This window comes from Amia ocellicauda, chromosome 5 (assembly GCF_036373705.1).
Source record: "Amia ocellicauda isolate fAmiCal2 chromosome 5, fAmiCal2.hap1, whole genome shotgun sequence".
Taxonomy (NCBI): Eukaryota; Metazoa; Chordata; class Actinopteri; order Amiiformes; family Amiidae; genus Amia; species Amia ocellicauda.
Window position 1 is genome coordinate 1,018,040 of NC_089854.1, and position 72,089 is coordinate 1,090,128.

Sequence of the window (72,089 nt, forward strand, 5' to 3'; positions counted from 1 at the left end):
GTTTAAATGCAGACGTCTTCTTAGATCCGGCGTTCCTGATTCAAGCTCATCATCACTTTTGGTGTCTTAAACGGAGACATGTACACTGACCTAAAGGATTATTAGGAACACCTGTTCAATTTCTCATTAATGCAATTATCTAACCAACCAATCACATGGCAGTTGCTTCAATGCATTTAGGGGTGTGGTCCTGGTCAAGACAATCTCCTGAACTCCAAACTGAATGTCTGAATGGGAAAGAAAGGTGATTTAAGCAATTTTGAGCGTGGCATGGTTGTTGGTGCCAGGCGGGCCGGTCTGAGTATTTCACAATCTGCTCAGTTACTGGGATTTTCACACACAACCATTTCTAGGGTTTACAAAGAATGGTGTGAAAAGGGAAAAACATCTAGTATGCGGCAGTCCTGTGGGCGAAAATGCCTTGTTGATGCTAGAGGTCAGAGGAGAATGGGCCGACTGATTCAAGCTGATAGAAGAGCAACTTTGACTGAAATAACCACTCGTTACAACCGAGGTATGCAGCAAAGCATTTGTGAAGCCACAACACGTACAACCTTGAGGCGGATGGGCTACAACAGCAGAAGACCCCACCGGGTACCACTCATCTCCACTACAAATAGGAAAAAGAGGCTACAATTTGCACAAGCTCACCAAAATTGGACAGTTGAAGACTGGAAAAATGTTGCCTGGTCTGATGAGTCTCGATTTCTGTTGAGACATTCAGATGGTAGAGTCAGAATTTGGCGTAAACAGAATGAGAACATGGATCCATCATGCCTTGTTACCACTGTGCAGGCTGGTGGTGGTGGTGTAATGGTGTGGGGGATGTTTTCTTGGCACACTTTAGGCCCCTTAGTGCCAATTGGGCATCGTTTAAATGCCACGGCCTACCTGAGCATTGTTTCTGACCATGTCCATCCCTTTATGACCACCATGTACCCATCCTCTGATGGCTACTTCCAGCAGGATAATGCACCATGTCACAAAGGTCGAATCATTTCAAATTGGTTTCTTGAACATGACAATGAGTTCACTGTACTAAACTGGCCCCCACAGTCACCAGATCTCAACCCAATAGAGCATCTTTGGGATGTGGTGGAACGGGAGCTTCATGCCCTGGATGTGCATCCCACAAATCTCCATCAACTGCAAGATGCTATCCTATCAATATGGGCCAACATTTCTAAAGAATGCTTTCAGCACCTTGTTGAATCATTGCCACGTAGAATTAAGGCAGTTCTGAAGGCGAAAGGGGGTCAAACACAGTATTAGTATGGTGTTCCTAATAATCCTTTAGGTGAGTGTATAAACATAAGTTAATACCCTAGGTTAGTCTGGGCGCTGCAGCCAGGTTACTTTCACTTTCAAACCTAGACAGCCCTTTAAACACTACAGATCCCAGCATGCCTCGGGGCCGGCCTGCGTGCGCACCATTCTGCTCAGATGGCTCGGCGCAGGCGCTCAGCACAGCACGCCCGGACAGCGCCAGACAATAGAGCCATTGTGCGCACTGTGTACAATATAACCACGGCTCCATCTGTCGGAGTGACGGAATAAAGGTCTCACTCACCCTCGGAACGCGTTCTTTTCTGTAAATACTTGACACTGGCCGGTCTGGATAGATCCTCTGATAAAAACACTAAATAATATAAAAATCCGCCTGTATAGATCCATAATTTAACATCACACATCCTGGCGAGATATTTATTACATTACATAAAATGAAAAGTATGTACATACATTCATAACACGTATAATTAATACGGTCGATACATTATTAAATGAGTCTTACCCGTATTCATTGATTCGCTCGTGTAGAAATCGAGCACATTGTACGGGGCGCTCGGTAACCCTGCAGATACACGGGTGCTTGTTAGAAACATTGCGCTGTGCCTAATATTTATAAATATTAAAAAATATATCAATAAATAATAATACCTAGTGTAAAAGGCTCTTGAGACGTTTGAAAATAAACGGTTCCTATAAACAGAATTTAAACTTTTAAATACAATACAAATATATTTAAAACATTTCAAATATTAGATTTCTTAAATACGTATGTAAATGTAGCATATTTTAATCTTTCTGAATGAGTGTACGGATATCTAAACACTTTGCAATTATATTTCTTGATTAATTGAATTATACTTACCATCAAAGTTTGAGAAGTTTAGTGTCCGCTCCGCGTGGTCGTGGCCGGGCAGGCAGCGTGTTGACCAAATGGACTGAATCTCCACCGCGCTGTGCGGTGTTCATGAAAATATCGGTCTTAATATCTTTAAATGTTCTGTAAATTACACGTATCTATCGTATGTTGTAGATCATGTACAACGCTTGTTGTTGACATATGTTTAATAAAGTTTTCTGTAGGTCTTTCCATTTATTTTGATATATAATATATATCCTTACGTGTTTAAAACTATGTAAAGAATATAGTTATATAAGCAGTTGACCCTAAACATTATGACATCAACATTAAATACACACGTTTAAAATGAAATAATAAAATTGTCTTTTCTAGGTTTGTATACATCTCTTATTATATTTTTTTACATTTTAGAACCAAAATTCCTCTTTAGACAAGGGGACTTATTAAGTGGTCTCTCTCTCTCTCTCTCTCTCTCTCTCTCTCTCTCTCTCTCTACGCGTGATTGATGTTACAAACACCCCCCACCGCTACCACACGTGTTATCTTTTAACACATTGCGGCTGTATGTACCTCCAGATTCCTAAGTGTTTTGTCGTAACCATCATTCATTAATTAAATCGTTATCATGTTTTCATATCTTCATACAGCCTAATGGTTAAGAATAACGCTTATATTTTGATAGCCTTATAGTTACAGGTTTCCAACATCGTTTCGGTTAGGATTCTTTATCACATTATTGTGATAAGTTCAACTTTTTTTTTTAAATTAAATACAAGCGACTAGAGAACTGCTCGTTCTCATCAGAATCTGAGTCCTTGAGATAAGCATCCAGCCTGCACTCGGTATATATGTAAACACACACACACACACACACACACACACACACACACACGCACACACACACAGACACCCCTCTGTAAGAATGACACTACTTAAATGTACTGAAGGCTGTTCAAACTTGATATTGTCAACCTATTCTAATGTGTAAATTATATAAATATACATACATACATGTATTTACTTAATCTTAATGCATGAATGGATTATATTACATATTTATTTAAAATAATTTGATGTTTGGTTACTAATATTATTACAAATGCTGATTTTATTGAGTTTATTTAAATTTCCCAGTTTCTACATATATAGTCTATGCTTCTTATATAACATATATATTCTATAACTCTTCTATATTTAAGGATTTCTTAACTTAGTAACGTTACATTTCATTTACATTGCACGCTGTTGTGAACACACACACACACACACACACACACACACACCTTTAAAACTTCATAATTGTATTTATTCAATCTTTACATTGTATCTGTTCTTAAAATAATACGTTTGATATATTCTGAAATGCAAGAAAATATTGGTCTTGGGTTGGTGTAGTATTTACTGAGATTATGCTGATTACTGAAAGTTTTAATTTACATTTTCTGTATTACATTTCGTTTCATGTTGCTCCTATTCAGGATTTTCTAAAGTTCAGTCCATCTTGTGTCTCTCAAGCTGTCCACAGCCCCCATCGCTTCTACAGATCGCTATCTCTCAACACATTCCATTATCCGGGGCCCGGGGGGCCCATCGCCTCAAATGTAAACAGAACCGCTTCTTAAATTGAAAACAGACCCCACCTGTCATCAGTGCCCTGTTAGCTCCGCCCCCAAATATTTAAATTTTTCTAACCAAACTCTAACGTGATATATACTAATAAATATACTAATTCTTCACCGATCCGAGGTTACTAAAGACGTAGACATCTCCTCGCCACCCCCACTAGCTCAAAAAGCTCCAGACCGACATAACCCTTGTCCATTTGAAAGAGGTAACAGCTTTAATAGAACTCTTTTGGAGCTTCACTCGCGTAGGGAAAAATAGCTATTCTACTAAATAAATCGGGAGGACTTAAATACAACTCTTTTGGAGCTTCACTAGTGTAGGAAAAAATATCTATGTTTTCTGAAGATTTTGAAGGGTATACATAGCGCTCTTTTGGAGCTTCACACGTATAGAGAAAAATAGCTATTTTACTAAAGAATCAGTCTGGCTTAAAGACAAATCTTTTGGATGGTTTGAAAAACAATGGAAGACCCCCACCACCCTGCACATTCCTTCGGAATCCATCAATATGGTAATTATTCTGTGACGCGGTACAAGCACCCCCCCACCCCCAAGGAAGGGCCCCACCCCCAAAGAAGGCCCCCCCCCCCCCGGAGTTCAACTCAAGTTCAGGTCAAAGGTCAAATCCCCCGCAGCCCCCATCCGAAAAAATGCCCTATATTACTACTAACGTGTAAAGATGATGTTTGTTATTATTTTGCTAATGAAAAAAAAATCTTAAACTAAAACTATATGATCACTCTGTTAACATGTATGAGAATGCTTTTATGTGATACTATGCATTGCTTGTATATTGTGCTAATGTGCGAGCAGAAGCATTGTTGTTGTTGCTGGAGGAGAAAACATGCCCAAGCTGGAAGTTCCCTAATTATTATTTTTTGGGTATATTTTTACCAGATGCTTCAAAACACGCAAAGAAAAGAAATAATAATAGAAACCAGATAAGGAAAAGCAGCTCTTCTGGTTTGCAGTGTCGTCCTTTGGTACTGACTGGGCCTACAGAACCATAAAGGCTACACAATCTTTGTAACTGATGTGTGTGCCCATCCACCCTGATATTGTTGTTTTCTTCGTCTCAATAACTGACTGCAGTGGAATGACAACACTTTTAATACACCAGTACAACACGTGACAGTGTAATTTCATTGATAGCTCAGGTGTATTCTCAAATGTCTTACAAGTTGATACAACTGCATAGGTTTATGATTGGATTGTTTACAAAAGTCAAACATTCTTCACAGATCTAGCCTCTTTTCATCTCAGAGTGCACCAGATTGATGCATGTAACTGTTTAAATGTACACAATTTTCTCACGGGGGGACATGCCTCTGGGAAACATTGGGACCTCATTCTTTTTTTATGTCTGTTGGTAACCTATACTATGTATACTATCTTTATTTTTGACAACCATATTTCCCATGGGTATTAATTAAGTATCTAACTATCGAGGAATCATTACGGGGGTTGTAGGCACAATGCAATTTTACCAAAAACAGCCCAACAAATGTTTCTTGATAACAACGAAGAACAAACATTAACACATTTGTTTCTACATCTCACAGACTACACCAGAAGGAAATTCAATCCATCCCCAAGCCTAATCAAACAAGTCATCTCCAAAAAGTGTGCTGATGAATGCAAAATTGTGAAGAGGACAACAAAAGATTAGAACGTTTGTAAATATGTTTTACTTCTTAAATGTATGTATGTGTGTGTATTGATTTGAACCAAAATTAATGTTTGTTTCTAATCAATTTTACGGTATTTAATGCCATTCTGGTCTGTTTTTTGCTGCAGCGTGATTTTCTCAAGTATTTAGAGCCTGGGCAAAGTATTACAATTCTGGAACAGTTAGCATTCTGCAACTTGTCCCATAGGATTGGTTCCACAATATAAGAATTCCAAAACGAATTTCCCCATAAAGAGGACGTTTTCATATACATATAAATGTCTTTATGATTTACTAAAACATACAATTTCAGTTAAAACTGTGGAAAGAAGGTGATGAAGGTGATGTTCTCACAGGAACAGAGAACGAACTAATTGACCCTTGTTCACAGCAATTGGACTGAGCTTTGTGACCAATAGCAGGATGCTTGTCCCAAGAGCACAGTGTTGGACACTGGACTGTTTCAGGGGAGACTGTTCTAATGGGCCTCCTGTACAGAACTGCACTAACAATGAAAGCTGCTGAAGAGAATGAAGACATTGTACTCAGAGCCACTGTGAGGAGTAGGAGTTTAGATATCAAATCACATACAAGGGTGAAATCACTGCTGTGTTTATTTTGCTTCAGAAATACATAAACAGCATTCAAGCCATATTAGAGATGGCCAGTGGTTTCTGATCTCCCTGTCCTCAGGGCATTACACTGTTAGCAACTCAGCAGACAGAGGTGTCCAGGTCAGGGGCTCCAGGCCTTGCTGCAGTCTCCCTCTGCCTCTCATTAGGACTCAGGAGAGCAACAGGGTCAAAGTCCAAGATAGAACAGTCTCCTTTCTGCTTCCGGGCGAGAGGCAGATCCTGGGAAGGGTGACACAGGAGGCACAGACGCTGTGGAGACACCAACAGCAGACAGGCCAGTCACTGACCTCTGCTGAGAGAGAGAGAGAGAGAGAGAGAGAGAGAGAGATAGGAAGCGGGTACCTGGCGCAGAGTTCCTGGAGTCTGGCTGAATGTATACACCATCCACACAGGGACACAGACAGCAGAAGACAGTGTGAGGCACCAGCCCAGGACATATGCCCAGTCTGGGTACACATAGGTGTTGTTATACTTCAGAGGGGAGTATCTGACCAGGGAGTAGATGAAGGTGCTCTGGGGGGAGGAGAGGAAAAGAGTCAGCTCCACCATAGAGGTCCCAGACGCACGCACACACACACTTATACAGATTCACCAGCAAGACAGAGTTTAATGGAGGACCATGGTGCAACACTCACGGTGCACACAGCCGGGGTGATGTAGAGCCAGCAGTACCCAACCAGAGGCCAAGGACGATAGCCGATCATGTCCTCGATGTTGCGATAGAAGAGATCAGCTCCTGTAAAACCCCATCAGTCAAGAGAGGCACTTCAGTGACGATGTTTTCTCTGAAATTCTTCAGGTACCACGTGCCAGTCCAGGGAGACAGGCAGAGAATAGAAAGTTTAACACGTGGTTGAAATCTTGGTGTAGGGAAGAGGGGTTTAGATTTATGGAGCATTGGTCTTTCTTATGGGATAGATCTGAAGAGAAGGGGGCTAATGCATTGGGATAGCGTATGTGCAGAGCAATTGAGAATAATTTAAACTAGGGACCAGGGGGGCAGGGAGCTCTGACAATGGGAGATGTTCCACTAAGGAAAGAAAACAAAGGGGAAACTGCTAGTAGGAAAGTCCTGAAATGTTTGTACCTCAATGCCAGGAGTATAAGGAACAAGATGTTAGACCTGGAAGCCACAGTGCTGGCGGGTGACTATGATGTTGTAGGAGTGACGGAAACATGGCTTACAGAAAATGATGGGGATAAATACAAGTTGGAAGGATACACACAGTTTAGGAGGGACAGGCAAAATCAAAGAGGGGGTGGGGTAGCATTATATGTGAGAAATGACATTGAGGCAGAAGAAACAGAATCTTTCTGGGTGAAACTTTTGAATAAAAGATCTGAAGGATTAGTGGTAGGAGTGTTACAGGCCACCCAACTCAGATATTCAGAAAGATGCTGCATTGTACAGTGTAATCAGGACTGCATGTAGCAAGGATGTGGCTGTAATAATGAGGGATTTCAATTTCCCAAACATAGACTGGGAAAGCCCGGTTGGGACTACAGAAGCAGAAATAGAAATGGTTGAGATGGTAAATGACTGCTTTCTAACTCAATTTGTCAGGGAACCAACCAGGGAGAGTGCATGCATTTACCTGATCTTTTCAAATGACAAAGACAGAGTCGGAGGGACACTAGTTAGAGAACCAATGGCAAATTGTGATCACAATATGGTTAGCTTTGAGGCATTCTTCCAAAAAACAAAGTCCAAGTCTAAAACAATGGTCTACAATTTTAGAAAAGCAAACCTTGAAGGTATGAGGCAGCACTTAGAAGAGTTAGACTGGAGCACACTGGATACAAATTCAGTTGAAAATGATTGGTTATATTTTAAGCATATACTACTTGAGGTTCAGTACATTGTTAAAAGTGTAGAATTTAAAATGAGGGAAGTCATGTTAACACAGTTCTGGGCTCCTCACTTCAAGAAAGATATCGCTGCTCTAGAGGCAGTTCAGAGGAGAGCAACCAGACTTATTCCAGGTCTGAAGGGAATGTCCTACTGAGAGACTGAGGAACTGAACCTTTTCACCCTGGAACAGAGGAGACTACGTGGGGACTTGATTCAAGTCTTCAAAATCATGAAAGGCATCGACCACATCAAACCAGAGGAGCTTTTCCAGATCTGCAGGGACACACGCACCCAGGGACACAAATTGGGTATTCAAGGCATTCAAGACAGAAAACAGGAGACACTTCTTCACACAGAGAAGCGTCACAATCTGAACAAACTGAAGAGACAATTTGGGAACATTCAAAAACACACTGGATAGGATCCTTGAATCACTTAGTTATTAATGGACACCAAACCAGCACAATGGGTTGAATGGCCTCCTCTCATGTGTAAACTTTCTGATGTTCTTAAGCCTCCTTTGAAAAATAATGAAACGCAAAATGGAACAGGTCATTAGAAATGGCGGAGGTTGAAAATAATGTAGTCACAGCAATTCTGACTGTTATTCAATCAATCAATCAATCAATTTTTATTTGTATGGCGCTTTTCGCAAGGTAGCCACAGAGCGCTTTACAGACTGGTTATTGATGAACCAACACCAATTAGTTCATTTCAGAATACCATGAAACCACATATCACATATGCCCCTGAATGCACAACTTCTTCACTCTGTTCCTGTGAGAACATCACCTTCATTTAAAAAAAAAGTTGGTGACATATGTAATGCTAACTATTGTCACACATATGTCAAAAGTTATATACCAATAAATCATGGAAAATATAATCTCTATACAGGCAAACATGTTAGACTGCATTACAGTGACACTGAAGGTAGTTTGTTTCGAGTTATTTAATTTGATTTTAATGCATTTAATGCATTTTAACTTTAAAACATGAAAAATAAAATAAGCTGTTTTGAGCAATCATTCAATCGCAGATCTGCACACCCAGACTTTTGGTAGATATATATACACACAATGTAATGACATGCTTTTTTTCTCATTTATTTGAGTTGATTTATCTTTGCTGCAGTATATGTCAAGACCCACACAATGCCTCTCGTTACGCGCCCATGAACCGAGAGCCAAGTCTCATACTCAATCACACAAGCATACAACCTGATGACCTGGTCATAGCGCGAATACACACCTAGATTGACGTATTTGCTTTTCCCTCTTGACTATTTGTCCTTGGTAGCGAGTCCAAAACAAACCGGCACCTGTTTAGAACAATAGCTCAGTAAACACGATGGAAGGAATCTGGCAAAATGGGGAAATGATCAAACTTTTACAAACAAGACCAGAATATGGGTCCGTGTCTCCTCTCCCAAAACCACATGCTTGTGTAGCATCTCATTCCCATGGCTACAGCGCTCTTGACGGCAGTCTGTTTTCTGTGTTTCTGTGTGCAACAGGAAAAAACATTACCTGCATTTTGCCAGCATTTCAGTGTGAATGGGGCTGTTGTGACTAAAGTCCCTTTCACATTAGCAACCTTAACCCGAGTTGACCCTGCCCAGAGACACGGTCTCCAGCTGGTTGGGTATTTGATCTCACATTGCGGTTTCAGTAAGATCTGCAGGACGTCCACAGTGCACAGTGCATCTCTCCCTGCCCTACCCCAGGTCAGTGCTGGGGTACCCTGCATGGCTTTCACTGTCATGACAATCAAAGAACCAAATGTTAATTAAAAAAGTCAGTTACCTGAAAATAAAAAGGGTTTGAAGAGCAGTGATCCTGCGTACACCTACCGTACACCCATCCCACGCAAATGGTCTGAAACACAGCGATGGACAGAAGGCAGGTCCCATTGCAGGCATAGTAGTCAAACAGCTGGAACACATATATTCCACCCTGCAGAGAGACGGGTGAGTCTGTGAGAGACGTCACTGTTGGGACATTGAAGATGCTGTTCGGTAGCTGTTGGCGGATTGGCTGTGTCACTGTGACTTCCTCAAGTAAATCCACACCTCCTACAACCGGCCATTACTGTTCCTTCAGCTCTTACCTCAGTGAGCATGAGGAGCCCAATCAGGAAGCAGAGCACGGAGAACAGCAGCAGCAGGAGCTCCCGCCGGTACGTCCTCCGCAGGGCCGAGGGGAACGAATCCAAGATGGCCGTCATCACCGTCTCAACACCCACAAACTGCAGAGCGACAAACAGCACTGACCTGTGATTCCTCTGAACAGGTTCCTGCCCCTTCCCAGAGCACAGGGACCCGCAGACAAAGACTCACATGTGTATCCAGCCCCAGCAGGATGATCATGATGAAGAAGCAGACGGCCCAGAGCTGGGGCAGGGGCATCATGGCCACCGCCCGGGGATAAGCGATGAACGCCAGCCCAGGACCTGCACACAGGGAGAGGGGGACAATACAACTAGAGTGATCTGAAATGGGGAAATGCCATATTAAATATGTATATGTACAGCAGAGTATAGTTCCTGGGTAGTTATATGTTACAGTTATCAAAGAAATCTAGCAGCAGATGCCATTGGTAATCTCAATGTAAACTGCATTAGTGTTTACATGAACAGGAAGCTGATACTATGCCTGCTTTCAACAGACCATGACAGGGCAGTGCTTTCAGTGGCCAGCAGATCTGCTGCTTACCAGATTCGGCCACCAGTGAGATGGGCACTCCCTGCTCCTGCGCCATGAAGCCCAGCACAGAGAAGATGGCGAATCCGGCCACGAAGCTGGTGCCGCTGTTCAGCAGACACAGGTAGAGGGAGTCCCTGCAATGGGAGAGGCCATGAGCACCCCCTGACCAGCACAGCACAGCCTAGAGCTGAGCCTGAGGAGACAACAGCTGACAGCTGCATGTGCATTCATAGACACTGAGAGTATCTGTGTGCAGTGTTGTCTGGGGGGATTCGCACAGGAATACAGGAGTGCAACAAGAAGTTATCATCCAGCATAGTCACCGCACTCACTTGTAGAAGTTGTTGTGATATTTGTTGTAACTGCCAAGTGCCAGTAACCCTCCCTCACAAACACTGTACGAGAAGAAAATCTGTGTTCCTGCGTCTATCCACACCTGGGGGACACAGACAAAGAGCATGCGTGACTTTTTATTATTTAACCATAATAATGTGGACATCTGGAAATGTTGGGACATGAGAAATTAGACCATAATGATCAGGTAGAGAACACACTTTGTGTTGTGCTTGTAAAAACAGTTTAATGGTGTAAACGTTAACATCAGAACAACAATATAAACTTCAAACATTATTGTTAGAAAATATCCTGATGAAATCTTGCTGTTAATGATTCCCTGTCCTCAATATTACATCAGGTTTGAAAGGGAGGGTTTGTGTTAGTCTCGTACTGTACGTGGACACAGGAGCCGTGAGATAAATGTCTTCTGAGCTCAAGACTGTGGGGGCAGCATGTGTCCTGATGTACCTGTGGGTCAGTGAGCCGGGCGGGGTCGGGGTAGAGGTAGAAGACCAGCCCATCAGCAGCGCCAGGTAGGGTGAGCCCTCTGACCAGCAGCGCCAGCAGCATCACATAGGGGAACATGGCTGTGAAGTACACCACCTGAGGGCAGACACACGCAGTGGATTTCTATACAGCTTTAGTCACCTATAGTGCTCACAACAGTGACACAAGTTCAACCCAGCTTTCAGCATCCTGACACAGGCTCTCTCGGGGCTAATATTTAATCAGGGCTCCTGTCTCATATGGAAAACATCACAGAACCTCAGTGGCCCGAGGCAATCACCTTCCCTGTGGACTTCACCCCCTTCCAGACACAGAAGTAGCAGATAATCCAGGCGAGCAGGAGGCACAGGGCCAGCTCCCATCTCAGCGCACCCACCTGGTCAATCCCCACCGAGATGCCCAGAACTCGTCTCCTGAAGGGAGCAGGAAGAAAACTTTCAAGATCGTACGGAATACAGATCTATGTTTAGTGGAGGATATGGAAGTGTGCATTTGATTGTGTCGCTTTTTACTAGTGAGTTTCTGAAATAAACTTACTGCCAAAACTCCTCTACAGCAGAGGTGGCCTTTTCTGGGTCAGTCCAGTTGGATGTGCGGTTCTGGTTGTCAAACTCCACACAGGAATCTGTTAGAGTTACCAACACAGTGAGGAGTGTTGAGTTTGAGTGAAGCGCTGAGGTCCCAAGACAGTCCAGAGAGTCAACAAAAATAGCCTTAGTCTTATTTACATTTGATAATTCATGCTTCTGTGATGTTTATAACTATTTAAGAGCTGAAATTCTCTAACATGACATTGAAGGTCAATGGTAACGGCTATAGTGGACATTCCTGCACTCATCAGCCAATTGCAGGATCCCTCAAACCTTGTGGCACTGTGTTGTGTGACAAAACTGCACATTTTTGAGAGGCTTTGTATTGTCCCCAGCACAAGGTGCACCTGTGTATTAATCTTGCTGTTTAATCAGCTTCTTGATATGTCACACCTATCTGGAGGATGGATTATCTTGACAAAGGAGGAATTTTGTAAATTATCCAGATTTCCCTTTTCTCATTTATCGAGTTTGCTTATGGAAAACTTGAGTTCTAGATTATAGGTTCTAGTGTTCCTGATCTCCACCTGCCGTACGGTATTGCAGATGCCTCTGTGTGTGAGCTTCAGTACCTGTGTTCCAGGTGTTTGTGCAGCTGGCCCAGGTCAGCTCAGAGCTGAAGGAGTGGAACAGGTAGAAGAAAGCCCAGGCCTGGATCAGGATATATGTGGTGCTGCTGTAGACCATGATTACCACACAGCCAATGCCAATTCCTGGACACAAAGAAGGCACACTGTGACTGCAGTTTAGAAACTTCCTAGCAGATTATTTACACTATAGGTTTATCCCACCCAAGATGGTGCGCAGGATTAAACATATCGATTTTAGTGGTGAAGCAGCTAAATAATGAAGACAAAACAAAAATAACCCAGTAAGCTTTATATATCCATAATACCAGAGGAATCACTTATTCTATATCATCTGCAGAGTGTCAGAATATTCTACTTTAAAACGTGGACAATAAATCATCCAAACAAACAACAAATTACATTTCAACCTGAGGACTGTGCACTGTGTGTCGTGTCAGAGCTACATGGGCAAACAGCTTCCTGCAAACAATAAGACTTTACAGAACAATCACATCCTGACTCCCTGAGAGTGGTGCACCCAGGTGTAATGATTCAGTGCAGCCCCACTGTGCCAGAGCTGGGATTCAAGACCAGCATCCTGCAAGTGCAAGTCCACATGTACCATTACAACACCAACAGAATTGTCTCCCTGCAGTCCTCTAGCTACGTGGGTGAACTCACTACACAGGTCCTAAGAGAAGAGCACAGGAGAACAAATGCAGCCGGAGTTCCCACCTTCAAACAGGGGGCAGATCTTCCTCCAGCAGGTCTGGCCCGCCTGGCTGGTGTACTGCCCCAGACCCGTCTCCAGGATAAAGAGAGGTATGCCACAGGTCAGCATGAACAGGACATAGGGGATGAGGAAGGCACCTTCAACAAAGGAGAAGATACGACAACTATGGAAGATATTAGCCTTTTACACTTTTCTTTTTAGTTTACTTTTTCTGATAATTAACAATTTGAAGATGGTGGAGATGGGAATGTTTCAGTGCTAGTTTAGTTTTGAACTTTTTCAGAATTCACTTTTAAAGTACTGTTGGTAGTTCAGAACAACTATCTGTAGTTTTATGTGTAGGCTTTAACACTAAGTGTATAAAAAACACATCTGAAGTTGAGACCTCTGAGAAGTCCGGCTCACCCGGCTTACACTGAAGAAACGAGACGAGCTACTTCGTACAGAATTCCATTAAATAAATGAACTTGTTAATTAGCCCTACACCTTTGCTAAAATGAATCCAGTTGCTGAATGAAGAGCTCTATTTATACCCTTCAGATTCTTTAGAAAACATAGATATTTTTTCCTACGCGAGTGAAGCTCCAAAAGAGCTCTATTAAAGCCCTCCCGATTATTTAGTAACATATATATTTTTACTTAAGCGAGATCCGCGAGGCTGTCTCTTCAACAGGGGCCAAAGGGGTTACCTCTTTCAAATGGAATGCGGCGAGAGATAGCATTCTGTAGAAGCGGTGGGGGTTGTGGGTAGTTTGAGAGGCACAAGTCATTTTCCCCAAACAGCTTGTATTAGGAACATCTTGTTAAAATAATAAGCAATAACAACATATATAAAGAATGAAAAATAAATCAGGATAATTAGGGATATAAATAAATAAAAGAAAGAAAGAAAGAAAGAAAGAGAAATAATGAATGAAATAAAAGAGAAACTGTATTAAATAAGTAATTTCTTCACAACGCGTTACTTAGTAATAATGAGAAATGTCTAGAGATCTCGATTGTGTTAGAAGCAGTCTCCTCACCAAGAGATGGTGTAAAACATACGTGCCCAGATACCCTGAACATAGATGAAATTAAAAGACATGTAAAGCTTGAATAAATACAATGATCAAGTGTGTGTGTATGTGTGTGTGTGTGTCTGTGTGTTTACATATACAGTGAGGGAAAAAAGTATTTGATCCCCTGCTGATTTTGTATGTTTGCCCACTGACAAAGAAATGATCAGTCTGTAATTTTAATGGTAGGTGTATTTTAAGAGTGAGAGACAGAATAACAACAAAAAAATCCAGAAAAACGCATTTCAAAAAAGTTATAAATTGATTTGCATGTTAATGAGGGAAATAAGTATTTGATCCCCTATCAATCAGCAAGATTTCTGGCTCCCAGGTGTCTTTTATACAGGTAACGAGCTTAGGAGATTAGGAGTACTCTCTTATATATATATATATATATATATATATATATATATATATATATATATATATATATATATATATATGAATTTACACCTTAAACCACCCGTGTTTAAAACTATGTAAAGAATATAGTTATATAATCAGTTGACCCTAACCATTATGACATCAACATTAAATACACACGTTTAAAATGAAATAAATAAAATAATCTTTTCTATAGGTTTCTATACATCTCGTATTATATTTTATTACATTTTAGAACCAAAATACCCCTTTAGACAATGGGGGTTTATTAAGCGGGTTCTCTATCTCTATATGTCTCTCTCTCTCCACGCGTGATTGATGTTACACCCCCACCCCCACCACCACTACCACACGTTTTATCTTTTAACACATAGCGGCTGTATGTATCTCCTGATTCCTAAATGTTTTGCAGTAACCATCATTCATTAAATCAATATCATGTTTTTATATCTTCATACAGCCTTATGGTTAAGAATAATGATTATATGTTGATAGCCTTATAGTTACAGGTTTCCAACATCGTTTCAGATATAATTATTTATTACATTATTGTGTTAAGTTAAACTTTTTTTTTTTTAAATAAATACAAGCAACTAGAGAACAGCTCGTTCTCATCAGACTGTCTGAGCCCTTGAGATAAGCGTTCCAGCCTGCCCTCAGTATATATGTAAACACACAGACACATATGTTCCTAATACAAGCTGTTTGGGGAAAATGACTTGTGCATCTCAAACTACCCACTACCCACTGGGGGGCCCAGTCACATCGCCTGAAATGTAAACAGAGCCACATCTGTCTTCAGAGCCTGTTCTCAAATTGAAAACAGACACCCCTGTCTTCAGTGCCCTGTCAACTCTGCCCCCAAATATACGAATTCTTCAACGATCCGAGGTTACAAAAGACATAGACATCTCCTTGCCACCCCCACTAGCTCAAAAAGCTCCAGACCGACAAAACCCTTGTCCATTTGAAAGAGGTAACCCCTTTGGCCCCTGTTGAAGAGACAGCCTCGCGGATCTCGCTTAAGTAAAAATATATATGTTACTAAATAATCGGCAGGGCTTTAATAGAACTCTTTTGGACCTTCACTCGCGTAGGGAAAAATATCTATGTTTTCTAAAGAATCTGAAGGGTATAAATAGAGCTCTTTTGGAGCTTCACACGTATAGAGAAAAAGAGCTATATTACTACAGAATCAGTCTGGCTTAAAGACAAATCTTTTGGAGGGTTTGAAAAACAGTTGAAGACCCCCACCACCCTGTACATTCCTTCGGTGCCCTGTCAACTCCACCCATCAATATGGTCATTATTCTGTGACGCACCCCCCCCCAGGAAGCCCCCCCCGCCCCCCGAGTTCAACTCAAATTCAGGTCAAAGGTCAAATCCCCCGCAGCCCCCCTTCCCTATATTACTACTTATTATTATGATTGGTATGTCACCAATTACCCCATTGGCATTGGTGCAGTCAGATAGAGGGTTAAATAAATTTAAATTTGATACCAAAACCATGCCTGTACCTTAAGTTATCACCAGGTAACACTCGTATAATTCTACTACAAATTCTAATCATAGAACTTAGAACACAAAACTCTGATCGAAAACATTAAAAGAGCTCATATCAAAGATAATTGAATGAAACTCTCAGCAAAACCAGACTAAAGCATCTTAAAAAGAATAAGCCAGTAACATTTTTGGTAGACAGTGGAATTCAAGTAATTGATTAATGAATTGACTAATTAATTGAAATGTCATGTAAAAATGTTCTAAATTCAAAAGTAATGAAGGATATCTCAAAGAAATGACAAACGGATGATATTACTTATTGTTCTTAATATAGGTTGGTAATAGACTTCAGTAAGGTTAATTTGATTAAAATAATAATAATGCATTTAATTAAGTACTAAGAAGGCATTACTAATAGTACATATGGAATATCAATAAGGGTAAAATAAACCCAAGACATAAATGTCAAAGAGAACTTTGACGTTGACTTCCAGGAACAGTGAACACAAGACATTTATTTTATAAACAAAGTTTCTTAGTCAGTCAGATTGTGACATTTATTGACAAGGCAAAAGCAGAAGAAGTAAACAAATAACTGACCAAAATCAATAATCATTCATTACATAAAATTAATATTGCATTGAAATCACTATTTTAAATGTCTATAAACATTTAAAATATTATCTGAGGTGAAATAATTGAACTTCAATGTACTGGGATAGTTTAACATGGACAGAATGAATGGCCATTTTCACTGGTTTCTCGACTTGATGGTTTGACCGGGAGATTCGAGGTGTTAAATTACTACTTTTAAATCTATTAATCATCACGAAACTTCATCAGTATTTAGATAAAACATAATACTAAATATCTATTTACCTCTTTTTGGTGTCCAAAACCTCAATTTGTCACAGAGGAAGGTGGACATTGACCGGTGTTTTTAAACATTGTATGCCAGTTGTTTAAATCAGTGGCATTCCTGGTGTGACGGACGCACTCTCGATCTTCCGGGTAGAGGAATCAAAGGTTTTTTAAAAGCAATCTAACAACAAATTCACTTTTTTCCATATTAAAAGCAATGGATGTGAATTAAACTGTCCGGATATATTTGAAAGTATTTGTACAACTATTAATCTAAAAAAAGATGAAACCCCACCATGATAACTCACCTCCTCCGTTCTTGTAGCACAGGTATGGAAACCTCCACAGGTTCCCCAGCCCGACAATCTGCCCAGCCACAGCCAGGAGGAACTCCCACTTGTTTGCCCACTGCCCCCTGTCCTTTATCTTCTGCCCCTTCTGCCCCGGGCTGCTCTCCGGCAGTGTCAGCTCACACTGGGCTTCTGCCTGGAGATCCTCAGCCATGCTGAACATTGTGATGGGAGCAAAACAACTCTAATTGATGACAGTGAATGAAAGAAACATTATGAAATATCACGTGTGCATTGCATTTGCTGCATTACAAGTGTTTATTTTTGAACTACAAGATGTTCCTTGTTTGAGATATGCTCTCATCACAAGATCAGTACTCCAACCCAACACTGTCTAGCAGTGCTGATGGGGAGAGATGGGGAGAGAACATACAGTTTTTATGTGATTGTCTCATGACAATATGTGTAATATGTAAATATTGTGTAAAGATGATGCCTGTATTCTGAGTGTTGCTGCTGTAGTATAAATTGTCTAACTCAAAGCCTTGATGGTTTAAGTCACTGCTGTATAACTGAGGTTGTACGGTGGGTGGCTTCTCATGTGCAAACTGAAAACTGAGCTGACCTTAGTTTAGTTCTCGACTCCTGGGTCTGATTTAAAACACCCCATCATCTAATTTTAATAGAAAATAAAATAAAATAATGTCATTGGCTACTGTCTTGTGTTTCAGATATGTTTATTTGCTTGTTTTTGTGAGTTTTTGTGTCACTTTCTTGATTTTATCCAGGAAAGCTTGTTACTGAAAAGACACCTGGTTGTCCCTTTTCCAGGGACAGGTTGGTAATATGGGCTAACGTGTGGAATGTGAAGTGGCAGTGTGCCATCCCCCACGGGGCCGTCCACAGTGTTGATATTCAAATCATGTTTGACTTTAAAATGTGAATACAATTTGGTTGATTAAATAGCTTTGCTGTTGAAAACCGTATGAAGTAAAAAATATTTAAACGTCTGCATTTGTAAGAATTTGTCATTTAAATCCTTTAAAAAAAAACTGCTCCCCCCTCAAAGATATTATGATATTAAATCTATAGTGAAATGAAGGTGACATACTCTCACAGGCACAGAGCGAGGAAGTTCTGCATTCAGGGACGTATGGAAGTGATATATGGTTTTGTGGTATATCAGGCAAAGTTATATTTCCGGGAACATTTAGGGTAACAGTTCCATTGATAGGAGAATCCAGATTCAGACTTCAAGCTGCTACACTGTGAGTAAGAAAGCTCCATATGGCTTGTCTGTGGTGTGAGTGTTCAGCTGGAGTAAGGCCTATAAAACCCACCTCTGTATAATCACGAATGAGTGCCAGAATCCCAGACAAATCCATCTTGGTTAACCCAGTGGAAACGGGACCCCAACACAAGAGCAGTAGAAGTTGGGAGGGAAAACCTTACCATACAAAACTTAGGAACATGTTTAAGTCTAAGTAAATAACACACAATGAACAGCCATGATGAGATCATCAGGTGTGACACCTGAACGTAAATGCACTTTCCATCCTTGATCTGTTAACAGCTACTTAGTAACAGAGGAGATTAAAAAGAACATTTTAAATCTGAGTTACAATGGTATTTAAGTTCTCATTTCGACTAACGACCAAAACAATTACACTACTGCAGTGAAGTTACAAACTACAATACAATAAATTACAGCAGAGCACAGAACACATACAAGTGTAAAAGACAGCTGTAGAGAGAGATAACCCCTTCCCCTTAACCGTTCCCACACACACACAATTAACCAGTACAACTGCAAATCACTGTCAGCAAAGACAGTAAAGACACCAACCGAGAGAGAGCACTGAAGTCTACCTACTGGACTTGAGTTTTTATAACAAGATCGATTTCATCCCACAAATAAGTTGTCGGACTTCTGCACAGCTGACCAGTGTGAGCCCAGTGTGCGCAGGGTGCTCGTCAGCACAAGAGCACGGTGTTGGACACTGGACTGTTCAGGAGAGCCCGTTCTAATGGGCCTCCCGTACAGAACTATGTCACTCTTGTGACTTACGCTTTTGCACTTATTTATTCTTCTTTTTCATTACTTCGTTATAAGCACTTTATTTTCGGATTCTTTATCTATTTCTTTATTGAAATCACTTTCGTTTATTTCACTTCAATATTACACTTCAAGTAATTGTTCACTTACTGCTTAATTTTATTTTGCAAACACGTGATTACTTATTTAATTACAAAAGAGTAACACCTGCATATGATTCAGATTCTCACCAGGAGAAGTACTTACTGCATTGAAACAAGACGCCTGAGATTAATGAAGAACAGGGTAAAAGTAGCCACTTGGAGACACAACAGGAGAGTCGAGCCAGTTCTGGAGTCAGGAGTGTGTTTTGGAGTTTACAGAGGGAGAGGAATGGATGAGTTGGGCAGGAGGGAGATGTATGAAGAATAGGCAGCTGCAGACCTGGGAAAATTACTGATGAGCCATATATAGGGAAATGCGAGAGGACGTGCTGCTGTTGGAAGCTGTTTGACAAGCTGAGCAGTAACTTTTTATTAGCCAGAGGCTACAGACCATTCACACTTTCACTCTCTTTATACATTTTATATTTTTATTTTTTTAATCCTGAGCACTCTGTGTTTTTATTATTCTTGTATTTTTTCTCACTGCAGTTCAGTCAGGGATGTAGATGGAAACGGACAATAATAAAGACGTTATCTTGGGTAATCATCTGCGCTCTCTGCGGTGTGAGCTGTTTTATTTTTTTTACTTTTTATGGACTTTTATGGATTCTAATTCATGGAGCTGACCTGTTTTAAGTGCCAAGCCACAGAAGTGGAAACTGGTGCTCCATCTGTCGTGCTTCTCTTTTAATAACCTTCAGGAACTTATTCATTAGTATCCTGCCTTTTGTTAGTTCTTGCTTTTTTGCTTTTCTCTCCCCTTCCCTTTAGTTCTCTTACCTGGAAGCTGCAGGCACGTGAGAGGGCAGGAAGACCAGATTTGGAAAACACCTATATCGAGCAGGACCTGTGTGGAAGGGGGACAGGGAGCCACCACAGAGTTCCAGTATTTTTAACTTCTTTGACTTTTTATTCCTTTTTTATGAGAGCTGGGAGAATTGAGCTAAACATGTTAGAGAATATGTATTTCTGAGAAGATTTACCTGTTGCCTGGTCATGCTGTTGCTGGTGTGTGGACACCTAGATATAAAGAACCTGTAAATGGAATTAGCAAGTAACTTGAATAGTTACTTACCTTACTTTATGGCTGCTAGGGGGAGTTACAACCCCAGGTGTCCTGATACTTCACGGCCAAGAATCAGGTGGCGTAGTCGAGCAATAGTAGCAATAAATATTAATTTTCACACCTGCACTAACAATGAAAGCTGCTGAAGAGAAAGACATAGTACTCAGAGTGTGAAATCACTGATGTGTTTATTTCACTTCAGAAATACATAAACAGCATTCAAGCCATATTAGAGATGGCCAGTGGTTTCTGATCTCCCTGTCCTCAGGGCATTACACTATAAAAAAAATAAGTAAGTGTCCAATCGAGAGGAGGCCATTCGACCCATCTTGCTCGTTTGGTGTCCATTAATAACTAATGATCCAAGGATCCTATCCAGTCTATTTATGAATGTTCCCAAATTGTCTCTTCAGCCACATCGCTGGGGAGTTTGTTCAGATTGTGACGCCTCTCTGTGTGAAGAAGTGTCTCCTGTTTTCTGTCTCGAATGCCTTGAAGCCCAATTTCCATTTGTGTCCCCGGGTGCGTGTGTCCCTGCTGATCTGGAAAAGCTCTTCTGGTTTGATGTGGTCGATGCCTTTCATGATTTTGAAGACTTGAATCAAGTCCCCAAAAAGTCTCATCTGTTCCAGGATGGAAAGGTTCAGTTCCCTCAGTCTCTCTGTAGGACATTCCCTTCAGACCTGGAATAAGTCTGGTTGCTCTTCTCTGAACTGCCTCTAGAGCAGCGATATCTTTCTTGAAGTGTGGAGCCCAGAACTGTCCACAGTATCCAGATGAGCTCTAACTAGTGCATTGTACAGTCTGAACATTACTGCCCTTGTTCTCAATTCTACACTTTTGACAATATACCCTAGCATTGTGTTTGCCTTTTTATTGCTTCCCCACATTGTCTGGATGGAGAAAGTGAGGAGTCCACATTGACTCCTAGGTCTTTCTCATGTGATACTTCATCTAGTTCTATTCCTCCCATACTGTAATTATAGTGGACATTTTTGTTACCTGCATGTAATACCTTGCACTTGTCCACATTGAATTTCATCTGCCAGGTGTCGCCCACACCTGAATATTACCTGAAGTCCCTTTGAATAGCCTGTGCTGCTGAGATTGTATCTGCTGAGCCACATATTTTAGTATCATCTGCAAATTTGACAAGTTTTCTAACTATTCCAGAGTCCAGATCATTAATATAGATTAGAAAAAGCAAAGGCTCTAGTACTGATCCCTGTGGAACTCCACTAACAACCTCACTCCAGTTAGAAGGGACTCCTCTAATCGACACCCTCTGTTTCCTATACATCAACCAGTTCATATCCCATTTACTTATACTACCCTGAATGCCTACAGCTTTCAATTTGAGGATCAGTCTTTGGTGTGGAACCTTATCAAAAGCTTTTTGGAAATCTAAGTATATCATATCATATGCTTTCACATGATCTACAGCTGCAGTTGCGAGTTCGAAAAATTCTAATAAATTAGTAAGACATGATCTGCCTCGTCTAAACCCATGTTTAGAATATGGTTTTCATTAAGATGGTTTTCATTATTTTCTGTCTAATCATTTTCTCCAACATTTTACAGGTGATGCAGGTGAGACTGATTGGTCTGTAATTTCCTGGTTCAGTTTTGTCCCCTTTCATGTGGATTGGTGTGACATTTGCCATCTTCCAGTCAGTTTGCACATCCCCTGTTCCAAGTATGTTTTGACATATTTGAGTTAATGGCCTATAAATAATTTCCCTATTTTCTTCATGCACTCACCTCCTCCATTCTTGTAGCACAGGTATGGAAACCTCCACACGTTCCCCAGCCCGACAATGGCTCCAGCAACAGCCAGGAGGAACTCCCACTTGTTTGCCCACTGCCCCCTGTCCTTTATTTTCTGCCCCTTCTGCACCGGGCTGCTCTCCTGCATTGTCAGCTCACACTGGGCTTCGACCTGGAGAAGTTGAGAAAATACTGAGCAAAAACATTGTCTGATTCTCCTCAACAGAGTGATAAGCAAAGTGTTTTGCAAACTCATGGCACGGCCAGGGCCACCATCAGGATTTATGGACAGGGAGACAACATTTTTCCCCCTCAACCATGGGGTGGGGTGGGGGGGTTGGGGGGTGCGACAGACTTTGACTATGTGGAAAACTAATATTCTAATAAAGAACATTGTCTTACTCTTAATGATTTGTATTGTATTTATTTTTGGCAAAAAAACAACTGCAACCCCTACTTCCTGCGGCACTGCCCTCATCCACACCCACTCCAGCACCGTCCACCACCACCACCACCACCCACCCATCTTTGTGTTACTCACTTACTGTTTAGGTCCAAAATGCAAGTCAACCTGACTTTTCTTGCAGCAAAGTCTTTGATAATGTCCTTGTCCAATCTTTAAAGTCCAACCTTCGGACCAGTTTTATCTCAATGGAGAGGATGGCAAGTCCATTGAGAGGGTGATATCATAAGAAGAGTCTGATAATTTTCTTGCTGACTTTAGGCCTAACAATTTGCTAATTGCCTGCTTTAGTAATACCAGCAGGTTGCAATATAATTGCTTTATAAGTAGGGATGGGTATTGTTAGGATTTTATCCTTATTGATACTCCTTATCGGTTTGTTTTTTTATCAATTACTAAATAATTGTTTTAAAAAATATATAAAGTCACTATATAAACTCAATAATATCTCACTGGAAACAAATCTAAAATGTCAATAAAATAATTGTATCCAATGGCTGTGAATGCTGTCATCACGGGGCTGTGTTTGATGTCAAGTGCAGGTGGACCTGTCACCGTCTTTGCTGCCCACGTAGCGCTGGGGAAAATTGTTAGATAGATCAAATTTTAGACTACTTATCAGCATTGGTTACGTGTCCCACATTGTCCAACACAAACATACTCTTTGTCCCACATTTGTTTTGTTGGGATCTGGTCACCCTAGTGTGTGTGTATGTGGAGCTCAGCCCCGACACAGAGCAGAGGAGAGGCTGCAGCTGCATGATTATAAATGACACCAAAACGTTAAAAAGAACCATAATGTCGGAGCTTATCACTGCGGTCTTTAATAATTTAGCACCGGGGCCCGTTTAATACTGGGTTTTGGTACCCATCCCTACTTATAAGGGCAGTGAAGCAGTTTGTTTTCTTATCTAGTTAAGCGAATGTGCTAACATTACATAAAGGTTAACAAAACATTTATTTATCATGTAAATACATATACATTCTATTTTCAGTGATATAAGTCAGTAAGTAAATTGTTGTACTTGATCCCATTTAAGGGTCAACCATAGACCTTTGCATTGGCCCCCATGGTCATCTGTACCCTTTGACCCCCCTGACAGCAGGCCTAGGCACGGCTACCGGTGAGGGCTGGGTTGCCTCTCATCAGTGTCCACAGCTGCATCTTATTTCACCACGGCTGTGCCTCACCCACTTTAACCTCTGTATTTTCTGTGATTGTGTAGAGCTGTATGGAATTGAAATGTAGGTCTACAAGGGAATTATCTATTGGCTTGTGTTGTCAGCATTCCAATGGTTGCCTTCTATTTCTATTTGTGTTAATAAGGCTTATTAGCTTTCTGAGGCATACTTTTCAGTAATTTAAACATCAATCATTTCCTTGTACACCTACATTTCAGTTCAATACAGCAATACACAGTCTTTTCAGCTTCACGATAGCCTTTTCCTCATCTAGATTGTGGCCAGGGGGGTCTTCTGCATACTTTCATACTTGAAACTACCTTGTAGAGGTAGAGGCAAAGGACCCCTGCAATTTAAGACACAAATGCGTGGCATAGGGGACAAGAATTTGGTTGAGAAATACCAGTTCAAATAAATAGTTCCCCAGGATAACACTATTTTACATTAGAAGGGGACACCTTTCTTCTATCAATTGGACCTGAAATGGTTCTGGGGGACATTACGTTCCTTACAATATTAGAAAGCAACCCTTGTAAAGTTAACAACACAATCTAAGACACAGACAGTCCCACAAATAGCAACCCAGCATGAAACTAGTGTAGGTTTAAAGGGGATCCTTTCTACTATCCAAAGGAATTAAATTGATTCTGGGGACGTTATTTTAATTAATAAAAAGCCAGCCACGGAACACTCACATTGCAATATACGACTAAACTGTGGCATGGGGTAAACCACTTTGGGTGTCTATTCTCAGTTCCACAAACAGTGCCTCAGCATAACACTACTGTAGGTGTAAAGGGGACCCTTTATACTATCAATTGGACCTAAACACATTTTGGGGCCATTCTTTTGAATGGGAGAAAGCCAGCCTCGGAATGCTCACAATGTACTGTGGCAGTGTGAGAGGCAAGGCTGGGGTCAGGGCAGGTCTTTCAGTGGAGGAGACTACAAAACCTCTCCTCCAAGACTACAAACCCCAGAAGCCAGCAGGGCTCCTGTTGGCCATAGCCCCGCCCACCACTTCCCCTATAAAAGGAAGCAGGACCAGTGTGTGCATGCTTGGCTGGGGTAGCAAGGTGCACAGGAGGGTGAGAAGATGAGTGAGAGAGTGAGAGAGTGAGAGAGTGAGAGAGTGAGAGAGTGAGAGAGTGAGAGAGTGAGAGAGTGAGAGAGTGAGAGAGTGAGAGAAGTTCACAGTTGGCTGGCTGGCTTACGACCCTTTTTCTGGACCTGGACCATTCTCCCTCTTATACCCCGGACTGTCTGACAACCTCCCACCGGTAACGAACTTTGATTATGGACTGTGACTACAAACCTGCCTTATCTCTGTCGTACTTCTGTCTGCCCGGTGTTCGGCTCTGCCGACCCGGGCATCTACTGTTATTATTGTTGGTAGTTTTTGGTTTGTAGTTAGGGACCATTTATGTTTAGTTAGTGCTCAAACAGAGCTAGGTTTTGTTTTGTTAGTTTTGCCATTGAGGGGAGCAAATAAAACAGCGAGCGTGTTTTGTGCCCTCTGCCTGCCTCCCTACTGTGTGTTTCAAGACCAAACCCCGCCTACATACAAGCCCTTTCTTGTGACAGGCCCCCAACCCATTACAATTGGTGGAGAATGCAGGCATAGGCTGGGTGGTCTGGATCAAGAAAAGAGACATACACGCAAGGTTGTTCTGGGGAGAAAAAAAAAAAAAATGGGCCGAAAATCCAAAGCCAAACAAAGGCAGGCACACAAAATGGCGGAAAATAAAGTGGAGATCGGTGCTGACTGGATGTTTAATCCCAGCTCTCCACTGTGGCTGAAGACGGAAGGCCTCAAATACCTGCACCTAACCACTTGCACCTTACTGTTGGGGTTTCTGAACCTGTCTATTCCTGACAAGCTGGAGGTTATCCAAGGAGGTCAGTCTGACATTAAGACGGCTGTGCAGGATTTGCTGGATTTCATGGAGAAACGGAGCCAGCAGCAGGAGGAGGACAAGGCCATGCAGCCAGAGAAGGCAAAGCTCTTGCCGTTGCCCCGCTTCCAGCCTGAAGGAGAAGAGGAAGTGCCTCTTCAACTGCAGTCTTCCCCAACCAGTGATTGCAAGGTCTGTCCAGTGTGCCTTGCAGGGGAAGGGTGGTGTTTCCAGGTTGGACAACCTGGGCATGTTTCCCCTGATGGAGAAGAATACTGGGAAGGGGGAAGAGCCTTACCAGTAGAACACTGCCTGGAGCCTGAGGAGGAAGAGGAGAATCCTCTGTCTGTCCCCGAGCTGGAGACAGAGCAGGAGAGGTCACTGACGTCCTACATGGAGGAGGAGGTCGAGCTTCTCTCCCTCTCCACCCCAGATAGAGGGGTGGAGTTAAATGCCTTCCCTGAGCCTGAGGTGGAGTTTCCCTCCCTCACAGAGCTGCAGTGGGAGGAAGAGTGCTGTCTGGAGCCTGAGGAGGAAGAGGAGAAACCTCTGTCTGTCCCTGAGCTGGAGACAGAGCAGGAGATGTCGCTGACGTCCTGCATGGAGGAAGAGGACCTGCAATGGGAGGAACTGGTGCCTTGGCAAAAGACACCAGGAGAAGATGAGGAACTGCTTCTTCCACCATGTTCAGGACAAGAGGAAGACCTGCCAGGAAGAGAGGAAGATGAGGAACTGCTTCTTCCACAGTGGCCAGTACACAAGGAAGACCTGCCAGGGAGAGAGGAAGAAGAGGACCTGCTGTGACTAGAGCAAGAGAGCCTCTGGCCGTGTCTGCCGCCGGAGCCACAGAGGGCCGAGGTATTCCTGCCGCCGGAGCCACAGAGGGCGAAACCCGAGTATCCAGTGTCCAAGAGGGAGGAGCCCGAGTGTTCAGAACCCCGGAGGGAGGAGCCTGAGTGTCCAGAGCCCCGGAGGGAGGAGACCAAGTATCCTGAAGATGAGGAAGAGCTTCCACGTCCTCCCTCTTTCGCTCTCAGTCCTGTCTTTGTCTCTATCTCTCTCTTTCTGTCCTGAATCTGTCTCTCTTGACCACCTGGATTTCGACCTTAGCCTGTGACCTCGACCACGCCTTTGGATTCTCCTTGGTTTCTGTCTGCTCATAGGACCCAAGTGCAGAGCTAGTACATTCTCCTAAGCTTTACGGTCCTCCCCTGAGGCAACCGTGACAGAACACTTTGCCTTCACCATGGACCCAGCAGTTCGCCTCTTCCTTAGTGGAATATATAAGGGAATTCTGCATTGTAGCCAACCAGTTGGATTTCAATGAAATCGCCCTTCAGGACATTTTTTGTTTTGGACTTAACAAGTCCATATCCTCCCGGATCCCTCATGGTAGATGTGACTGGTCTCTGGTTTCATTTATTACATCCGTTCTTCTGATGAATGACTCGACCCCGGCCGTGCCCGCCGCCGAACCACAGGTTCCGACCCCGATCCCGGCCACCGGACCATCCTGGGGCAGCCTCCTGTACCTCCTGACCCCGCTCCCATCCTGGGGCCGCCTCCTAGACCTCCGGACCCTGTCCTAATCCTGTGGCCGCCTCCCCGGCCACCGGACCTCGCTCCCGTCTTGTGGTCACCTCCTGATCCATTCCCGGTCCTGTTGCGACCTCCTGACTCATTCCCGATCCTGTGGCCCTCTTCCAGACCTCCGGACCCTGTCCCCATCCTGTGGCCGCCTCCCAGACCTCCAGATGCATTCCCGGTCCTGTGGCGACCTCCCGACCCAGTCCTTGTCCTATGGCCGTCCCCGCCGTGTCTGACCTATTTCGGCTACACCGAGCGTGCAGGGGGGGGTACTGTCATGGTTCCCCAGTACACACCCTCTCTCTTCACTACAGGCCGCTATCTCCCTGTCTTTCCTTTCCCCTCATTGTTCTTTTCTCAACCTGCATCACCAAGCCTGGTTCCTTGTTCTCCTGGTTCCTTGTTCTCCCTAGTTCCTGCTGTCTCTCTCTCTCTTTGTCCTGTATCTCTGTCTCTCTCTCGCACCCAGTCCTCCCTCTTTCGCTCTCAGTCCTGTCTTTGTCTCTATCTCTCTCTTTCTGTCCTGAATCTCTGTCTCTCTTGACCACCTGGATTTCGACCTTAGCCGAAACCTTAGTTTCTGTCTGCTCATTGTACTAGCTCTGCACTTGGGTCCTTTCTCCTAAGCTTTACGGTCCTCCCCCGAGGCAACCGTGACAATATGTCAAGACCTTGAAAGCAAACAAAGAAAAGTCTATATATGGGAATAATTAGGAAGAATTCATTATTCATAATATTATTCACGTTATTCATTATTTATTTCACCTCACCTGTGGTGTCGAGTGATGCTTGTGTGTGACCTCAGTCCATGCAACAAGCTAGCTATTATTGAACACATTCAATCGGAATTAGTAGTTCGCTTTGAAATCGACATATTCCATTTAAGCAGATAACTAGCCAACCAAATGCTAAGCAGCAATGACAGAATGAATGACATGATGACTAGTTCTAAATGCTGCAGTGTGATAACTGACAACTGATGCATTTAATGTTTGCAAAAGGTAAAAGAAAATACATGACGCTCCACCACAAAACCATCAGAAGTTGCAAATACCATATTCCCAATACAGGGAAAAGTTAATATAAAGACGTAAAGTACAATCACTTTAGCCTAATAGTTGTGTGTCATGCCGGTGCTGAAAGCAGTGATGTTTAGTATGAAAACAAAGCTCAGGCTTTCCTCTTGCATACATCATGTCCAATCCAGACCAACCAGAAGGCGTTTAATTGAGGTATGGAGGACAGTCTCAATCCCATATATTCCAGTAAATGGAGTAAAAATTATGAAAACATGCCCATTACCACATGTAAGCCCATAGTTTATGTGCAAATGCTACGGTCTGTGGTAATTGTATATATCCTGAAATGGCCACATTTTAAAAGTGCAAGATAACTGGTCCATTTATTGTGGGTTTCAAGGTAAAGTGAGTTGCTGATGGATGTTTCGTGGTGAATGGCAATGCGGATTGGATGCTTTTGTTTCCTATTATCATTATGCTCTCTATATTGTTGTGGGCCTGATATGCACTGTTCAGTACTGTATATCGTGTTGTAATCCTCTCTTTTTTAAAACATTTCTATTCACGGCTTTGTAGCTCCATCAGTGACGTGGAAAACCACTCGGGTAAGATCAGTGAAACATAGTATTAAACAACAAGGCGCAAGGCACAAGACAATAATTTGCCCTTTGCATGGCTGTGGGTAAACAGCAGCTCGTCTCTAGTGCAATAAAGACCATGTAAACCTGAGAGGGGAGGGTCATTTAGTCTGTGATTCGAGCATAGTGTCTCTAGTGAGGTCAAAACACACATTTAGTCAGGGATATGTATAATATATTTCATGTACAAATAATGGATACAAGTGTATATTGCTAAGGAATTTATGAAGAGAATGTCAGTGGAACAATTTTCTCTGTTTTGTAAATTCCCTTTAGGGAATTAGGAGGAATAATTTTAATCCAGCAATAATCCAGCTCAATCAGATGAAGTAATAATCTCATTTTTGAAAAGTTTGGTGACTGGTTTTGTGGTGGAGGGTCACATCACTGTGATAGTTCGCCTACTGCCAGTTGCCATCCAAATGATGATAATGATTAGCTAGCAGTTAACTACTACAGTAGTTTGCCAGTTGTCAGCTAATGATTTTTGTTAATATTGTATATTTTATTTTATTTTTTAATGTGCACTGTGCAGTATAATGCAAGTGCAATATAGAATTGTCAGTAATGAGTATTTTTGGTTTGGGTGTTTTTTACCTAAACTGTTTATTAGTTAAACAAATAGGTTTGTTATCAATATATCAACTGATATATATTATGTCAACATGTTGACCTCATCCCCTGCAAGTGTCATGGCAGGGAAATCAAATGTTATGAGAACTGAGTGTCTCTGTCTGCTACAGACGTCTCAAGACACAGACAGAAAGGCAGAGACACACAGGTCCTGTATGAGCCAAAAGGAATTAATTTGGATAAGTCCAATATAGTTGTTGATCAATACGAGAAATTCTTACAACTGGGTACATCATCTGTAATCACCTGCTATTGGGACAACTGACAACTGTTTGTTTTGATGGCCTCCTTAGCAGTTCAGAGACCCTAAAGATGACACATGTTTGATGTGGTCACAGCATATAACATTGTGGATATTTACAATTGTATAATTTATCTCACGGGATCAATTTCTGCCCAAACAGTAGCCCCAACAAAATAAACAATTTACACACAATGTGTGGAAGTCCATTCTCATGGAATACAAAGCAAGTGGAAGGTATTTTTAAATGTTAATTATAAATGTAGTCATATACCAGTCTCCTAAGTATTTAATTATAAATATGATGTTTTAATTGGTAATTAATAAATATAATTGAAATTGGCATGGCAGTTAGTCAAATGAAATTTGATACTCCCTCATTATGCCACAGATCCTGCACTAACAACAGCAGAGTGTGTGGAAAGATCACCAGTGTAAGGAGCTGCACCCACTCAGGTAACAAGCTATCAATTTACTGTCATTCAATCCAAAAGTGTAAGAAAGTTTACAAACGAGAGGAGGCCATTCGACCCATCGTGCTCATTTGGTGTTCATTAATATCTGAGTGATCCAAGGATCCTATCCAGTCTATTTTTAAATGTTCCCAAACTTTCAGCTTCTACCACATCGCTGGGTAGTTTATTCCAGATTGTGACTACTCTCTGTGTGAAGAAGTGTCTCCTGTTTTCCGTTTGAATGCCTTGAAGCCCAATTTCCATTTGTGTCCCCGGGTGCGTGTGTCCCTGCTGATCTGGAAAAGCTCCTCTGGTTTGATGTGGTCAATGCCTTTCATGATTTTGAAGACTTGGATCAAGTCCCCACGTAGTCTCCTCTGTTCCAGGGTGAAAAGGTTCAGTTCCTCAGTCTCTCAGTAGGACATTCCCTTCAGACCTGGAATAAGTCTGGTTGCTCTTCTCTGAACTGCCTCTAAAGCAGCAATATCCTTCTTGAAGTGTGGTGCACAGAACTGTGCACAGTATCCAGATGAGGTCTAACTAGCGCATTGTACAGTCTTAACATCACTGCCCTTGATCTCAATTCTACACTTTTGACAATATACCCTAGCATTGTGTTTGCCTTTTTTATTGCTTCCCCAGATTGTTTGGATGGAGAGGAGTGAGGAGTCCGCATAGACTCCTAGGTCTTTCTCATGTGTTACTTCGTCTAGTTCTGTTCCTCCCATAGTGTAATTATAGTGGACATTTTTGTTACCTGCATGTATTACCTTGCACTCGTCCACATTGAATTTCATCTGCCAGGTGTCGGCCCACAACTGAATATTATCTAAGATATTTGCTAACTATCCCAGAGTCCAGATCATTAATATAGATTAGAAAAAGCAAAGACCCTAGTACTGATCCCTGTGGAACTCCACTAACAACCTCACTCCAGTTAGAAGGGAGTCCTCTAATTGACACCCTCTGTTTCCTATACATCAACCAGTTCATAATCCATCTACTTACATTACCCTGAATGCCTACAGCTTCCAATTTGAGGATCAGTCTTTGGTGTGGAACCTATCAAAAGATTTTTGGAAATCTAAGTATATCATATCATATGTAATGTGTGTCACATTCTAACCAGTGCTCCAACATGAAGGAGTAATGGAGAAACCATTTCCCATATTGGAATCCAGATATTTTTGATGGAATAATCATGAGGAAATAATTAATAGAAATGCAGTAAGGAGTTCTCACTCGCAGCCAGTCAGCCTCTTCCATCCCCTGGCGCTCGAGATGAGGGCGCGTCTTCTGCAGCAAATGTGACACTCCGTCCAGCACACATTTTGAGGAGACAACTTTTCTTTCAAATACTTATCTAACACAGCTGCAATGAAAATGCCTTAACATTAGTATCCTTTTGGCAACATACAATTGCATTTAGATTTGTCTAGCTATTTATACAATCATGTTAACAATTCACTTTTCCACGTTTCCAAACCACACTCAACATACAGACTGCCGGTCTACGTTCAGAAACACACCTGTGTGTTTGAGTTCCAGTGAATAAAAACTAAATAACAAAAGATGGCTGTGTGTGTAGCTTAATAGTATTAGTTTGTTTGTTGCTCTTCTTTCCTTTTCTGTCATTGCTAGCATCACAGAAGTGTTTGTTTTTTATGTGGCTTAACATACCAGCTGTAGATTTGTAGTCGTTTAATTGCACTGCATATATTATACACTTAACAATGTTAACAATTTATTTTGTCAAAGTATTTCCATGCATAACATCTGCATTGTTTGCGTTCTTAAAGCACAGATGTCCACAGATATGCGCAGATCTGCGGAAATCTGTGCTACACAAAGGTACATTCTAGTTTAGCCAATCACAGACAAGACACAAAAAATCCCACCCTCACATCAATCTTCATTACAGGTAGTTAAGTGTCCAAATGCGGGATGCAAACTTTGTCACTGATGTGTGTGCCCATCCACCCTGATATTGTTGTTTTCTTCATCTCTATAACTGACTGCAGTGGAATGACAACACTTTTAATACACCAGTACAACACATGTGACAGTGTAATTTCATTGATAGCTCATTATATTGATAGGTAAGTGTATTCTCAAATGTCTTACAAGTTGATACAACTGCATAGGTTTATGATTGGATTGTTTACAAAAGTCAAACATTCTTCACAGATCTAGCCTCTTTTCATCTCAGAGTGCACCAGATTAATGCATGTAACTGTTTAAATGTACACAATTTTCTCACGGGGGGACATGCCCCCGGACCCCCTAGAAAGGCCTCTGGGAAACATTGGGACTTCATTATTTTTTTATGTCTGTTGGTAACCTATACTATGTATACTATATTTATTTTTGACAACCATATTTACCATGGGTATTAATTAAGTATCTAACTGTCGAAGAATCATTACGGGGGTTGTAGGCACAAAGCAATTTTACCAAAAACAGCCCAACAAATGTTTCTTGATAACAACGAAGAACAAACATTAACACATTTGTTTCTACATCTCACAGACTACACCAGAAGGAAATTCAGTCCATCCCCAAGCCTAATCAAACAAGCCAATATGTTTTACTTCTTAAATGTATGTATGTGTGTGTATTGATTTGAACCAAAATTAATGTTTGTTTGTAATCAATTTTACAGTATTTAATCCCATTCTGGTCTGTTTTCTGCTGCAGCATGATTTTCTCAAGTATTTAGAGCCTGGGCAAAGTATTACAATTCTGGAACAGTTAGCCTATATTATATAGTTATTATTCTGTAGTTTTTAAGGTGTGTTAATGCTTGGTGAATTGCATTCTGCAACTTGTCCCATATGGAAGTGATAAGTGGTTTCATGGTCTTCTGAAACGAACGAATTGACCCTTGTTCACATCAATTGGACTGAGCTTTGTGACCAATAGCAGGATGCTTGTCCCAAGAGCACAGTGTTGGACACTGGACTGTTTCAGGGGAGTCTGTTCTAATGGGCCTCCTGTACAGAACTGCACTAACAATGAAAGCTGCTGAAGAGAATGAAGACATTGTACTCAGAGCCACTGTGAGGAGTACTCATTAGTACTCAGGAGAGCAACAGGGTCAGAGTCCAAGATAGAACAGTCTCCTTTCTGCTTCCGGGTGAGAGGCAGATCCTGGGAAGGATGACACAGGAGGCACAGACGCTGTGGAGACACCAACAGCAGACAGGCCAGTCACTGACCTCCACTCAGACAGAGAGAGAGAGAGAGAGAGAGAGAGAGAGAGAGAGAGAGAGAGAGAGAGAGATAGGAAGCGGGTACCTGGCGCAGAGTTCCTGGAGTCTGGCTGAATTTATACACCATCCACACAGGGACACAGACAGCAGAGGACAGTGTGAGGCACCAGCCCAGGACATATGCCCAGTCTGGGTACACATAGGTGTTGTTATACTTCAGAGGGGAGTATCTGACCAGGGAGTAGATGAAGGTGCTCTGGGGGGAGGAGAGGAAAAGAGTCAGCTCCACCATAGAGGTCCCAGACGCACGCACACACACACTTATACAGATTCACCAGCAAGACAGAGTTTAATGGAGGACCATGGTGCAACACTCACGGTGCACACAGCCGGGGTGATGTAGAGCCAGCAGTACCCAACCAGAGGCCAAGGACGATAGCCGATCATGTCCTCGATGTTGCGATAGAAGAGATCAGCTCCTGTAAAACCCCATCAGCCAAGAGAGGCATTTCAGTGACAATGTGATTACTGATTCAACAGACTCACTCTGTGATGTGAGTTTAATTCTGTGAGACGTCTGAAAGCCTCCCTGAGGGCAAGGTACAACTGATTTAATGCTATGGCATATACCGCACCTCTGGGGGTTTGTAGCATTTACCCCATTCAAACTGAAACAATTGGTGGCATTTCATTAGCGTACAGGTACAGGAGAGTACAAGTGGTACAGTAAACAGAAGTATTTACAAGTTGCCACAGACAGAGACAGGAGAGTACAGGTGAGAGGCAGCCGTCTTGTTGTTTTCCTAGTTTCAGACCAGTCTTTGTATTCCTCATTTTGCATTGTCTGTAGTTTGCCTTAATTGAAGTCAATTCAGTTCAGCTGCTGAGTTGGTGAAAGTAAATAGGTTGTAGAAAGGTGAGTTAGTCTAGGACTAGCAGGAATGCTGTTGCAGGAGGAGTCAGGTGGGGCCAGTTAGGTGTGAATTGGTGGCAGGTAGACAAAAGCTACTTAAAGCAGCTGTTGAGAAAGAGCTGTGCTGTTTCTCGGAGAGAGAAAGTTAAGTCGTTGATTAAGGAACAGGAACCAAGGAAGTGTAATATTTAGAAGCATGTGGCCACTACAGTGTCAGGTTTGCAGAATGATTGTCTTCCTGGATGAACTCATCCAAGAAGATTTCATTTGTGAATGCTGTCGGCAGGTTGAAATCCGAGAGATCAAGGTCCGTGATCTTGAGGTTCAGCTTGTTGATCTGCGCTGTATTCGAGATATAGAAGAATTAGTGAATCAGCCCATGAGAGAGAACCTAGGAGAGTTCAAACCTTAGAGCAGGACAGTGTAGAGAACTGCTGGGTTACAGTAGGTCATAACCGCAGAAAAGGGTGCGCATATCCCTTAGAGACATCCCAAGAGCTAGAATTGCCCAACAGGTTCCAACTGCTGGACACCGAGTTGGACAGTGACAGCTCAGACGGTGATGGGAGGGCAGTTGAGCACCAGAGCACCAAAGTGTCCACTCCCCCTAAGAAGAAGGAGGTAGTTATAGTAGGAGACTCAATTCTTAGAGGCGTAGATCACACAGTGTGTTCTAGTGATAAGGAGACCCGCATGGTATCTTGCCTGCCTGGTGCTCAGGTTGCAGATCTCCCTAAACTAGTAAACGGGCTACTGGCCTAAGTGGGGGGAATCCACTGGTCATGGTCCACATTGGAACCAATGACATAGGAAAAGGTAGGACAGAGGTTCTGCAAGACAAATGTAAAGAGTTAGGAACAAAACTTAAGAGCAGAACCTCCACGGTAGTTTTCTCTGAAATACTTCCGGTACCACGTGCCAGGCCAGGGAGACAGGCAGAGAATAGAAAGTTTAACACGTGGTTGAAATCTTGGTGTAGGGAAGAGGGGTTTAGATTTATGGAGCATTGGTCTTTCTTCTGGGATAGATGGGACCTGTACAAACCAGACGGTCTACATCTGAAGAGAAGAGGGCTAATGCATTAGGAGATCGTATGTGCAGAGCAATTGAGAATAATTTAAACTAGGGATGAGGGGGGCAGGGAGCTCTGACAATGGGAGATGTTCCACTAAGGAAAGAAATCTGCTAGTAGGAAAGTCCTGAAATGTTTGTACCTCAATGCCAGGAGTATAAGGAACAAGATGTTGGACTTGGAAGCCACAGTGCTGGCTTGTGACTATGATGTTGTAGGAGTGATGAAAACATGGCTTACAGAAAATGATGGGGATAAATACAAGTTGGAAGGATACACACAGTTTAGGAGGGACAGGCAAGATCAAAGAGGGGGTGGGGTAGCATTATATGTGAGAAATGACATTGAGGCAGAAGAAACAGAATCTTTCTGGGTGAAACTTTTGAATAAAAGATCTGAAGGATTAGTGGTAGGAGTGTTACAGGCCACCCAACTCAGATATTCAGAAAGATGCTGCATTGTACAGTGTAATCAGGACTGCATGTAGCAAGGATGTGGCTGTAATAATGAGGGATTTCAATTTCCCAGACATAGACTGGGAAAGCCCGGTTGGGACTACAGAAGCAGAAATAGAAATGGTTGAGATGGTAAATTACTGCTTTCTAACTCAAGTTGTCAGGGAACCAACCAGGGAGAGTGCATGCATTGACCTGATCTTTTCAAATGACCAAGACAGAGTCAGAGGGACACTTGTTAGAGAACCAATGGCAAATTGTGATCACAATATGGTTAGCTTTGAGGCATTCTTCCAAAAAACAAGGTCCAAGTCTAAAACAATGGTCTACAATTTTAGAAAAGCAAACCTTGAAGGTATGAGGCAGCACTTAGAAGAGTTAGACTGGAGCACACTGGATACAGATTCAGTTGAAAATGGTTGGTTATATTTTAAGCATATACTACTTGAGGTTCAGTACATTGTTAAAAGTGTAGAATTTAAAATGAGGGAAGTCATGTTAACACAATTCTGGGCTCCTCACTTCAAGAAAGATATCGCTGCTCTAGAGGCAGTTCAGAGGAGAGCAACCAGACTAATTCCAGGTCTGAAGGGAAAGTCCTACTGAGAGACTGAGGAACTGAACCATTTCACCCTGGAACAGAGGAGACTACATGGGGACTTGATTCAAGTCTTCAAAATCATGAAAGGCATCGACCACATCAAACCAGAGGAGCTTTTCCAGATCTGCAGGGACACACGCACCCAGGGACACAAATTGGGCTTCAAGGCATTCAAGACAGAAAACAGGAGACACTTCTTCACACAGAGAGGCTTCACAATCTGAACAAACTGAAGAGACAATTTGGGAACATTCAAAAACAGACTGGATAGGATCCTTGAATCACTTAATTATTAATGGACACCAAACCAGCACAATGGGTTGAATGGCCTCCTCTCATGTGTAAACTTTCTGATGTTCTTAAGCCTCCTTTGAACAATAATGAAACGAAAAATAGAACAGGTCGTGCGAATACGCACCTAGATTGACGTATTTGCTTTTCCCTCTTGACTATTTGTCCTTGGTAGCGAGTCCAAACCAAACCGGCGCCTGGTTAGAACAATATCTCAGTAAACACGATGGAAGGAATCTGGCAAAATGGGGACCTGATCAAACTTTTACAAACAAGACCAGAATATTGGTCCGTGTCTCCTCTCCCAAATCCACATGCTTCTGTAGCATCTCGTTCCCATGGCTACAGCTCTCTTGACGGCAGTCTGTTTTCTGTGTGAACGGGTACATACTGCCATTTTCCTGGCATTCAAAGCCAGTGTGAATGGTGTGCAACAGGAAAAAACGTTACCCGCATTTTGCCAGCATTTCAGTGTGAATGGGGCTGTTGTGACTAAAGTCCCATTCACGTTAGTATCCTTAACCCTGCCCAGCGACACGGTCTCCAGCTGGTTGGGTATTTGATCTCACATTGCGGTTTCAGTTAGATCTGTAGGACGTCCACAGTGCACAGTGCATCTCTCCCCGCCCTACCCCGGGTCAGTGCTGGCTGGGTGACCTTACCTCCTTGGAGGCTCTTGACCTGGGTGGACCTGCTTTCTGCCCTGCATGGCTTTCACTGTCACAACAATCAGAGAGCGGGTCATTGGTGGGTGTGCTTGTGTGAGAGGAGCTCAGGAGGTCAGAAGCATTGCATGTCAGGGAATTCACAAAGGAAAAAAAAACTAATGTTCATTTTAAAAAGTCAGTTATCTGAAAATAAAGAGGGTTTGAAGAGCAGTGATCCTGCGTACACCTACCGTACACCCATCCCACGCAAATGGTCTGAAACACAGCGATGGACAGAAGGCAGGTCCCATTGCAGGCATAGTAGTCAAACAGCTGGAACACATATATTCCACCCTGCAGAGAGACGGGTGAGTCTGTGAGAGACGTCACTGTTGGGACATTGAAGATGCTGTTCGGTAGCTGTTGGTGGATTGGCTGTGTCACTGTGACAACCCTCAAGTAAATCCACACCTCCTACACCGGCCATTACTGTTCCTTCAGTTCTTACCTCAGTGAGCATGAGGAGCCCAATCAGGAAGCAGAGCACGGAGAACAGCAGCAGCAGGAGCTCCCGCCGGTATGCCCTCCGCAGGGCCGAGGGGAACGAATCCAAGATGGCCGTCATCACCGTCTCAACACCCACAAACTGCAGAGCGACAAACAGCACTGCCCTGTGATTCCTCTAAACAGGTTCCTGCCCCTTCCCAGAGTACAGGGACCCGCAAACAAAGACTCACCTGTGTGTCCAGCCCCAGCAGGATGATCATGATGAAGAAGCAGACGGCCCAGAGCTGGGGCAGGGGCATCATGGCCACCGCCCGGGGATAAGCAATGAACGCCAGCCCAGGACCTGCACACAGGGAGAGGGGGACAATACAACTAGAGTAATCTGAAATGGGAAATGCCATATTAAATATGAATATGTACAGCAGAGTATAGTTCCTGGGCAGTTATATGTTACAGTTATCAAAGAAAACTAACAGCAGATGCCATTGGTAATCTCAATGTAAACTGTATTAGTGTTTACATGAACAGGAAGCTGATACTATGCCTGCTTTCAACAGACCATGACAGGACAGTGCTTTCAGTAGCCATCAGCTCTGCTGCTTACCAGACTCGGCCACTAGTGAGATGGGCACTCCCTGCTCCTGCGCCATGAAGCCCAGCACAGAGAAAATGGCGAACCCGGCCACGAAGCTGGTGCCACTGTTCAGCAGACACAGGTAGAGGGAGTCCCTGCAAAGGGAGAGGCCATGAGCACCCCCTGACCAGCACAGCACAGCCTAGAGCTGAGCCTGAGGAGACAACAGCTGACAGCTGCATGTGCATTCATAGACACTGAGAGTATCTGTGTGCAGTGTTGTCTAGGAGGATTCACACAGAAATACAGGAGTGCAACAAGAAGTTATCATCCAGCATAGTCACCGCACTCACTTGTAGAAGTTGTTGTGATATTTGTTGTAACTGCCAAGTGCCAGTAACCCTCCCACACAAACACTGTACGAGAAGAAAATCTGTGTTCCTGCATCTATCCAAACCTGAGGGACACAGACAGAGAGCATTGCGTGACTTTTTATTATTTAACCATAACAATGTGGACATCTGGAAATGTTGGGACATGAGAAATTAGACCATAGCGATCAGGTAGAGAACACACTTTGTGTTGTGCTTGTAAAAACAGTTTAATGGTGTAAACGTTAACATCAAAATAACAATATAAACTTCAAACGTTATTGTTAGAAAATATCCTGATGAAATCTTGCTGTTAATGATTCCCTGTCTTCAATATTACATCAGGTTTGAAAGGGATGGTTTGTGTTAGTCTCGTACTGTACATGGATACAGATAAATGTCTTCTGAGTTCAAGGCTGTGAGGGCAGCATGTGTCCTGATGTACCTGTGGGTCAGTCAGCCGGGCGGGGTCAGGGTAGAGGTAGAAGAGCAGCCCGTCAGCAGCGCCAGGTAGGGTGAGCCCTCTGACCAGCAGCGCCAGCAGCATCACATAGGGGAACGTGGCTGTGAAGTACACCACCTGATGGCAGACAAACGCAGTGGATTTCTATACAGCTTTAGTCACCTATAGTGCTCACAACAGTGACACAAGTTCAACCCAACTTTCAGCATCCTGACACAGGCTCTCTCAGGGCTAAGAATTCATGAGGCCTCCTGTCTCATATGGAAAACATCACACAACCTCAGTGGCCCGAGGCGATCACCTTCCCTGTGGACTTCACCCCCTTCCAGACACTGAAGTAGCAGATGATCCAGGCAAGCAGGAGGCACAGGGCCAGCTCCCATCTCAGGGCACCCACCTGGCAAATCCCCACTGAGATGCCCAGAACTCGTCTCCTGAAGGGAGCAGGAAGAAAACTTTCAAGATCGTACGAAATACAGATCTATGTTTAGTGGAGGATATGAATGTGTGAATTTGATTGTGTCGCTTTTTACTAGTGGGTTTCTGAAATAAACTTACTGCCAAAACTCCTCTACAGCAGAGGTGGCCTTTTCTGGGTCCGTCCAGTTGGATGTGCGGTTCTGGTTGTCAAACTCCACACAGGAATCTGTTAGAGTTACCAACACAGTGAGGAGTGTTGAGTTTGAGTGAAGCGCTGAGGTCCCAAGACAGTCCAGAGAGTCAACAAAAATAGCCTTAGTCTTATTTACATTTGATAATTCATGCTTCTGTGATGTTTATAACTATTTAAGAGCACAAATTCTCTAACATGACATTGAAGGTCAATGGCAACGGCTATAGTGGACATTCCTGCACTCATCAGCCAATTGCATGATCCCTCAAAACTTGTGGCACTGTGTTGTGTGACAAAACTGCACATTTTTGAGAGGCTTTGTATTGTCCCCAGCACAAGGTGTGTAATGATCACGCTGTTTAATCAGCTTCTTGATATGTCACACCTATCTGGAGGATGGATTATCTTGACAAAGGAGGAATTTTGTAAATTATCCAGATTTCCCTTTTCTCATTTATCGAGTTTGCTTATGGAAAACTTGAGTTCTAGATTATAGGTTCTAGTGTTCCTGATCTCCACCTGCCGTATGGTATTGCAGATGCCTCTGTGTGTGAGCTTCAGTACCTGTGTTCCAGGTGTTTGTGCAGCTGGCCCAGGCCAGCTCAGAGCTGAAGGAGTGGAACAGGTAGAAGAAAGCCCAGGCCTGGATCAGGATATATGTGGTGCTGCTGTAGACCATGATTACCACACAGCCAATGCCAATTCCTGGACACAAAGAAGGCACACTGTGACTGCAGTTTAGAAACTTCCTAGCAGATTATTTACACTATAGGTTTATCCCACCCAAGATGGTGCGCAGGATTAAACGTATCGATTTTAGTGGTGAAGCAGCTAAATAATGAAGACAAAACAAAAATAACCCAGTAAGCTTTATATATCCATAATACCAGAGGAATCACTTATTCTATATCATCTGCAGAGTGTCAGAATATTCTACTTTAAAACGTGGACAATAAATCATCCAAACACACAACAAATTACATTTCAACCTGAGGACTGTGCACTGTGTGTCGTGTCAGAGCTACATGGGCAAACAGCTTCCTGCAAACAATAAGACTTTACAGAACAATCACATCCTGACTCCCTGAGAGTGGTGCACCCAGGTGTAATGATTCAGTGCAGCCCCACTGTGCCAGAGCTGGGATTCAAGACCAGCATCCTGCAAGTGCAAGTCCACATGTACCATTACAACACCAACAGAATTGTCTCCCTGCAGTCCTCTAGCTACGTGGGTGAACTCACTACACAGGTCCTGAGAGAAGAGCACAGGAGAACGAATGCAGCCGGAGTTCCCACCTTCAAACAGGGGGCAGATCTTCCTCCAGCAGGTCTGGCCCGCCTGGCTGGTGTACTGCCCCAGACCCGTCTCCAGGATAAAAAGAGGTATGCCACAGGTCAGCATGAACAGGACATAGGGGATGAGGAAGGCACCTTCAACAAAGGAGAAGATACGACAACTATGGAAGATATTAGCCTTTTACACTTTTCTTTTTAGTTTACTTTTTCTGATAATTAACAATTTGAAGATGGTGGAGATGGGAATGTTTCAGTGCTAGTTGAAAGGTGGGGGATTATCATTTTGAACTTTTTCAGAATTCACTTTTAAAGTACTGTTGGTAGTTCAGAACAACTATCTGTAGTTTTATGTGTAGGCTTAAACACTAAGTGTATAAAAAACACATCTGAAGTTGAGACCTCTGAGAAGTCCGGCTCACCCGGCTTACACTGAAGAAACGAGACAAGCTACTTCGTACAGAATTCCATTAAATAAATGAACTTGTTAATTAGCCCTACACCTTTGCTAAAATGAATCCAGTTGCTGAATGAAGATGCAGCAAACAAGCCATTCTGATGGTCAGTTCAATATCCTGCCTCCGAACAGCTGAGCAATGTTACTGACTGGGAGAGTAATTGCACGTTGTGGCAATTGAATACAGTATTAACAAATGGAAAGTAAACTACTTTAACATATTAGTCTCTGCATATGAACAAAGGACGTATTATAGGCGTAATATAGGGCACTTTTTTGGAAGGGGGGCTGCGGGAAATTTGACATTTGACCTGAACTTGAGTTGAACTTGGGGGGGGGGGCCCTTCTTAGGGGGCGGGGGTGCTTGTACCGCTTCACAGAATAATTATCATATTGATGGGTGGAGTTGACAGGGCACTGAAGGAATGTGCAGGGTGGTGGGGGTCTTCAACTGTTTTTCAAACCCTCCAAAAGATTTGTCTTTAAGCCAGACTGATTCTGTAGTAATATAGCTCTTTTTCTCTATACGTGTGAAGCTCCAAAAGAGTCCTATTTATACCCTTCAGATTCTTTAGAAAACATAGATATTTTTTCCTACGCGAGTGAAGCTCCAAAGAGTTGTATTTAAGTCCTCCCGATTATTTAGTAGAATAGCTGTTTTTCCCAGACAGATGTGGCTCTGTTTACATTTCAGGCGATGTGACTGGGCCCCCCTAATCACCGGATAACGGAATGCGGCGAGAGATAGCATTCTGTAGAAGCGGTGGGGGTAGTGGGTAGTTTGAGAGGCACAAGTCATTTTCCCCAAACAGCTTGTATTAGGAACATCTTGTTAAAATAATAAGCAATAACAACATATATAAAGAATGAAAAATAAATCAGGATAATTAGGGATAAAAATTTAAATAAATAAAAGAAAGAAAGAAAGAAAGAAAGAGAAATAATGAATGAAATAAAAGAGAAACTGTATTAAATAAGTAATTTCTTCACACCGCGTTACTTAGTAATAATTAAATGTCTAGAGATCTCGATTGTGTTAGAAGCTGTCTCCTCACCAAGAGATGGTGTAAAACATACGTGCCCAGATACCCTGAACATAGATGAAATTAAAAGACATGTAAAGCTTGAATAAATACAATGATCAAGTGTGTGTGTATGTGTGTGTGTGTGTGTCTGTGTGTTTACATATACAGTGAGGGCAAAAAGTATTTGATCCCCTGCTGATTTTGTACGTTTGCCCACTGACAAAGGAATGATCAGTCTATCATTTTAATGGTAGGTGTATTTTAACAGTGAGAGACAGAATAACAACAAATAAATCCAGAAAAACGCATTTCAAAAAAGTTATTAATTGATTTGCATGTTAATGAGGGAAATAAGTATTTGATCCCCTGTCAATCAGCAAGATTTCTGACTCCCATGTGTCTTTTATACAGGTAAAGAGCTTAGGAGATTAGGAGTAATCTCTTATATATATATATATATGAATTTACACCTTAAACCACCCGTGTTTAAAACTATGTAAAAAATATAGTTATATAATCAGTTGACCCTAACCATTATGACATCAACATTTAATACACACGTTTAAAATGAAATAAATAAAATAATCTTTTCTATAGGTTTCTATACATCTCGTATTATATTTTATTACATTTTAGAACCAAAATACCCCTTTAGACAATGGGGGTTTATTAAGCGGGTTCTCTATCTCTATATGTCTCTCTCTCTCCACGCGTGATTGATGATACACCCCCACCCCCACCACCACTACCACACGTGTTATCTTTTAACACATAGCGGCTGTATGTATCTCCTGATTCCTAAATGTTTTGCAGTAACCATCATTCATTAAATCAATATCATGTTTTTAGGTCTTCATACAGCCTAACGGTTAAGAATAATGATTATATGTTGATAGCCTTATAGTTACAGGTTTCCAACATCGTTTCAGATATAATTATTTATTACATTATTGTGTTAAGTTAAACTTTTTTTTTTTTTTTAATAAATACAAGCGACTAGAGAACAGCTCGTTCTCATCAGACTGTCTGAGCCCTTGAGATAAGCGTTCCAGCCTGCCCTCAGTATATATGTAAACACACAGACACATATGTTCCTAATACAAGCTGTTTGGGGAAAATGACTTGTGCATCTCAAACTACCCACTACCCCCACCGCTTCTACAGAATGCTATCTCTCGCCACATTCCGTTATCCGGTGATTAGGGGGGCCCAGTCACATCGCCTGAAATGTAAACAGAGCCACATCTGTCTGGGAAAAACAGCTATTCTACTAAATAATCGGGAGGACTTAAATACAACTCTTTGGAGCTTCACTCGCGTAGGGAAAAATATCTATGTTTTCTAAAGAATCTGAAGGGTATAAATAGAGCTCTTTTGGAGCTTCACACGTATAGAGAAAAAGAGCTATATTACTACAGAATCAGTCTGGCTTAAAGACAAATCTTTTGGAGGGTTTGAAAAACAGTTGAAGACCCCCACCACCCTGTACATTCCTTCGGTGCCCTGTCAACTCCACCCATCAATATGGTCATTATTCTGTGACACACCCCCCCTTCCAGGAAGGCCCCCCCAAGAGTTCAACTCAAGTTCAGGTCAAAGGTCAAATCCCCCGCAGCCCCCTTCCAGAAAAGTGCCATATATTACTACTTATTATTATGATTAATTAGGTATGTCACCAATTACCCCATTGGCATTGGTGCAGTCAGATAGAGGGTTAAATAAATTTAAATTTGATACCAAAACCATGCCTGTACCTTAAGTTATCACCAGGTAACACTCGTATAATTCTACTACAAATTCTAATAATAGAACTTGAAAACAAAACTGTGATCGAAAACATTAAAAGAGCTCATATCAAAGATAATTGAATGAAACTCTCAGCAAAACCAGACTAAAGCATCTTAAAAAGAATAAGCCAGTAACCCTTTTGGTAGACAGTGGAATTCATTTAATTGACTAATTAATTGAAATGTCATGTAAAGATGCTCTAAATTAAAAAATAATTAAGGATATGTCTAATAAATGACAAATAGATTATATTACTTATTGTTCTTAATAAATGTTGGTAATAGAATTCAGTAAGGTTAATTTGATGAAAATAATAATAATGCATTTAATTAAGTACTAAGAAGGCATTACTAATAGTACATATGGAATATAAATAAGGGTAAAATAAACCCAAGACATAAATGTCAAAGAGAACTTTGACGTTGACTTCCAGGAACAGTGAACACAAGACATTTATTTTATAAACACAGTTTCTTAGTCAGTCAGATTGTGACATTTATTGACAAGGCAAAAGCAGAAGAAGTAAACAAATAACTGACCAAAATCAATAATCATTCATTACATAAAATTAATATTGCACTGAAATCACTATTTTAAATGTCTATAAACATTTAAAATATTATCTGAGGTGAAATAATTGAACTTCAATGTACTGGGATAGTTTAGCATGGACAGAATGAATGGCCATTTTCACTGGTTTCTCGACTTGATGGTTTGACCGGGAGATTCGAGGTGTTAAATTACTACTTTCAAATAAATTAATCATCACGAAACTTCATCAGTATTTAGATAAAACATAATACTAAATATTTATTTACCTCTTTTTGGTGTCCAAAACCTCAATTTGTCACAGAGGAAGGTGGACATTGACCGGTGTTTTTAAACATTGAATGCCAATTGTGGCATTCCTGGTGTGACGGACGCACTCTCGATCTTCCGGGTAGAGGAATCAAAGGTTTTTTAAAAACAGTCTAACAACAAATTCACTTTTTTCCATATTAAAAGCAATGGATGTGAATTAAACTGTCAGGATATATTTTGAAAGTATTTGTACAACTATTAATCTAAAAAAAGATGAAACCCCACCTTGATAACTCACCTCCTCCGTTCTTGTAGCACAGGTATGGAAACCTCCACAGGTTCCCCAGCCCGACAATCTGCCCAGCCACAGCCAGGAGGAACTCCCACTTGTTTGCCCACTGCCCCCTGTCCTTTATCTTCTGCCCCTTCTGCCCCGGGCTGCTCTCCTCCAGTGTCAGTTCACACTGGACTTCTGCCTGGAGATCCTCAGCCATGCTGAACATTGTGAACAACTCTAATTGATGACAGTGAATGAAAGAAACATTATGAAATATCACGTGTGAAACTTTGCTGCCTTACAAGTGTTTATTTTTTTAAGATGTTCCTTGTTTGAGATATGCTTTCATCACAAGGTCAGTACTCCAACCCAACACTGTCTAGCAGTGCTGATGGGGAGAGAACATACAGTTTTTATGTGATTGTCTCATGACAATATGTGTAATATGTAAATATTGTGTAAAGATGATGCCTGTATTCTGAGTGTTGCTGCTGTAGTATAAATTGTCTAACTCAAAGCCTTGATGGTTTAAGTCACTGCTGTATAACTGAGGTTGTACGGTGGGTGGCTTCTCATGTGCAAACTGAAAACTGAGCTGACCTTAGCTTAGTTCTCGACTCCTGGATCTGATTTAAAACACCCCATCATCTAATTTTAATAGAAAATAAAATAAAATAATGTCATTGGCTACTGTCTTGTGTTTCAGATATGTTTATTTGCTTGTTTTTGTGAGTTTTTGTGTCACTTTCTTGATTGTATCCAGGAAAGCTTGTTACTGAAAAGACACCTGGTTGTCCCTTTTCCAGGGACAGGTTGGTAATATGGGCTAACGTGTGGAATGTGAAGTGGCAGTGTGCCATCCCCCATGGGGCCGTCCACAGTGTTGATATTCAAATCATGTTTGACTTTAAAATGTGAATACAATTTGGTTGATTAAATAGCTTTGCTGTTGAAAACCGTATGAAGTATAAAATATTTAAACGTCTGCATTTGTAAGAATTTGTCATTTAAATCCTTTAAAAAAAAACTGCTCCCCCCTCAAAGATATTATGATATTAAATCTATAGTGAAATGAAGGTGACATACTCTCACAGGCACAGAGCGAGGAAGTTCTGCATTCAGGGACGTATGGAAGTGATATATGGTTTTGTGGTATATCAGGCAAAGTTATATTTCCGGGAACATTTAGGGTAACAGTTCCATTGATAGGAGAATCCAGATTCAGACTTCAAGCTGCTACACTGTGAGTAAGAAAGCTCCATATGGCTTGTCTGTGGTGTGAGTGTTCAGCTGGAGTAAGGCCTATAAAACCCACCTCTGTATAATCACGAATGAGTGCCAGAATCCCAGACAAATCCATCTTGGTTAACCCAGTGGAAACGGGACCCCAACACAAGAGCAGTAGAAGTTGGGAGGGAAAACCTTACCATACAAAACTTAGGAACATGTCTAAGTCTAAGTAAATAACACACAATGAACAGCCATGATGAGATCATTACATTGAGCATGTGACCAGTGTGCTCCTCCACACAAGCCTGCAGGTGTGACACCTGAATGTAAATGCACTTTCCATCCTTGATCTGTTAACAGCTACTTAGTAACAGAGGAGATTAAAAAGAACATTTTAAATCTGAGTTACAATGGTATTTAAGTTCTCATTTCGACTAACGACCAAAACAATTACACTACTGCAGTGAAGTTACAAACTACAATACAATAAATTACAGCAGAGCACAGAACACATACAAGTGTAAAAGACAGCTGTAGAGAGAGATAACCCCTTCCCCTTAACCCTTCCCACACACACACAATTAACCAGTACAACTGCAAATCACTGTCAGCAAAGACAGTAAAGACACCAACCGAGAGAGAGCACTGAAGTCTACCTACTGGACTTGAGTTTTTATAACAAGATCGATTTCATCCCACAAATAAGTTGTCGGACTTCTGCACAGCTGACCAGTGTGAGCCCAGTGTGCGCAGGGTGCTCGTCAGCACAAGAGCACGGTGTTGGACACTGGACTGTTCAGGAGAGCCCGTTCTAATGGGCCTCCCGTACAGAACTATGTCACTCTTGTGACTTACACTTTTGCACTTATTTATTCTTCTTTTTCATTACTTCGTTATAAGCACTTTATTTTCGGATTCTTTATCTATTTCTTTATTGAAATCACTTTAGTTTATTTCACTTCAATATTACACTTCAAGTAATTGTTCACTTTATTGCTTAATTTTATTTTGCAAACACGTGATTACTTATTTAATCACAAAAGAGTAACACCTGCATATGATTCAGATTCTCACCAGGAGAAGTACTTACTGCATTGAAACAAGACGCCTGAGATTAATGAAGAACAGGGTAAAAGTAGCCACTTGGAGACACAACAGGAGAGTCGAGCCAGTTCTGGAGTCAGGAGCGTGTTTTGGAGTTTACAGAGGGAGAGGAATGGATGAGTTGGGCAGGAGGGAGATGTATGAAGAATAGGCAGCTGCAGACCTGGGAAAATTACTGATGAGCCATATATAGGGAAATGCGAGAGGACGTGCTGCTGTTGGAAGCTGTTTGACAAGCTGAGCAGTAACTTTTTATTAGCCAGAGGCTACAGACCATTCACACTTTCACTCTCTTTATACATTTTATATTTTTATTTTTTTAATCCTGAGCACTCTGTGTTTTTATTATTCTTGTATTTTTTCTCACTGCAGTTCAGTCAGGGATGTAGATGGAAACGGACGATAATAAAGACGTTATCTTGGGTAATCATCTGCGCTCTCTGCAGCGTGAACTGTTTTAATTTTTTTACTTTTTATGGACTTTTATGGATTCTAATTCATGGAGCTGACCTGTTTTAAGTGCCAAGCCACAGAAGTGGAAACTGGTGCTCCATCTGTCGTGCTTCTCTTTTAATAACCTTCAGGAACTTATTCATTAGTATCCTGCCTTTTGTTAGTTCTTGCTTTTTTGCTTTTCTCTCCCCTTCCCTTTAGTTCTCTTATATTGAAGCTGCAGGCACGTGAGAGGGCAGGAAGACCAGATTTGGAAAACACCTATATCGAGCAGGACCTGTGTGGAAGGGGGACAGGGAGCCACCACAGAGTTCCAGTATTTTTAACTTCTTTGACTTTTTATTCCTTTTTTATGAGAGCTGGGAGAATTGAGCTAAACATGTTAGAGAATATGTATTTCTGAGAAGACTTGCCTGGTCATGCTGTTGCTGGTGTGTGGACACCTAGATATAAAGAACCTGTAAATGGAATTAGCAATTAACTTGAATAGTTACTTACCTTACTTATGGCTGCTAGGGGGAGTTACAACCCCAGGTGTCCTGATACTTCACGGCCAAAAATCAGGTGGCGTAGTCGAGTAATAGTAGCAATAAATATTAATTTTCACACCTGCACTTACAATGAAAGCTGCTGAAGAGAAAGACATAGTACTCAGAGTGTGAAATCACTGATGTGTTTATTTCACTTCAGAAATACATAAACAGCATTCAAGCCATATTAGAGATGGCCAGTGGTTTCTGATCTCCCTGTCCTCAGGGCATTACACTATAAGAAACATAAGAAAGTGTCCAATCGAGAGCCATTCAACCCATCGTGTTCATTTGGTGTCCATTAATAACTAAGTGATCAAGGATCCTATCCAGTCTGTTTTTGAATGTTCCCAAATTGTCTCTTCAGCCACATCGCTGGGGAGTTTGTTCAGATTGTGACGACTCTCTGTGTAAAGAAGTGTCTCCTGTTTTCTGTCTTGAATGCCTTGAAGCCCAATTTCCATTTGTGTCCCCGGGTGCGTGTGTCCCTGCTGATCTGGAAAAGCTCTTCTGGTTTGATGTGGTCAATGCCTTTCATGATTTTGAAGACTTGAATCAAGTCCCCACATAGTTTCCTCTGTTCCAGTGTGAATAAGTTCAGTTCCTCAGTCTCTCAGTAGGACATTCCCTTCAGACCAGGAATAAGTCTGGTTGCTCTCCTCTGAACTGCCTCTAGAGCAGCGATATTGTTCTTGAAGTGTGGAACCCAGAACTGTCCACAGTATCCAGATGAGCTCTAACTAGTGCATTGTACAGTCTGAACATTACTGCCCTTGTTCTCAATTCTACACTTTTGACAATATACCCTAGCATTGTGATTGCCTTTTTATTGCTTCCCCACATTGTTTGGATGGAGACACCTAGGTCTTTCTCATGCGTTACTTCATCTAGATCTGTTCCTCCCATACTGTAATTATAGTGGACATTTTTGTTACCTGCATGTAATACCTTGCATTTTGAATTTCATCTGCCAGGTGTCGGCCCAAAACTGAATATTATCTAAGTCCCTTTGAATAGCCTGTGCTGCTGAGATTGTATCTGCTGAGCCACCTATTTTAGTATCATCTGCAAATTTGACAAGTTTGCTAACTATCCCAGAGTCCAGATCATTAATATAGATTAGAAAAAGCAAAGGCCCTAGTACTAATCCCTGTAGAACTCCACTAACAACCTCACTCCAGTTAGAAGCGACTCCTCTAATCGACACCCTCTGTTTCCTATACATCAACCAGTTCATATCCCATTTACTTATACTACCCTGAATGCCTACAGCTTCCAATTTGAGGATCAGTCTTTGGTGTGGAACCTTATCAAAAGCTTTTTGGAAATCTAAGTATATCATATCATATGCTTTCACATGATCTACAGCTGCAGTTGTGAGTTTGCAAAATTCTAATAAATTAGTAAGACATGATCTGCCTCGTCTAAACCCATGTTGACTATCTCCAAGAATATGGTTTTCATTAAGATGCTCGTCTATTTTCTGTCTAATCATTTTCTCCAACATTTTACAGGTGATGCAGGTGAGACTGATTGGTCTGTAATTTCCTGGTTCAGTTTTGTCCCCTTTCATGTGGATTGATATGACATTTGCCGTCTTCCAGTAAGTTGGCACATCCCCTGTTCCAAGTATGTTTTGAAATATTTGAGTTAGCGGCCTGTAATTAATTTCCCTAATTTCTTTATGCACTCACCTCCTCCATTCTTGTAGCACAGGTATGGAAATCTCCACACATTCCCCAGCCTGACAATGGCTCCAGCCACAGCCAGGAGGAACTCCCACTTGTTTGCCCACTGCCCCCTGTCCTTTATCTTCTGCCCCTTCTGCCCCGGGCTGCTCTCCTGCAATGTCAGCTCACACTGGGCTTCGACCTGGAGAAGTTGAGAAAATACTGAGCAAAAACATTGTCTGATTCTCCTCAATCCCATCAGGATTTATGGACAGGGAGACAACATTTCCCCCCCTCAACCACCCATCTTTGTGTTACTCAATCACTGTTTAGGTCCAAAATGCAAGTTGCCTGACTTTTCTTGCAGCAAAGTCTTTGATAATGTCCTTGAAGTCCAATCTTTGGACGCTGGGGAAAATTACGTGTCCCACATTGTCCAACACAAACATACTCTTTGTCCCACATTTGTTTTGTTGGGATCTGGTCACCCTAGTGTGTGTGTATGTGGAGCTCAGCCCCGACACAGAGCAGAGGAGAGGCTGCAGCTGCATGATTATAAATGACACCAAAACGTTAAAAAGAACCATAATGTCGGAGCTTATCACTGCGGTCTTTAATAATTTAGCACCGGGGCCCGTTTAATACCGGGTTTTGGTATCCATCCCTACTTATAAGGGCAGTGAAGCAGTTTGTTTTCTTATCTAATTAAGCGAATGTGCTAACATTACATAAAGGTTAACAAAACATGTATTTATCATGTAAATACATATACATTCTATTTTCAGTGATATAAATCAGTAAGTAAATTGTTGTACTTGATCCCATTTAAGGGTCAACCATAGACCTTTGCATTGACCCCCCTGACGGCAGGCCTGGGCACGGCTACCAGTGAGGGCTGGGTTGCCCCTCATCAGTGTCCACAGCTGCTTTTTTGTGCTTTGTAGTTGATGCAGACGGCAATCAGCGCTTTCACCACAGCTGTGCCTCACCCACTTTAACCTCTGTATTTTCTGTGATTGTGTAGAGCTGTATGGAATTGAAATGTAGGTCTACAAGGGAATTATCTATTGGCTTGTGGTGTCAGCATTCCAATGGTTGCCTTCTATTTCTATTTGTGTTAATAAGGCTTATTAGCTTTCTGAGGCATACTTTTCAGTAATTTAAACATCAATCATTTCCTTGTACACCTACATTTCAGTTCAATACAGAAATACACAGTCTTTTCAGCTTCACGATAGCCTTTTCCTCATCTAGATTGTGGCCAGGGGGGTCTTCTGCATACTTTCATACTTGAAACTACCTTGTAGAGGTAGAGGCAAAGGACCCCTGCAATTTAAGACACAAATGCGTGGCATAGGGGACAAGAATTTGGTTGAGAAATACCAGTTCAAATAAATAGTTCCCCATGATAACACTATTTTACATTAGAAGGGAAACCTTTCTTCAATCAATTGGACCTAAAATGGTTCTGGGGACCATTACATTCCTTACAATATTGGAAAGCAACCCTTGTAAAGCTAACAACACAATCTAAGACACAGACTGGTGGCATTGGGGACACTAGTTGGGCTGTCTATTCCCAGTCCCACAAATAGCTCCCCAGCATGAAACTAGTGTAGGTTTAAAGGGGATCCTTTCTACTATCCAAATTAATTAAATTGGTTCTGGGGACGTTCTTTTAATGAATAAAAAGCCAGCCACGGAACGCTCACATTGCAATATACGACTAAACTGTGGCATGGGGTAAACCACTTTGGGTGTCTATTCTCAGTTCCACAAACTGTGCCCCAGCATAACACTACTGTAGGTGTAAAGGGGACCCTTTCTACTATCAATTGGACCTAAACACATAAAACTATGACATTATGTCATAGGGGTCACCAGTTTGGGGGTCTATTCCCAGTTCCACAAGCACTACCAGTAGTAATATAGGGCACCTTTTCCTTCCTAGGGGGGTTAAGGGGGATTTGACCTTTTGACCTGAACTTGACTTGAACTCGGGTGGGGGGGGCCTTCCTAGGGGGTGCGGGGTGCTTGTACCGCATCACAGAATAATTACCATATTGATGGGTTCCGAAGGATGGTGGTGGGTGTCTTCAACTGTTTTTCAAACCCTCCAAAAGATTTGTCTTTTTTTTGCCAGACTGATTCTTTAGTAAAATAGCTATTTTTCTCTATACGTGTGAAGCTCCAAAAGAGCGCTATGTATACCCTTCAGATTCTTTAGAAAACATCGATATTTTTCCCTACGCGAGTGAAGCTCCAAAAGAGTTCTATTAAAGCCCTCCCGATTCTTAACATAGATACTTCTACTTAAGCGAGATTCGCGAGGCTGTCTCTTCAACAGGGCCAAAGCTGTTAGCTCATTCAAATGGACAAGGGTTATGTCGGTCTGGAGCTTTTTGAGCTAGTGGGGGTGGTGAGGAGATGTCTACGTCTTTAGTAACCTCGGATCGGTGAAGAATTAGTATATTTGGGGGCGGAGTTGACAGGGCACTGAAGATATAGCCTATCACGTTAGAGTTTGGTTATAAAAATTTAAATATTTGGGGGCGGAGCTAACAGGGCACTGATGACAGGTGGGGTCTGTTTTCAATTTAAGAAGCGGCTCTGTTTACATTTGAGGCGATGGGCCCCCCGGGCCCCGGATAATGGAATGTGTTGAGAGATAGCGATCTGTAGAAGCGATGGGGGCTGTGGACAGCTTGAGAGACACAAGATGGACTGAACTTTACAAAATCCTGAATAGGAGCAACATGAAACGAAATGTAATACAGAAAATGTAAATTAAAACTTTCAGTAATCAGCATAATCTCAGTAAATACTACACCAACCCAAGACCAATATTTTCTTGCATTTCAGAATATATCAAACGTATTATTTTAAGAACAGATACAATGTAAAGATTGAATAAATACAATTATGAAGTTTTAAAGGTGTGTGTGTGTGTGTGTGTGTGTGTGTGTTCACAACAGCGTGCAATGTAAATGAAATGTAACGTTACTAAGTTAAGAAATCCTTAAATATAGAAGAGTTATAGAATATATATGTTATATAAGAAGCATAGACTATATATGTAGAAACTGGGAAATTTAAATAAACTCAATAAAATCAGCATTTGTAATAATATTAGTAACCAAACATCAAATTATTTTAAATAAATATGTAATATAATCCATTCATGCATTAAGATTAAGTAAATACCTGTATGTATGTATATTTATATAATTTACACATTAGAATAGGTTGACAATATCAAGTTTGAACAGCCTTCAGTACATTTAAGTAGTGTCATTCTTACAGAGGGGTGTCTGTGTGTGTGTGTGTGTGTGTGTGTTTACATATATACCGAGTGCAGGCTGGATGCTTATCTCAAGGACTCAGATTCTGATGAGAACGAGCAGTTCTCTAGTCGCTTGTATTTAATTTAAAAAAAAAAGTTTAACTTAACACAATAATGTGATAAAGAATCCTAACCGAAACGATGTTGGAAACCTGTAACTATAAGGCTATCAAAATATAAGCGTTATTCTTAACCATTAGGCTGTATGAAGATATGAAAACATGATAACGATTTAATTAATGAATGATGGTTACGACAAAACACTTAGGAATCTGGAGGTACATACAGCCGCAATGTGTTAAAAGATAACACGTGTGGTAGCGGTGGGGGGTGTTTGTAACATCAATCACGCGTAGAGAGAGAGAGAGAGAGAGAGAGAGAGAGAGAGCACTTAATAAGTCCCCTTGTCTAAAGAGGAATTTTGGTTCTAAAATGTAAAAAAATATAATAAGAGATGTATACAAACCTAGAAAAGACAATTTTATTATTTCATTTTAAACGTGTGTATTTAATGTTGATGTCATAATGTTTAGGGTCAACTGCTTATATAACTATATTCTTTACATAGTTTTAAACACGTAAGGATATATATTATATATCAAAATAAATGGAAAGACCTACAGAAAACTTTATTAAACATATGTCAACAACAAGCGTTGTACATGATCTACAACATACGATAGATACGTGTAATTTACAGAACATTTAAAGATATTAAGACCGATATTTTCATGAACACCGCACAGCGCGGTGGAGATTCAGTCCATTTGGTCAACACGCTGCCTGCCCGGCCACGACCACGCGGAGCGGACACTAAACTTCTCAAACTTTGATGGTAAGTATAATTCAATTAATCAAGAAATATAATTGCAAAGTGTTTAGATATCCGTACACTCGTTCAGAAAGATTAAAATATGCTACATTTACATACGTATTTAAGAAATCTAATATTTGAAATGTTTTAAATATATTTGTATTGTATTTAAAAGTTTAAATTCTGTTTATAGGAACCGTTTATTTTCAAACGTCTCAAGAGCCTTTTACACTAGGTATTATTATTTATTGATATATTTTTTAATATTTATAAATAATAGGCACAGCGCGATGTTTCTAACAAGCACCCGTGTATCTGCAGGGTTACCGAGCGCCCCGTACAATGTGCTCGATTTCTACACGAGCGAATCAATGAACACGGGTAAGACTCATTTAATAATGTATCGACCGTATTAATGATACGCGTTATGAACGTATGTACATACTTTTCATTTTATGTAATGTAATAAATATCTCGCCAGGATGTGTGATGTTAAATTATGGATCTATACAGGCGGATTTTTATATTATTTAGTGTTTTTATCAGAGGATCTATCCAGACCGGCCAGTGTCAAGTATTTACAGAAAAGAACGCGTTCCGAGGGTGAGTGAGACCTTTATTCCGTCACTCCGACAGATGGAGCCGTGCTCATATTGCACACAGTGCGCACAATGGCTCTATTGTCTGGCGCTGTCCGGCGCGCTGTGCTGAGCGCCTGCGCCGAGCCATCTGAGCAGAATGATGCGCACGCAGGCCGGCCCCGAGGCATGCTGGGATCTGTAGTGTTTAAAGGGCTGTAGTAGTCTACGTTTGAAAGTGAAAGTAACCTGGCTGCAGCGCCCAGACTAACCTAGGTTATTAACTCATGTTTATACATGTCTCCGTTTAAGACACCAAAAGTGATGATGAGCTTGAATCAGGAACGCCGGATCTAAGAAGACGTCTGCATTTAAACGGTCTGTTTGCATCGTTTATACGCTTTTACATTTAAAACTATTATTTATGAAACGATAATATTGTCCGGGTTCTTGTCATTTTACAATGTACTTACTTAGACTGTTATTATTAATGTTTTTGCTTTATTGAGACAATTATTAACGTTGTCTATTATTGTAATACAACATTCTAGATGTAGTTATTCTTTTAAACATTTTTATATATTTTTATTATGAATGGTCTATAGTAATCTGAACACTCTAGTATTAATAAGTGTAAGAATAGTTTATTTAAAAGCTATAGGTCTACATAAATCGAATTATGATAATAATGTATTGTTTGTTTAAGGATGTTATTTATGTTATTATTATTGTTATGTATTTTATTGTTATTTAATTTATTATTTATTAATTTTATTATTATTTTATTGTTATTATTATTATTATATTTGTGTGTGTGTGTGTGTGTGTGTGTGTGTGTGTGTTACCGTCTGTGATTAAACGTCTCCGTTCTCATGTGTTTCAGGTTCATCGGGATCTATTTCAGACAGTTCATTACTGCGGCTGATTGCACAGCAAGGTAGCCCCAGTTATTCACCAACAACACCCCGAGAAACCGCCCAGGTGTCTCCGCAAGTTAGGAGCCAGGACTCCCCGATGCATATCCAAACACCGCCTGGACCGCCTGCATCACCAGCCAGCATCGTATCGAGTGAAGAAGATCTAACTACAACCTTGCGGGAAACTATTCTAATCTACGGACCTGTGTGAGTTGCTACATATAGTGTTGAATAACCAAAGACAGGTAATTGAGGGTCAAACAATCTTAATTAATGCCTTAGCAAGCTATATAAACAGGATCTGGGATTGAACATGTCTGAAAGTAATAAAAGGACCAATGATGCAGACATTCACAGGCAGGAGTCCAAAAGACCTAGAGAGAATGATCCTGATACGAACGACCCTGAGGCCTTAGCAAATGTACCGATGCACCTACCCCTTCCGAACGCAAACAATTTAACAAAACAACCCCAACTTATTACTAGTCCTGCTCCAACAGAAAACGTTCCAGAGTATGCCTCTAACCACGTTGTAAATAACAATTGTGTTGACACTTTTGAAGGTCTTCAGCATGCTTTAAACAATGTACAACAAAAGGGTTGTGGCGGAGGTCAGAACAGTGAAGCTGCAGGTGTTAACAATGGGTTTAGTCGCGAGCTTAGCGATGTTCAAAATGTCAACAAAGACGCTGAAGATGTTCGGGGCAGTAGTGATAGAACAAATACTGGTGGTGGTGGGGATTGCCATAATATCGATGCTGATAATAATGATGGGGGTGTAGAGCACGTAGATAGACCAAACTTCTGTAATTTTGAAATTGTTCACAGATTTAGCTTTGCAGAATTATTCAACAGCGACAATTATGCCAAGATATTTGTTACAATGCATGATATTATACAAAATATGCTTGACCGAATTACCAAACGTGTTAGACCTCAGGATGTGGTGCAGTTGGAGCTGAGAGTAGATTCATTATTTAGCAGTGTTTTTACCATAATGAGAGGTGATGAGTTAGATGTTGAGGCTTTTCTATCTAAAATTGAAAACCTGCTTCAGAGTCAAGCCTCCATCTTGGCCGGTAATACAAATAACAAAACATGCTTTGCGTATAGTATAGTACGCCTGCTCAAACCTAACATAGCTGCAGAGCAGGTTTTGCATGGTGCTTTGCAAATGCATTAGGCAGCGGGTCTATCGGAACAGGAGATGGTGACTTTTTCAGATATCCACAAATTTGAGGAGTTGGCGGGTGTTAAGATCGTAGTCTGGTACCGTTGTGAGATAAATGATGTATTTGACACATTTCAAACTCACTCAGAGTTTAACCCCCACACATTGTTTCTTTTCCTTCACGAAAATCATTACTACGGTATTAGAAATTTCAAGGCTTTTTTGGGTTGTTCGTACATCTGTGATTTTTGCTACAAGGGTTGGAAAAGGGCTGGTTCTGCTACTTTTTTAACACGGTCGAAACACAGAATTATAGAGGCGCCTACCCAGCACCCAGTTATTATGGGGTTGAATCCATGATGACTCGGGAAAGGCAGGACTTCTTCAACTGGTATGACACGGTTAAGGATGGCATTTTTGATTTCAGAAAGGACATGGTCGCCTATTGTAGAAATGATGTGTTGATCCTTAAAGAATCATGTGTTAGGTTCAGGCAAGTCATTAAGACAGCGGGTCTTGACCCTTTACAGTGTACGACAATAGCTTCTCTCTGTATGAAAATGTTTTGAGCCAATTTCTTGCAGAAAAACACCATCGCCATTACAACTCCGGACAATTACAGGTGCCAACAAAAGAGTTTTTCTACGGCCTCCATCCATGGTTGGATTACATGTCTGACAATCATAACATCTTGATCAGACACGCTTTGAATTATGGTGAGGTTAGAATGGGTCCCTACTTTCTGGATGGTTTTTCGGAGGAAAATGGGGTTCGTACGGCTTATGAGTTTGCCGGTTGTATTTACCACGGTTGTCCTCAGTGCTTTGACGCAAACACTTTTAATCCTGTCACTCGTCAAATCTGTGGAGATATGCACTTTGATTTCTTACAAAGAATCGAGACCCAAAAAGACACCTATGGTTTAACTGTGAAAGTGATGTGGGAACATGAGTGGACGGCTATGAAAAAGCAGGACGGTAGTGTACGAACGTTCATGAAATCCTTTCCCGAACGTCTCGAACCGAGAGACGCTTTGTTCGGAGGGCGCACTAACGCAATCTGTTTACATTACGAGGTGAAAGCTGAGGCGAGAATAGATTACTATGATTTCACTAGCCTGTATCCCTTTGTCAACAAGACAAAAATTTAGCCCGTAGGACACCCCACCATAATTTATCGCGACTTTCTCGATCTCCAGCAATGCTTTGGCTTAATCAAGGTCACAATGTATCCACCCAGGAAGCTTTTCATTTTGCATAATAGAGCTTCGGGAAAATTGATGTTTCCGCTATGTAGATCATGCGTTGAAACTGAAAACCAGACGGTGGAGTATCCACATAAGGATGGTGAGATGTCATTGACAGGGGTGTGGTGCAGCGTGGTGCTTAATAAAGCGATTGAGAAAGGCTACAGAGTCTGTAAAGTGTACGAGGTCTGGCATTTCTCTGAAAAATCTGACATGCTTTTTGCCGATTACATCATGACACACCTTAAAGGGAAGCAGGAGGCTTCCAGCTACCCTTCATGGTGTACTGATGAAACCAGTAAAGAGAGATATATTCAGAAATATCTTGAAAAAGAGGGAATCAGGTTGGAACCGAGCAACGAAACTGTAAACCCAGCGAAGAGACAGATATCAAAACTGATTCTAAATAGTCTGTGGGGTAAATTTGGAGAGCGGTCTAATAGAATAAACACTACCTTGATTAAAGATCCGTCGCAGTTTCTTCAATTTCTGTTTTCCAAAGAGCATGATGTGTCACACTTTAGCTTTGTAACTGACAGAGTAGCTCAGGTTCAGTGGCGACGACCTCAAGATTTCCCGACCAAGCTGGGGAATGTCAACGTTTTTATAACTGTTTTTCCAACAGCTTATGCTATATTAGAATTGTAAAGTTTAATGGAGCGTCTGCAGGAGCGAACTTTATATCACGATACAGACTCTGTAGTCTTTGTCAGCAGACCGGGTGATTGGATGCCGCCGCTTGGAGATTATCTGGTCGAGTTAACAAATGAACTAGACCCCCAAGATCACATCGTAGAGTTTGTTTCGGGGGGTCCAAAGACTTATGCTTATAAAACAGCTTCAGGAAAGAGCTGTATGAAGGTGAAAGGTATAACTTTGAATCACACTAACAAGAAACTGATCAATATCAAGTCTCTAACGACTTTGGTTCAAAATTATGTTGCAGGCCTAGATCAAGGCATTCAACCTCAAGAGGTGATTACTTCCGGAAATCAGATCGTCCGAAATAATAAGATGTACACTCTCGAAAACAGGCCACTACAGAAAAGGTTGTGTACAACAAAAGAGTCATTTTGCCAGACTATAATACGCTACCCTATGGATATTGACGGGGGATTCGATAACAGACTGCAACACCCCTTTTCATGTATTATATCAGGCCCTTCCAATTCTGGTAAAAGCTTTTTTCTTAAAAGGCTTTTAGAGAATTCTGCAACGCCTATAACACAAACTCTCGATAACATAGTTTGGTGTTACTCATGTTGGCAACCTCTGTACGATGAGCTAAAGGTTAAAATTAAAAATCTTAAAATTGTGGAAGGTGTCCCCGCATCGCTTTGCGACGATGATTTGTTACCCAGTGACAAATGCAATTTAATAGTGATAGACGATCTCATGGAAATGGCTAGCGACAATAGCGAAGTGGAGAAAGCTTTTACAAAATATACACACCATAGAAATCTGAGCATCGTCTATCTAGTTCAAAATTGATTTTTTCAAGGTAAAAAGAGTCGAACGATCAATTTAAATGCTAATTATATTATTCTTTTCAAAAATCCTAGAGATAAGCTGCAGGTGAACACTTTGGCCCGGCAAATGTACCCCAGACAATCTAAATTCTTTTTGGAATCGTTCGAAGACGCGATGGAATACACCCAAAAAATGTTTTTGGTACCTCAAGAACAACTTGACAAACTAACAAAACCCCCGCCGCCTCCAGAATCCCTCCGACAGACTGTGGAAAATAATCTAGTCTATATTGTTGCGATGCGATTTAAACCCTTATGAAAAAGTACAGCTTTATACAGCCGCCTTACAAAGATATCTGAGTATCGTTAAACAGGGTGCAAAAAGCCAGAGTACTCTAACTTTAATGTTGCCTTCGGAGAAAGAGCAGCTTTCTGAAAGTAGTGCGGTTATTGAAACAGAAGAAGAACACCCTGTAGAGACAGATGTGGTTTTATCAGATGTATTGAAAAGCATGCCTGTAAGAAGTCAAAGAAATGCAAAATATATTCTACATAAAATGTTTAACACACCTCGGGTGACCTCCTGGAATAACCAAGGTGAATTTATTTTTAAAGGTCGGGTGATTAAAGGATCGCACATGTTTGATTTGATCAAGAATGTAACGAGTTCTAATAAGATTCTGGATAGTAGGAGGCCTACGGGGTGGAGAGATTTCCTACAAGCTTTGGCGTGTCTGAACATACTTCAATCAACAATCCCTAACCAAACCACCCGTAACAAAATCCGCCTCTGTAAGGCCAGTGAGAGTGATTGGGTTGAACCCCCCACCAGAAAGAAAAGAACGAAACCTGCATCAAAACATAGATGGACACCTTATTAATGGTATAAATGTGTACTTACAGTTGGAAAGGGGAAAAGCAAAGTCTTTGTATGTAACATTTGATACATTTATTACGATGTATATCCATATTTTGACATGTATTACACAATTTTTACAACATTATTTTTTTTATGATATATTCTGTAATGTTTTTTTGTTTTTTTAACATTTTATAATGTAATGATTATATCGGATTATGTCAAATAAAAATGCTTTTGTATTAAAGCTTTCTTTTCTTTAACACGCATGACATTTTTTAAAATCTTTACAAGAACAGACATTCTGTATACATGTTAGGTATTTAACATAGTTATTATTAGGACACAAGGTTTGAACAAACCAGGACACAGTTTTATCATTTTTTCACGTCATAACATTTGTGTAGAGGAGACCTTTAGGTCTATGATATAAGAAAAACACACAGGTTGTAGTCTGTAGACTTTGCACTTGGCGGCAGTTATAAACCGGTTCTTTACAATTGTTTATTAAAAAGTTGTTGATCGTAGCTGGAAAATGTATAAAATCTGGAGGGTTTCCGTAGGAATCAAACAATTCACCGCGATGATCTTCCGTCACATAAATAGCCAGCCAGTGCTCTCCAGGCATGGTTTCAGGGTGAGTGTTAATTATAAACATGGCGGGTAAGTTCTTTAGCTTAAATTCAGGTAACTGATCGCAGGCATAGACTCCGTGAAACAGCTTCTTAGTGTGGGGGTTACAGTTCATGACAGCCGTGAGCTCTCTGGTGTTCATGTTTAATAATAATCATAGAGCACATTCCTTCTCTGATTCACTTCTATAATATTGTCAAACACGGTGGACACAACCATATTTACAGTACCGGCTAGGGGTTGCTTAAAACGTATTTCCAGTCTCATGTTTCCTGTTATCACCAGGGAGAAATGTTGCCCGCACTCTTCATCTGGGGTTAGGTTGAAGGTGTACAAAGTGTAGCCGTTGATGTATTCAGCACGGTTTATCAGCAGAGGCTGGTCCTTCAGATGTCTCCCTGTAGCGAGAACTAGACTGTAATATTCACGGACCGCGCAACCATTTTCAAAATCGGGTTGAAAAGGTTTGGCGGGGACCTGCGTGCCATCAACGTACATAGCTATAAATTCTGCATTATAATGTTTAAAATTAAATGGATTCTTTGTATATGTCCCTGTAAATGCGTCATTATCCACCAGCCCGATAATGACATGTTTTGGGAGCTGTCCGAGGAAGAGGTTTTCCTGATTCATAACGCGAGTTCCTGCCGCGATGCTGTGCACTTTCATATAGACTCTTTCAATGGGGTACTTGGCGTTAGTGGTCATTAGAGCCTGAGCGTGGCCTAGTTTAACAGCCGGTGAAACAGACACCTTTTTAACAAACAGCGAGACCGATAAAATAATGAGTTTATATTTTTCATCATCATCATTTTTGTTCCGAATCATTTTTATCTTAATATCAACCCTGGTGAGCATCAGTTTCTCTTGAAAAAATATGTCGGAATGAACATGACCAAAAAGCTCAATTGTTTTACTTGCTGTAGAAAATGTTGCCTCGTTGGTGCCACCTGGATCCTTGACATCCATGGCGGCCGGTGTGTCTTTGGCAAACACCCCCGGGGCTGAACTGTTTGTTTAGAGTCTCCTCACTATAATTAAGTATACACTCCATCAGTGCTCTATAGGGGTATGTATTACTGCTTTGACTTATCAGTCTATCCCCCAGGGTTACATCCACTTGCGAGAAGATGGTGGCCACCGGGTAGTTGATAACCCCCTCTCGATAGCCTGTCCTTCTTCAGTCACAATTTTACAAGTGAGTAAAATAAGGGTATCATTCAAATCTAAATAATCTTCACCATTACCAGCTATGAAAAATTCCAGAGGGGCGGATTCTGAAATGGTCGAAAGAGGCGGAATCTCCACATAGATGCTTTTATCTATACTCGTTTGTGTGTAAGGGACCGTAAACAGATCCAGTTCTGATTTCACACATTCTTCTGTCGCTGAATAAGTAAGTCTCTGTCTTTTGTTAGCTACCACTCTCCGCCCTCCGGGTGGGCGTCGTCTTTTACGAGAGCCTCTGGCCAGGACCATTAGACCCGAACCCTCCTGATTATCATTGTTGTTGGATCTGGTCATTGCACTGCTGATCACATCGCTTACGATGTGTTTGGCGGCTGATTTAAGATGCGGTTTCGCTATATCAAAGCCTCTCCTGAGAAGAAGCATAGCCATCCTGAAAAGTCCTCGAAAGAGTCCACCTATTCCGTTCCCATACATCACATTAGCTCCAGCGAACCCGGGCAAACCGTTACCGGCCTGCATTTTGTAATAGTTCACATAGTCTTTAGGATCGACATAACCCCTCATGATAGTCATTTTAGCCGTGTACACAATGTTTCACAAGTCGAAAATGTAGTTTGCTTATAACCTTACCAAAACGGAAGGGTATGTCAATATTCTGATCCGATTTCACTTCAATCATAATATTGTCAAAATGAGTCTTGGAGACAGGTACGTAGTGTGGCTTGTCATAAGTAATTGTGACCACATCGTTGTTTTTACCCTTAATATGTACATTTCTTTAAAGGGGGACATAACTATCCCCCACCCTCTGGTGTGAAATGATGTCCGTGTAGATATAAAGGGTGTAAAATCCTGCGCGGATATCCACGGGGTATGGAGCTATTATATCCTTAAATTCATCCTCCTTGTTGGCGTAAAACCCTAAAATCCAGCCTAGGTTACCGCTGGTTTTAATTCTTATCGTAGGTGCGGACTCCATGTAAATTTTATTTTTAATCGAACTGTAATGTAATCTGACAGGTTGTTTCCCTCCAGAGATCTGTTTGTTCATTTTTCAATATTTTCATAATAACCGTCTTGTAATGTGAAAGTTTTTTAATTCCGATGTCCAAAATTGAAAAGACAGAGTCTTCATCGCGTACTACAGCCCAAGTGTGGGGGTACTGTATTTCCGACAACCCCACCTCCCAGGGCCCCCGCAGTTCTATAGGTTTTACAAATTTGACCGTAAAACTAGAAATGGTGTTGTTAGGATAAATGTCAAGGGACGCGTTACTAGGCAGCGTCACATAGAATCCTCCCTCTTCCATCTTCATGACCCATAATGAAAGATCCTCCATGAGCTTTCAGTTGTATACCGGCCGTATATCCCGCACCGCACTAGCCAAAACCCAGCTATTGAACTTTTCAGGCCACCCCACCCATTTTACCAGCACATATTTTTTCCTGTTTTCTGTTTTTTTCCCTAAAATCTTTTCTACTCTGAATACACTATCATTCCCCACTACAATATTTTGTAACTGCTCCTCATAAAAAGTACCTTCTATAGACTCCCCATCGTAGTCTTTTAACCTGTACACCGATGGGGTTCGAGGCACACGTTCTGTAATGGTGAAATATTAATCCGAAAAAGTTTGCTCATAACCTTTTACAAAAGGTCTCCGTAGCTTTGAAACTCTTACAACATCTCCTACTTTGAACTTGTAAATCTGTTTCTTTGAGGCTTTAAATGGTCCATAGACATTTTTAAAGACCTTAAAAGAATTACTCTTATCCACCTCTACAGGTCTCATTTTAATACTTCTATGATAACTGTGGTTGTAAGCATTCACAAACTCTTGAACTCTATCGAGATACGTTCGAGTATTGTTAGCTGTGAAGTATGTCCACATTTTTGTCTTTATAGTTCTGTTAAATCTCTCCACAATTGAGGCCTTAAGCTCGTTTCCTGTGGTGAAATTATGTATTTTGTGTCTTTTCATAAGATTCTGGAATTCTCTATTGAGAAACTCTTTACCTTTATCAGACTGTAGTTTTTTAGGACAGCGCCCCTGCAAGAGTATATATTTAAAGGCCTGCGTAACAACAACGCAGGATTTATTCCTCAACACTCGCACCCACGCATATTTTGATAATATATTTATACACGTCAACATGAATGTGTGCCCTTTATTTGTTTTGATAAATTTGACATATCCACTAGATCCACCTGCCATTGTGAATCTATGTCTGAAACATACACACGATTTCTTTTAAAGTTAATTCTAGCCGGTTTATGTAGGGTGTAAGCATCTTGCGCATACAACCACTCGGCCACACTTATCTTATCTGCCTTAATACCCTGCTCTGACAGCCCTCTCCGGAATCCCTTCCGACCCCCCAAACTCCCTACTTTGGCGGGGTTGTAGTACAAATCCTTCATCCTAGGAGCTTGTTGAGACATTCTGTAAGAGCACACAAAAACAATGACCAAAGTATTTAGAAAATGGCTCTTTTATTCATTTTCAGAGTACAAACCCATTTTTAAGCAATTGAGAAAAGTATAACACATACAGCAATTTTTCCCATTTTTTAAACAAAAAGATATCAACTGATTGGTTACTTGCTCTATATCCACTACTACACCGGCTTTTATTTTATAAGTACACACATCAATTACATACATGTATAAAACAATAATATGTGCTATTTTAAAAATAAACAACCGTTCATTAAACATGACTTGTAAAAGATTATATAAATGTTGATGAAATGGTCTAACATCGTTCCTTGCAACAGCGATCATAGCCGCCCAGTTTTCATAACCCTCAGTCTTTTTCCATTGAAAGTTGAGCATCGTCGACAGTCAAATCTGTAGAGAAAAGGGGCTCGTCGGCCACTTTCTTTTCCAATACTTTGTACAATAGGGCCCTCAGATTTGTCGATGTTTGTTGGCAACAAATCTGGTTACAGAAACAATCCAGAACATTCCCCATCTTCAGGTGCTTTCAGTTGCTTTCAGCCTCTGAGTCGGTTTCGTACAGATCAAATTCCTTCTCCTTGTACTCTGCTTTACTTTCTTTACGGAAGAAATATTCCTTCAGCTTGCCGGAGGTTTTTCTGCTGCTCTCAACCAACTCGTCGAACAGCTGGTTGAGTTTCTCTCTGATGTACGGCTCCTTTTTCAGCTCCAACAAAATTTCATCTATAATTTTCTGGACCTGCATGGGACAGACATGCAGATGATGATAAGATAATGCTTTGACTAGCGCTGATTTCAACCAAGGTTTGTTCAGTTTTTTGTAAATATCCTTGAATTAGAGATGGAAATAATATGTTTCTGGTTCAAACAGACAGCTGTGTCTCATCTGGCTAGGATGATTCACTTCACACCCCAGGCAGACTTCTTTCAGAGCTCAATCGATGAGAGCATTCAGTATATACACCAGGGCGTTCTTAATAATTCTACTTACTTCAGCGCGGACCTCTGGTCTAAAACTGTCGCCTTCGTCACGCCCCCCCGGCAGGTTTGATGATCATTGGTTCGCTCAGCGCTGGTTGAGGTGTTTCTAGAGCCATAGTACAGCTCTCCTGAGATGCCGCCGCAAAAGCAGCTATGTTCGGGGTCTCTTGAGGTGGGGAGTCAGTGGTGTTAGTCGTTACTTCCATTGAACAGCGGGCTGTTACTACTACCCCAGGATAACACTACTGTTATTTAGAAGGGGACACTTTCTGCTATCAATTGGACCTAAAATAATTTTGGGGGCATTCTTTTAAATTCAATATTCAATAATGTTAATGCATAATTGACGGGAGGCTGGATGTATTCCCGCTCTGAGCCCACTACTGGGGAGTAGAGTGTAGGGGGTGAAATATTTTTGTATACTGTTCTTTTGTTTCATTATTTTGTTAGTGACTCTTTATTTAATTTGTACAAATCTATTATCTATTATAATGATTATTGTGGTTAAAGGGGGAATCCATAATTTCTAAAATTATCAAATCATTAAAAAAGAAAATTTTATGCACGTTCGAGTGAGAGTTCTGGAAAATATATGTGCACCATTCGCACTGCGGTGTAGCCTATACGGTGATGCCTGGAACAGAATAATGATTTAAAATAATAGCGACAGTTCTAGGTGGTGAAGAAAACTTTTTATGACTACAAACTGATGGATCTTTCGGGAAAATGGGGCAATGGGGAAATTGAACGTGCATAAAATATAATTTTTTAATGATTTTCATGACTTTTCTGATTTCCACTGACTTCCAGCAAAGCAGTTCCAGAGATAGTACCCCCGTGACATCATGGCATATTTTTCAAACTCTGATTTCGGGTCCATAGAATGAGCTGGATATGAAAAACTCACTGCACAAAATATGTTTCTACTTATAGACTAACCTGACAAATAATGGTTTTTCGGTGGAGTTCCCCTTTAACATTACTATTGGTAGCACAATGCCTTTTTCTCTGTACTGGCCGGGGAGGTGGAACACCACCCAGGCTTCCCTGTGTTTGGTTACATGTGGGTGTCATGGGGCACTGAACAGTAGCTGACTGTGACACCTGGTGATAAAAGGGGTGAGAGAACCAGAACCCACTAGGACTATGATTAAAATATGCTCTTTGCACAGGTCTGTTACGGCAGTGCGATATAGCACCAGAGACCAGCAACACCCAGAGACAACAGCATGAAATCCAGAACAGTGTTTATTTAATAAGATATAAAATAAGCAAGTATACACATAAAAACAACACTAATTGACTAGGGTGAAAAGTAACCAAGAAAAAACCAAAACACTATTAAAAATAAACTAACTATTAACTATTCTTGACGGCCAATGGCCGGTTGCATAAAAAGTATTCACTCAAGTTATTCACTCAAGGAAATGTCCCCCTAACATAAGGGGACGAATCAAGAGTGTCGCATGAACATCCTTAAGTATCCCCCTGAGGTCAGGAAAACAGCAGTCACTCAACACAAGCTGTGGGATGAAGTAACAGAGGCTGTAAACATCGCTGTGCACAGGATGACTACTGAGACTTTATAAGTATGAGAACTACAAAAGCTAAATGTATTAACATTTTGTAAATTGGATTAAAATAATTACATACATTTAAGAAAATATGAATACAAAATAAAACGTGTTGTCATATATTTATTTCAACCTACTTTTTAAGTGAAGTGTATTGGAATTTAAAAAAAGAATAATGATTATTGGTTATTTCTTAACTATGTAATACTTTCTGTTAATATTGTAATGACATATTCAATGGCACTGAGGTGCACACAGACTACCCAGACTTCTGCTCCAACTGCTCTAGCGGCGCGTCATCACGCCCTAATATATACCCCTTATCACGTGACCTCCACCCCCAGTCACTGCTTCCTGACTGTACCACCCCAGAGACGGGGGAAGACACGCAACCCGAGAACACCCAGACAACAATATACCTCCCTAACCCAACACAACAATTAACCCGACATATTCACAAACACACACAGACACAGACAGACAGGGTCCCCGACCCCAACGGCCCACCCTCCATACACACTTTTACGACCCCCCCCTCACACACACGCACTGTATGGCATTCTACAGGTCCAAACCAGGATCACTACAATATTTAAAACCTGCATTTTAATAGGCTATCTAGGTGTTTATTTACTCATGTCTAGTCTCTCAGTCTATGTGCTTTAAGAATATGTAGAACAAACAAGAAGGGTATTTTTTGTAATATTTAACAAACACAAATGGTTTGGTCCAGGATCAGCTGTAACTAACATACACAGGAACCGATCTATTTTGTGTTTTCATGCAAGTCCAAATTAAACAAACGATTTATTAAAAACAAACGTACATCTTGTACAACGTGCACCTGATGTCATTGGTAAATGAAAAGTGAAACAGCTGGGTGCCGGAATGGCTTTTTCAGTCTTTTTCCTGAAGATTTGCCTGAAGAAATGTGCTGAAGTCCTGTTTTTGCACCGCATTGTGCTGGAGCCCGAGTTCACACCCGTGTGCAGAAACTGAAATAACGAGCCTGTGATGGGTGCGCGTAGAAAGTGGCTTCTACTGAGATTGATTTAATCAAATTGCGAAACCTTTCCCCGAGGGGATGCTTCCCGTACCAGAAATCATGATATTGTCAAAAAGCCTTGGCTTTAAGCAGCTTGGCTTTACAGCACATTTAATTTTGCACTGTACTATCTTAACGTCTTTCAGATGACATATATGCTGGTTGAGTGGACTGAAGAACCACCGACTTGGGATGTTTTGCAAACCAAAAACCTTGCAAATGGAAGTTCTGGCAACATCTGTGATGGGGGGTATGGAGCGTAAAAACTAGCCCTGCAATACTGGATATAGGAACTCTAAAAAAACAGTGCTCTTCTAAACAAAATGCTTATTTAAAAATGTTATGTTACACTTCCCCCTTAAAGCATTAGTGTCAAAGAGAAAATACAGGGAGAGGGTAAATGTTTGTAAAAGCTGTTTGTGACCGTGGATATAGGGTAAAGCTCCCAAAAGCAGGTTTCACCTGTAACAGAATCCAAAAATGAAGAAATGATGGGCCTATCCCATAACCGATATATCTGCAGATATTTACATATTTTGTTAGTATGCAAAACAGCCATTTTCTAGCATGGATTCCTCAATTTTTTTCTCTCAAAGAGACAAAGCTATGCACTGAAGGCAGGATTTTTACATTTGAACAATTAACAGAACTTTATTAACTTAACATGAATTATCATAAATAACCACAAAATCAAACATTGCAAAAATAAATTATATAAAATAGAATGTAATATAAAGGAAAACTAGCATGATTTATAAATTAGAACATAGAACACGTTATATGATCAATTTCACACATAAATAGAAACAGGTTCTCCTCAGTACTCAATACTGCCAATTCAGCAGTGGCAGGTTATATTGCAGAAAGCACAGCTTCTCCGCATTTTCTCCAGAAAGAGAGCTCCGTCTGTCCTCATAAATGTCCCCCAAAGAACTGAAAGACTCTCACTTGGACACAGGAAGGTGGGGAGCAGAGGCATCTCATTGCCAGGAGAGACAGTCCCTTAAAGCGGCCACTGTTTTGGCTCCACCGCTCAAGAGCTGCAAGGCGCTCCAGTTCCAGTGAATAATACATAAACAGCAATAGCTGGCTGTGTGTGGAGCTTCATAATAATAATGTGTTTGTTGCTCCTCTTTCCTTTCCTGTCATTGCTAGCGTAACAGAAGGGTGTTTGGCTTTTAGGTGGGTTAACATACCAGCTGTAGATTTGTGGTAGTTTAATTGCACTGCACATATTATACACTTAACAGTGTTTTCATTTACTTCGTCAAAGTATTTCCATAAAGAAATTATCTTCGCGTTCTTGTAGCGCAGATTTCCTCAGATATGCGCAGAGCTGCAGAATTCCAATGATCCCATTGGTGGAGCCACGCAGATCTGCACAGACCTGCGAAATCTGCCCTACGCGAACGGGACCATTATTAAGTTATGTTCTAGTTTAGCCAATCATGGACAAGAAATAACTCCCACCCTCCGTCAATCTTCATTACCACTACATAGAGAGTATAGACTTTACAATAAGATCTAAATCTTTTTTTTTTTTATCCATTTATGTTGGATCCTCTTGTCGATAGTGGCCATCGTTAACGAATAGTCACATTTTTCGGTCTCATCCCTAGTTTTCAGAGGCTGGCTGACATAATTTCCTTTCAGACGTTATATAAGAATAAATCCCAGTCTGAAGTAAAGTATTATACAATTAAAAAGGTAAGTCTCTTACGATTATAATAACCCTGTGAAAACGAATTGGGCATGTATTATTAAGTATTAATTAATGAAGAAACGATTTGTGAGATTCGGATGAAAAGAACCACGTGCGGTTTGTTTACATCGCGTCTTTCCTGGCTTTTGAAATGCAATGCGCAGCCGCACAACATGCGCGGGGTATTGACCAATGGCAAGGACGTTACTATGGCTAGAGATTTTTATTTTTCACCCAATCACAGACTGACTTTACGACTCTCTAGCCAATCCAGAAGCGCTCTCTGTGAGCCCAGACACTGCTCATAAGACCCCAGGGGCCGATTGCACAAAAGGTCTTAAATGCTTTTAAGGCCATTTTTTAGGTCTTAGACTTAAATGTAAGCCCAAAATAAATAGTCCTGTTGCACAAAAAAACTTAAAATCAGTTTGGTCTTAAATTGAAGTCATTTTTTAAGCCTACCCTACACCAGGCTTAAATGGGGAAAAGGTATCTCTTGCTGTCGGTAAAACAGCTGTAAAATAAACAATATATATGAATAATTGTAACTATACAAATAGGCATACGTTAAAATGAGTATTTGTATTAAACACCACTCCCAAACAATATGCATATTATGTGATGCATTTATATATGTTTAATATAACAAGTGGTTCACTATTATATCAGATGATGCACAGTGAGGTTTACAGAAGCTGTCCGGTAACTAGAGGGTTAGAAATGCTCAGTGGGCTTATTAAACGAGTGTCAGCGAGTTGTATGTGTAAAAATCACTCGTTGAACTCGTAAAAACGTAGTATACACTTTATTTTATTGATTGATTGATTTAAACATAACATGAACAGTGACGTGAAAAAAAGTGCTTTTAAAAACTAATTTAAAAATACATTTACAGTGTGCACAATGGCGGGGTTGATGGCATTTGCGTTTTGTGTTATTTCATTCCAGGCTTTATTTTTGTCAGCATTTCCACCCAAATGTACCCGTTTTCTTATGATTAGTTGCTCAACTATTGCAAGTTTCTCATTTTCGTTGAAATTTGTATTTTTTACTCTACAAGCAGCCACTTTGTTTTTTCCATTCTTCACAAATAATAAGAGCAGATTTTGCTGCTGAGCAACATCAGGTCACAGGCCAGGGCGGACGTGAG

At 41.3% G+C, this 72,089-nt stretch overlaps 2 protein-coding genes across 2 annotated transcripts; both read right to left on the reverse strand.

The window, feature by feature from the left end:
- Positions 1-6,105: 6,105 nt before the first annotated feature.
- LOC136749117 (sodium- and chloride-dependent GABA transporter 2-like) lies at positions 6,106-17,543 on the reverse strand. The gene is made up of 14 exons (XM_066703078.1): positions 17,482-17,543; positions 13,373-13,507; positions 12,641-12,781; positions 12,016-12,103; positions 11,759-11,891; positions 11,440-11,574; positions 10,968-11,071; positions 10,645-10,769; positions 10,270-10,382; positions 10,041-10,178; positions 9,784-9,886; positions 6,715-6,815; positions 6,422-6,592; positions 6,106-6,328 (listed from the first exon to the last, which is right to left on the reverse strand). Exons 2-14 carry the CDS (start codon positions 13,476-13,478, stop codon positions 6,158-6,160), a joined length of 1,629 nt encoding a protein of 542 aa, XP_066559175.1. The 5' UTR covers positions 13,479-13,507; positions 17,482-17,543; the 3' UTR covers positions 6,106-6,157.
- Positions 17,544-32,339: 14,796 nt separating this feature from the next.
- On the reverse strand, positions 32,340-46,185 carry LOC136750494 (sodium- and chloride-dependent GABA transporter 2-like). Its single transcript, XM_066705651.1, has 14 exons — positions 45,990-46,185; positions 41,624-41,758; positions 40,892-41,032; positions 40,273-40,360; positions 40,016-40,148; positions 39,697-39,831; positions 39,234-39,337; positions 38,911-39,035; positions 38,537-38,649; positions 38,308-38,445; positions 38,051-38,153; positions 34,199-34,299; positions 33,906-34,076; positions 32,340-33,788 (listed from the first exon to the last, which is right to left on the reverse strand). Exons 1-14 carry the CDS (start codon positions 46,183-46,185, stop codon positions 33,657-33,659), a joined length of 1,815 nt encoding a protein of 604 aa, XP_066561748.1. The 3' UTR covers positions 32,340-33,656.
- Between the last annotated feature and the right edge of the window lie 25,904 nt (positions 46,186-72,089).

Excerpts from the sequence above, each read along its gene's own strand:
- LOC136749117 (XM_066703078.1), bottom strand. The coding sequence starts at position 13,478 with ATGCTGACCTGTGGCATACCTCTCTTTATCCTGGAGACGGGTCTGGGG. Across the intron at positions 11,072-11,439 it reads CCCGGCTCACTGACCCACAG|GTGTGGATAGACGCAGGAAC; the intron begins GTACATCAGGAC and ends TGTGTCCCCCAG. Across the intron at positions 9,887-10,040 it reads GGCTCCTCATGCTCACTGAG|GGTGGAATATATGTGTTCCA; the intron begins GTAAGAGCTGAA and ends GTCTCTCTGCAG.
- LOC136750494 (XM_066705651.1), bottom strand. The coding sequence starts at position 46,185 with ATGGCTGAGGATCTCCAGGCAGAAGTCCAGTGTGAACTGACACTGGAG. Across the intron at positions 40,361-40,891 it reads CACAAACACCTGGAACACAG|ATTCCTGTGTGGAGTTTGAC; the intron begins GTACTGAAGCTC and ends TAACTCTAACAG. Across the intron at positions 38,446-38,536 it reads TGCTGGGGCTGGACACACAG|TTTGTGGGTGTTGAGACGGT; the intron begins GTGAGTCTTTGT and ends GTCGCTCTGCAG.